This window comes from Papio anubis, chromosome 12 (genome assembly GCF_008728515.1).
Source record: "Papio anubis isolate 15944 chromosome 12, Panubis1.0, whole genome shotgun sequence".
NCBI classification, from domain to species: Eukaryota; Metazoa; Chordata; class Mammalia; order Primates; family Cercopithecidae; genus Papio; species Papio anubis.
Genome location: NC_044987.1, coordinates 82575002 through 82647090, shown reverse-complemented (window position 1 = coordinate 82647090; position 72089 = coordinate 82575002).

Here is a 72089-nt window from a genome sequence, read left to right as displayed (position 1 = left end):
GGACATGCTCACCTCCCAAGTACTAGCAGGTCACCACACATGCGGGCAGCTCACATCAAGGTAAGAGTCAAGGGAAAAGGGACAGAAGATGCCAGAAGAATGCCAGCATATAAAACCCTAGGCCCAAAGTCAAATGGGGCACCTTAGCTCCAAGATGCCTGCTTGTCCCTCTTCCAAGTATACTTTATTTTCTTTTTATTCCTTCTTTATAGCATTTTAATAAATGTTCACTCCTGCTCTAAATCTTGCCTTGCTCTCTTCCTCTGCCTTATGATGCTCAGTCAAATTCTTTCTTCTGAGAAGGCAAGAGTTGAGGTTGCTGCAGACCGATAAGGATTTGCCACAGGTAGCAACAGTACTTTGTTGTTGTTGTTTTTGAGAGGGAGTCTTGCTCTGTTGCCCAGGCTGGAGTGCAGTGGTGTGATCTCGGCTCACTGAAAGCTCTGCCTCCCGGGTTCATGCCATTCTCCTGCCTCAGCCTCCCAAGTAGCTGGGACAACAGGCGACCGCCACCACGCTTGGCTACTTTGTATTTTTAGTAGAGATGGGGTTTCACCGTGTTAGCCAGGATGGTCTTGATCTCCTGACCTCATGATCTGCCCACCTCGGCCTCCAAAAGTGCTGGGATTATAGGCTTGAGCCACCGCACCCAGTCAGGTAACAACAGTATTTTAACAGTGTAGGGGTTTCTTTCTTATTTATTTATGGTATAATGTGGTCAGGTGGCCCTCCTCTGTCTTGTAGAAATACCATCTGGAAAATGTGGGCTCTGAAACTGCTGATACTGCAGGGAAAGAGAGATCTAGAGGTTTGTATGATGTATCGAGGGGCCAGGCCTGGAAATGGCCAATACTTTTTTCTACATTTCCGTTTGTCAAAATACAATCACATGACCCATCTGCAAGGGACAGGGGAAAAGAAAAGGAATACTAATAGTCTCTGCAACAATCACAAACAAAAATCTGTGGGGTGTGTGGTGCATGCACGTGTGTGTGTGTGTGTGTGTATACAGTCATGTATTGCTTAAAGATTGGGATATATCCTAAGAAATCCATTATTAGGCTATTTTGTCATTGTGCAAATGTCATGAAGTATACTTACACAAACCTAGATGCCAAAGCCTACTGCACACTTAGGATCTATGGTCTGACTTACTGATCCAAAGCTACAAACCTGTACAGCATGTTACTATATTGAATACTGTAGGCAACTGTAATATAATGGTAAGTATTTGTATATTTAAACGTATCTAAACATAAGCAAGGTATTGTAAAAATATGACATGAAAGATAAAAAATGGTACACCTATGTGGGACACTTACCATGAATGGAGCTTGCAGGACTGGAGGGTGCTCTGGGTGAGTTAGTGAGTGAGTGGTCCGTAAATATGAAGGTCTGGGACATTACTGTGCACTTGATACACACTGTACACTTAGGCAACACAAAATTGATTAAATTTTTTTCTTTCTTCGGTATTAAATTAACCCTACCTTACTATAGTGTTTTTACTTTATCAACTTGTTATTAAATTTATAAAACTTCTTGGCTCTTTTATAATAAGATTTAGCATAAAACACAAACACACTATACAGCTGTACCAAAAATGTTTCTTATCTTTATGTCCTTATTCTATGAGCTTTTTTCCATTTTTTATTTTTTTCCCTTTAAAATATTTTTGTTAAAATCTAAGACACAAACACGTACATTAACCTAGACCTACATAGGGTCAGGATCATCAGTATCATTGTTTTCTCACCTCCACATCTTGTCCCACTGGAAGGTCTTCAGGGGCAAAACACATTTGAAACTGCCATCTCTTAAAATAACAGTGCCTTCTGACATGCCTACTGAAGGAACTACCTAAGGCTTACAGTTAACTTTCTTTTTTAATAAGTGGGTGAAGTGAGATTTAAAATAATGATAAAAAGTATATTATAATAAATACATAAGTTGGTAACATATTCATTTATTCTCATTATTAAGCATTATGTATTATATATAATTATATCATCCAATACTTTTGTGTGCATGACAATACAGTAGGTTTGTTTATATCAACATCATCACATTGAGTCATGTGCTGCACTATCAACAGCTACATCATCACTGATCGATGGAAATTTTTTAGCTCCACTATAATCTTATAATGGTCATTGAGCAAAATGTTGTTACATGGTATGAGACTATATACATATGTCGGTACTGGCAAAGTCTTAATGACCATTTTGCTTTTATTGAATAGTTATCTACTATTCAAAAAATATGAGCCAGTGTCCTCAAAGTTAAAGTGAGATGATGTTATATTGTGCTTTACTTTTTACTCAGTTTTAAAGTCCTTTTATTGCTTTTGAAATACAACACTGAAATTTCAATATTTTTTTAAGTTAGCTTTCAACTATGTTTTCCCATGTTTTTCTAGAGCAAATAGGCAACTTACAAGATATGCTAATGCAGAATAAAAAAACATTTGGAGGTTAGTTATACTTTATTCAAGAACAGAAATATCCTACAATTTACCAACTCTAAATATAAAACAAGTAACATATCCGTTAACTAACCAAATCAAGAACATGCTAAAAATAACATAATTCCAGATGCATGCAAATGAAGTAATTAAAATGCAAAATAAAATGAAAAGGTAATTCTGAAATTATGTTAATGTTCATATGTTTATACATTGGTTTTTTTTTGAAATCTACATATAGTTTTGCTTTCCCCCTCCCTACCCATGCATTTTCCAAACCACTTTCAAAATGTAGTACTTGGTGAACATATATATATTACAAAAGAAACAGAGAGCATAATTTTCCCTTTCAGTAAAGACTTGGTTCCTCTGCACTTGGGAACTCTCTGTAATTATATTGTTGTAATTTAAGAAAGACATGGTTGAGATTGAAATGGTGACTAAACCCTCTAATTAGAAGGGTCAGCGGGATGACCAATTCCTATTTGAAACAAATTCCAGGTTTGGAGAGTAAAGGAGGTCATTGAGTCAAAGTCTCATTATGTCTAACTGAACAAAATTATAATTTTAGCTTTCTACTTCATCACATCTGTGTTTTAGTGTAGAACTCTCTTTTTCTCACTTGTCTCTTAAAAATATTTTTGACAAAAAAGCTATCTTATAACATTTAAAACACCCATAACTATTTGTATTTAAAAATAGCCTATAGAATACATGTAAAGTATGAAAATAAGTAGAAAAATAATAAGTGAGTAAGGTAGGTGTTAATGTTATCAGTTATTTAGGCATCTGGCAAAGTATCCTTTGGTGTATATTAATTTATATGCAGAAAAAAATGGATTAATTATAAAGATACCTCAGAATGTTTTGTATTTCCCTATACAGCATAGAATTTAATAGTTTAAAATAGAAATTACAGAACAAACTCTCAGCTGAAGAAGAGTACATATTTTTTTAATCTTAAATGATACAATTGAAGAAAATTTTAATTTAGAAGACAAGTATTAAATTCAAATCCATGCCCCATTACTAACCACGTCATATTTCACAATTTAGGGTTACTTGAAACCTTCCTTCCATTACTGAAACTCTCCACCTTCAGATTCTTGACATTTTACTTGCCTTTTTATCTGGCCACTTACAACCCCCAAATAGCTCCAGATTTACAGCCACCTACCCTACACAGATTCTGTTATTTTGGTTACGGCAATTCTTCAGTCAGTGCTCTCGGTGAGGCCCCTTTCAACTTGACACAAATTCAGCTCCTTTTTACTGGACTTGTAAAGACCAAGGTCCACATTTGACTGACAAAAAATGAGCTAGTGATAATGATTATTGCCTGATGAATTTGGAGGGATGGATAGAGGGCAGAGAAGGCAATGTCTGCAAGCCATGTTACAATATTTTGTCTACTTTCCATTAGTAAATGTATTGGAAGTAAAGAGAATTGGATGAATTTGAAAGATAGGAAGTACAATTATCAGGAGCTGGTGATAAGTTGGATTTAATGTTGAGAGATAATCAAATGTCAGGAACTTTATCATTAATGCATTGCTATTTATACTATAATACTGAATTTTAATGTGAATGTCATTATACAGTTTAACATAGAAATTATCTACATCTTAAAAGATTTTACCTGTAAAATTTTAGTAGGAGTTTTGACAAATTTGTAAGTTTCTTCCATGATTTTAATCTAATTTAATTTTCTAAACCTCACTGAGTTTTCATAGAGATTCATAGATTTCACACAGATGTGCAAATTTGTTAGCATAGAGTATTATAATATACTATCTGATTATAATTTTTTAAAATTACTTTGTATTTGTTTCCACTTCCTTCTCTTCATTACACAAAATGCGAATTAGTGGTTTCCTTTCTGCTTTTTAAACTATGCTATCTATTGCCCGACTTTTTACTGGTCTTTTCAATAACATCATATTTGAATCTTTGTAAGTTTTTATATACATTTATGGGGTATTGTGTAATTTTGTTACATGGGTATATTGCATTGTGGAAAACTCAAGACTTTAGATATATATATCAACAGAATAATGTACATTGTACCAATTAATTATTTTTTCATCTTTCAAACCCCTCTGACTTCCCACCCTTTCAAGTCATTCCACACCATATGTCCATGTGTACACATTAGCTAACTCCCACTTACAAGTGAGAACATACGGTGTTTGTCTTTGTGTGTCTGAGTTGTTTCACTTAAGATAATGTCCTCCAGTTCCATTCATGTTGCTGCAAAAGACAATTCCTTTTCTTAATGGCTGAATGGTATTCTATTGTGTATATATGCCATTTTCTCTAGCCAGTCAGCTATTGATGGACATTTAGGTCAATTCCATATCTTCATTATTGTGAATAGTGCCATAATAAACTTTTAAGTGTATGTATCCTTTTGATGTTGATTTTTTCTCTTGGGGTAGATATACAGTAGAGGGATTGCTGGATCAAACAAACGGTGGTTCTATTTTTAGTTATTTGATAAATCTCCATGCTGCTTTCCATAGAAGTTGTACAAATTTACATTTCCATCAACAGTGTATAATCGTGACTTTTTCTCTGTATCCTCCCCAACATCTGTTAATTTTGTTTTTCTTTTTAATAATAGCCATTCTGATTTCTGTTTGATAAGGTTTGGATCTGTGTCCCCATAAAATCTCACATTGAATTGTAATCCCCAATGTTAGAGGTGGGGCCTAGTAGATCATGGGGCAGAGTTCTCATGAATGGTTTAGCATCATCCTCACTATATAGTGAGTGAGTTCTCCTGAGATGTGGTTGTTTAAAAGTGTGCAACACCTCCCCATTCTGTTTCTTGCTCCTGCTCTGGCCATGTGATATGTGCCCTCCTCCTTCACCTTTTGCCATGATTGTACATTTCCTGAAGCCTCCCCAGAGGCCAAGCAGATGCCAGGATCATGCTTCCTATAAAGCGTACAGAACTATTAGCCAATTAAACATCTTTTCTTTACAAATTACCCAGTCTCAGGTATTTGTTTATACCAATGAGAGAATGAACTAATACAGTATGCAATGCTAGCTCATTAAGAATTTAATTAGCATTTCTATGATGATAGTAATGATGAGCATTTTTTCATATGCTTGTTGGCGATTTGTATGCTGTTTTTTAATAAATGTCTATTCATATCCTTTGCCTACTTTTTAATGGGATTGTGTGTGTGTGTGTGTATTTTTGTTGTTGTTGAATGTTTGATTTCCTTGTAAATTCTGGATATTAGTTTCTATCAGATGTACAGTTTGCAAATATTTTCTCCCATTCTGCAGGTTGTCTGTTTACTCAGCCAATAGGTTCTTTGGCTGTGCAGAAGCTTTTTAGTTTAATTAAGTCCCCTTTGTCTATTTTGTTTTTGTTCCCTGTGACTTTGAGGCCTTAATCATGAATTATTTGTCTAGGCCAATTTCCAGAAGAATTTTTCTTAGGTTTTCTTCTGGTATTGTTATAATTTCGAGTCTTCTTTTTAATTCTTTAATCCATCTTGAGTTGGTATTTGTATATGGTGAGAGATAGGAGTTCCATTTCATTCTTTTGCCTGTGACACTCCAATTTTACCAGCACCATTTATTGAAAAGGTGTCTTTTCACCTGTGTGTGTTCTTGTTAACTTTATCAAAGATCAGTTGGTTGCAATTATGTGGCTCTATTTCTGGGTTCTCTCTTCTGTTCTATTGATATATGTGTCTGTTTTTTATAACAGTACCATGCTGTCTTGATTATTATATCTTTGTAGTATAATTTAAAGTCAAGTAATGTGATGCCTCCAGCTTCGTTCTTTTTGATTTTGATTGCTTTGGCTATTTGGACATTTTTTGGTTCATATTAGTTTTAGGATGCTCACTTTCACCACTCCTATTCAGCATTGTACCAGAAGTCCTAGCCAGAGCAATCAGGCAAGAGATGGAAATAAAAGGCATCCAAATTGGAAAAGAGGAGGTCAAATTTTCCCTTTTTGCTGATGGTATGATCTTATATCTAGAAAATCCCAAAGATTCCTTCAAAACATCTCTTAAATATGATGAATGAATTCAGTAAAGTTTCAAGATACCAAATCAATGTACAAAAATCAGTAGCCTTTCTATACAGCGATAACCATCTGTCTGAGAGCCAAGTCAAGAAGGTGATCCCATTTACAATAGCTTCAAAAAAACAATAAAATAACTAAGAATGTAGTTAACCAAGAAGATGAATGATCTGTACAAGGAAAACTGTAAAACACAGATGTAGGTAATTATAAATGACACAAACAAATGGAAACAACATCCCATGTTCATGGATCAGAAGAATTAATATCATTAAAATGGCCATTGTACCTAAAGCAATCTACAAATTCAGTGAAATCCTGTCAAAATATAACTTTTATTTAAACATTTATATGTATTATTTTCTGTATTTATAACATATGTAAGTTTTTTATTCTTTTGACTTTATCATTGGTTCTGGTTTGATTTTGTTTTCATTGTTTTCTCATTTTATTTTATTGGACAGAATACGGGGTTCAATAATTTTTATTTCTCAATTGTTTAGAAAAATGTATTTCTTAAGAAATAATTTTACTAATTTTATTTTTTGAGACATTGCTGCCTTCTTGAAATGTTTAGAAATTGGAAATGAGATTATCTCCAATTTTTATTTAAAGTGTGTTTATTTTCTACCCAGTATATTAAAGAATTTTCATTTTAATTTCTTCTTTGAACATCCTGCTTTTACCTAGCATTAACAACCTTCACTAGTGTTCTAATGTTTGCTAAATAAAAGTCGTGCCTACAAAACTGACGATCAACCTGTAACATCCTGGAAACTTATGGTCCCAAATAATATCTGGCCAGAATATTTGGTGTCTTCTATGGGCAGTAGTTCCACATCTAGCTAAGGCCCCTAAAGGATTATGCTTTTGTTAAGACTCTGAAACTAAAACTTTTGCTTCTCCAAAGGCCTAATATTTACAGTCCTGCCTCTAAAGAAACAGTCACCTACATGTAAAGTAAAGTGGTTTAAACTGCAATTGTCTTTAAAATATATCATGTAAATTAAGATTGAAAGTATTTTTCCATGCTGCAAGTATTGAAAACCAACTAATTGCATGTGTGAAAGCATAGTTACTTTGGAAATACAGACTTCACATTACCAACAGAAAAATCTGTGCTTGGTTAAGAACCAAAAGGTTAAATCTACCTGCCCAGCTATTCCAGAATACTTAATTTTTATTAGTTTGTTCTTCAGTTTTCACTTATTTCTTAATTTGTTGGTTTCTTTGACTTACACTCCTCAAACCGAAAGCTACTTCACCACCACCACCATCCCATAGGTGCAGAAAGTTATTTAAATTGAATGACATGCAGGAGAGCAAACTCACACTTATACTCATTTCTGGAGTCAGTTCAAAGGAAAGATAGAGGCCTGTGTGCTTCCAGTTTCTTCTCCCAAACTCACTAATCAGATAAGTCTTTTTTGACACAGATTGTAGAGGAAAGTGAGAGAAGTAAGAATTATTATGCTAATGGATACTATTTAAGTTAGGAAACATGGGAAGAAATTTCCCTCCTGAGCAAAATAAAACAACTTTATTTAAAGAAGCTTTATTCCATCTAAAGGATGAAATATTAAAAAGGCATTAAAATAATAGTAACACTTTCTAACAGTATGTAAATGTTCAATATATTGAGTGTCAAAAGCAGAATCTACTCAGTCATTCTCTAATATGCGTTGTTTTACTTCTTTGTGGCCCTTTTCCCTAACAGAGTTTCAAATAGAATGTTATTTAAGGAGGATCCACAGACAATATAGTTTTGAGTATGTTATTCAGTTGAGAATGTCTATTTGTTGCCTCCATATGTGATCATAAACAGAGAAAAGAAAAAAACGATGAGATACAAATATACAAGAATTATGTTCAAAGATAATGAAGAAAATGTCCTAAAGAGAAGAAACACATTTTTTCAGATCAAAGGGACCAACAAAGGCTGAACAGATGAATAGAAAAATTCCTCAGCATCCAGGTACAGTCCCACGATACTTCAGAATGCCAAGACCAAGAGAGATTCTAAAAGGTTTTACAGAGACCAGAACCTAAATGGTTTTAGAGAGATTCAAAATAATAAAAACTAAATTGACCAGATTTTTTTACCAGCAATACCACATGCTAGACAACAAGGAAGCAATGGTTTTCAGAATTTGATGGAATATGTCTGGAACCCAGACTCAATGTCCATATGGTATTGACAATCCATATTTATTCAATGCTCACAATGGGCCAGATCCCGTTTTAATAACTCTACATGTACTTATTTACTTGATCCTGTGTGTTAGACACAACTAAAATCCAATCTCTCAGATTAGGAATTAAAAGCAGAGAGAGGATAAGTAAATTTCCCAAGGTCATATGTCAGTGCTGATATTGGAGAATAAGACATCTGACTTCAGAGTTATTACGTCAAATAATTTTCCCATGGACTTCATATTATCTCTATCAAACGTGAGGCATAGAGATTGCTTCACTACACAAGAACTCAGAGTTTACTTTTTATATATTAATTTTGGAAAAAAGAATAAACAGGATGGGCGTGGTGGCTCACACCTGTAATCCCAGCACTTTGGGTGGCCGAGATGGGTGGATCACAAAGTCAGGAGTTCGAGACCAGTCTGCCCAATATGGTGAAATCCCATCTCCCATCTCTACTAAAAAATACCAAAAAAAAAAAAAAATTAGCCGGGCGTGGTGGTATGTGCCAGCTCCTCAGGAGCTGAGGCAGGAGAATTGTTTGAATCCAGGAGGCTGAGGTTGCCATAAGCCGAGATGGCACCACTGCACTCCAGCCCGGGCGACAGAGCAAGACTCCGTCTCAAAAAAAAAAAAAAAAAAAAAAAAAAGGAATGACCAAATACTACAACCAACCAAGCAACCAACCAAACACACAAATGCAAAGGCAAAAATAAATGCATTACTTTCCAGAAATAGTGCTTTCAATTTATAAGTGTACGAAGAAGCATCTCATAATTTTAGTTATGGAAATGGCATGAAGATCAGCTGGGCTAGTTGAGCTTGAAGTCAGACAGTGCTGGGAAGAATAATTTTGAAATAAAGGAGTTGTAATATAATAAGTAATACTACATGTAGGAGAAATAAATCTTAGATTTATGAGAAAGTCATTTGTTATTTTAAAAATAAAGACAAACAGAAAGATAAGAAACTCCAGGAGAAATAAAAAAAATCTATGTAAGAAAATCAAATATTAAAAAAACTAAAACATGTTATAATTTAAAATAATTAACAATGTTTATAACTTACAGTAATTGTTCTTAGTCTTAAATGAACCATAGTTGTAATAACAGGGCAGTAAATGCTACTTTGTGCTTTTTCAATTTTTAGAATCATTGTATAACAAAATAGAGAAAAATGTAATTATTGTTACAAAGCAATATGAATTATGTGTCAATAATATTAAAGCAATATTATAACTGATAGAAGTTTGGAAATAAGGTGGGTAAGAGATACATTAAATTGTAAATACAAATTTCTTCGTTTTATATTGGTTATAATAAAAACATACCATTATATTTGATAAAGAAAAAAAGCTATGGTTTTAATTTTTTCAAGTTTTAAATATAACTAATAGAAAAAAGAAAAAAACTATCTTTTAGGACTTGAGAAAAAAAGCGTGAGAAAGTATGTCAATGCAGTTTGAATTTGATAAACCAAGAAATGGAAACATACTAATATTATTTAGGGTAATGAAGTTAGTCATAAGGAAAACTTAAAACTGAAAAGGATTAATAATCCATGTAGGGCTTAGGGTTTGGATAAGAGTTGCTAAAAATGATAGCTTATGTTGTTAAATTATTTTCTACCATGCATACCTTTGAAATAATAAATAATTTTAAAGTTTTTGACTGAATAAATTGATTTTATTATGTTATAAAGTCATTTACTTTTTATAAAAGTTTTCCTCCTGTTACTGGCAGGAAAGTGATGTAGGATTGATTAGATTATGAAAGCAATCTTCAGTTTTCTTATATTTTTAAGAAATGTAGGCCACAGTGCATACATATTAAGATTATATCTACCTTTAAAACCAACAAACCAACCAACCAAACAAGCAAACAATAACTCAATGCATACATTAGGAATAAAATTTCCTGTATCATACCTGCCAAAATCATTTCCCTATCACAGCCATTTCATTGAAAACAATTTTATCCATTGACTAATCAATACAATGTGTTTAAGCTCTTCAGACATTGGAAAGCACCATTAATATTTGAAACATATGCTTCTTTCTTTTGTTTATTTATTTCAATTTTTTTTTTTTTGCAGTAAAGAGTTTAATTCACACAAGGCCAGTCATGTCGAAGCAGTTATTACTCAAATCAATCTCCCTGAAGTATGGAGATTAGAAGTTTTCAAGGATAGTTTGGTGAGCAGGGAACTAGGAAACGGGTAATGTTGATTTATTGGGGATGAAATCATAGGGGTGTGGAAAACCATCCTCCTGAAGAGTCAGCCTCTGAGTAGAGGTCACAAAACTGGTTCAGTTACAAATCATGGGTCAAGCTGGAGTCAGCTTACGATCTCAAAGTCTGAAAAATAATCTGTAAAGACCAATGTTAGGTTCTACAATAGTGATGTTATCTATAGGAGTAATTGAGGAAGTTACAAATATTGTGACTCCTGGAACAATGGTTGGTTATTCTTTTTGCCTTTGAGTTTTTTTTTTTGTTTTTTTTTTTTCTTTTACTTCTATTTTAAGTTCAGGGGCACATGTGCAGGTTTTTCTGCTCTTCTCTCTCTTCTCACCCTCCACCCTCAGGTAGGCCCCAGTGTCTGTTGTTCCCTTCTTTATGTTCATGAGTTCTCATCATTTATCTCTCACTCACAAATGAGAACATGTGGTTCTGTTCCTGTGTTACTTTCCTAAGGATAATAGCCTCCAGTGCCATCCATGTTCCCCCAAAAGACATTAGCTCATTCTTTTTTATGTCTGCATGGTATGCCATGATGTATATGTCCCATATTTTCTTTATCTAATCTGTTACTGATGGGCATTTAGGTTGATTTCATGTCTTTGCAATTGTGAAAAGTGCTGCAGTGAGCATTCGCTTGTATGTGTCTCTATGGTAGAATGACATCTATTCCTCTGGGTATATACCTGGTAATGGGATTGCTGAATCAAATGGTAGTTCTGGTTTTAGCTCTTTGAGGATTCTGCTTTCTATAATGGTTGAGCTAATTTACACTCCTACCAACAGTGTATAAGTGTTACCATTTCTTCGCAACCATGCCAGCATCAGTTATTTTTTGACTTTTTAATAACAGCCATTCTGACTGTTGTGAGATGGAATCTCACTGTGGTTTTGATTTGTATTTCTCTAATGATCAGTGTTTTTTCATATGCTTATTGGCCGCATATATGTCTTTTCTTGAAAAGTGTCTGTTCAGGTCCTTTGCCCACTTTTAAATGGTTTTTTTTTTTTTCTTGTAAACTTATTTAAATTCCTAGTATAATATATGCTGGATATTAGACCTTTTCAGATGCATAGTTTGCAAATATTTTCTCTCATTTTGTAAATCATTTGTTTATGATGCTTTCTTTTGTTGTGAAGAAGCTCTTAAGTTTAATTAGATCTCATTTGTCAATTTTTGATTTTGCTGTGATTGTTTTTGGCATCTTCATCACGAAATCTTTGCTTGTTCCTATGTCCAGAATTTATTGCCTAAATTATCTTTCAGGGTTTTTATAATTTTGAGTTTTACATTTAAGTCTTTAATTCATCTTGAGTTAATTTTTGTATATGGTTATCCTTACACAAAAGCTGATATAACTGTGGCTACATCTTGGCAGAATTCAGGCGCATCTCATAATCCTGGTCTTGTGGGCTTTCATTAGTTTTATAAAGCCAGTTTAGTTTTGGGAAGGGCTGTTATTATCCTTGCTTTAAGGTTAAACTATAAACTAAATTCCTCCCAAAGTAAGGTTGGCCTACTTCTAGGAATGAGCAAAGACAGCCAACCTATGAGGCTAGAAGCAAAATGGAGTCAACTATGTCAGATTTCTCTTACTGTCATAATTTTGCAAAGGCAGTTCCCATCTCATCCTGGATTGTGTGAGCCTACCAAGTTAGGAAAAGGCCAATGACAACTCCACCTTCTTCCTACTGACAAGGGGCATTGTTGGAGTAGGGGTTGCCCCCAGGGTAACAGAAGTGAAATTGTGTTGCAGTTGTCTGTATGTATTCACAAGTGGTGCCTGGTTGAAATTCTAGGGTCTACATGATAAAGACACTAGAACTCTTATCCACAGCTTTAGTACAGCACTTAAGTGAACAAGGGACTATAAGATAAATAATGAGCCCTAACATAAGAAATGAAAGTCATGGCCGGGCGTGGTGGCTCAAGCCTGTAATCCCAGCACTTTGGGAGGCCGAGACGGGCGGATCACGAGGTCAGGAGATGAGACCATCCTGGCTAACACGTTGAAACCCCGTCTCTACTAAAAAATACAAAAAAACTAGCCGGGCGAGGTGGCGGGCACCTGTAGTCCCAGCTACTTGGGAGGCTGAGGCAGGAGAATGGCGTAAACCCGGGAGGCGGAGCTTGCAGTGAGCTGAGATCTGGCCACTGCACTCCAGCCTAGGCGACAGAGTGAAATTCTGTCTCGGGAAAAAAAAAAAAAAAAAAAAAAAAGAAATGAAAGTCATAGATTTAGGAGTTCCCGTAGAACTGTATGTCTTCTTTTTAGACAATTGATATTATTTGGTCCACATAACCACTAGCATTTCCTCATCTCTAAATTTCTTATATATTTAGCATATGTTATTCTCATTTAATATGTCATCCTTCTTTCAATTCCTAAGTGATTCTTTTCTGGAAATAATTTCATTGTATAACTCACTGTTGACAAGATAGCATAAATTCTCCTGAAAACCTGAAGCTGGCATTTATCCCTCTCTGGAGTCCCAAGCTGACATGTTGATTAAAATTGGCCATATTTGATTTTGAAGTAGTTAATTACTGACAAGTCCAACTTGCTTTGTACTTTCCTAAACACTTTCTGAAATGCCAAATTATCTTTGAGGTCTTTGAAATATCCAGCATGCATTTCTATTCATTATAGGTTCTTAAAAGAGAGTTAGTAGCCTATTGAAGCATTCCTACAAATAGAATTTAGACATTGAAGTTTAAATATCTCTAAGAACTGTACTTTAACATTCTTTTATCAAGAAAACACATACCAAATAAGCAGCATCTATAGATTTCACAGGTGTTGAGTGCAGATGCTGATAAATAGGTGCACTTCTGTAATGCACAGTTTGTCACCTATTATGCTGGGCTAAAATTAAGCAAAATATAAATGAACTCTACTGGTCACTGGATAGCAAAATAACATGAATTGGCTATTTCAATGATGAATGGCCTCATTTAAGCATAAGGTATAAGAGTTCTAGCCACTTTTTAAATAGAAGAGATGATTTAGCAAGTGCTGGGGAATTGCTACTAGGTCTCAAAGTAGAACACTGAATAACTCCACCTAAGTGACAAATGTAAAGTTAACTTAGCTTTGTAAAGAATTGTGCAAAACTGTTAAGCCATTACATTATTTTTTCCAGCATGGCCTTGGACTACATAGCCTTATAATTAATTCTATTGCTGCTTTCTCCTCCTTCTTGTTACACTATCAATAATAATATGAACTTATAGCAAATACATGGAAAATTCATGAGAAGGCAAACAAAGGACAAAGGAAAAGAGAGATGCAAAGCAAGTTACATTTAGTTTGCTTATTCCATTGTGCATCTCATTTTGGTTACCAAACTAATTTGTTTCACATATGAAATTTAGGGAAAAAAGTTCAAGTGGACTACAGTGACATCTGGGAACAACCTCTAAATAAACCATTGGTAAAAGTAATGACTCACAAAATCCCCTATCAATAGCATAACAAAAATAGATTTGAAAACAACCCGGTACAGTTAATCCTCAGAAATACTCAGGAAGTTGGCAACTCTGGTAATTGGATCTTTTTGGTAGGAACTTTAGTGCTAACGCATTTTAAAATGACTTTATAGGAAAACTATGCAAATAAAAAAACTTAAATCTCCCATCCAAGGTTCAGGGTATTGCATTATTTGAGGCATTTTACCAAGCAGATTCCTAATCTGTTTGTCCTTTCAGACACTTACTTGCTTTATGTCCTGAACACCACATAACTATAGACATATATTTACTGAAATGATTTAACCCCATGTTTGTGTCTTCTGTAAGACTGGAAGTTTCTTCATAACAGTAATAATGCCTTTATTACTTATAATCACAGCATCTACCATTGAGTAGCTGGTAAACCTGTTTGCACCATGTCATTTTACCTATGGCTTGTTTGTTAGGTTCTCTCATGGACTTTGTCTACATATATTCTCTAATATTTGTAATAATCCAGAGAAGAAGCTAATATACCATTCTTATTTTCTGAACAAGGTAACTGAGAATAAAGAAGTTTTACTATTTCCTATTTAGGGCCCTGTGAAGTAGAGATTTTGAACAGTCTCTCTGACTGCAATGTTCCTGTGATTTATCGTAAAGGATAGCATTTGCATTACAAGTTATCACAAATTTTGCAGTTTAAAAGAAAACCCATTTATTAGCTCATCTTTAGGTTATTTCAGAAGTCTGAAACAGAATGGATAGGCTTCCTGATCAGGGTAACAGAAAACTGAAATCAGTGTCTGCCAGACTGAGTTCTCATTTGGAGGCTTTGAAGAAAAACCCACTTCTGAGTTTTTTCTTGTTAGAATTCAGTTGTAGGACTGAGGTATCAATATCTTCACTGGCTGTGAGTTAGGGTCCTCTTTCATTTCCTAGAGGCCACCAGAATTTCTTACCCCATATTTCTTCCAACTTCAAGCCAGCATTCATTTCTGCTTGAAATTTGTGACATCCCTCTCTCTGACTTTTAAACCAAGATTTAAAAGGCTTATGTAATTAAGTCAGGCTTGCCAAGATAATCTTCTGACATTAAAGCCAACAGACTTGAACCTTAATTACATCCACAATATTCCTCCACAGAAACATGTGTGTTAGAATTTTGATTGAATAACTGGGAGAAAGTGTGCAGGACTAGACATCTCTGGGACCATCTTAAAATTCTGCCTGCAAATTTCCCTGCTCTTGCATTCTTGGCACATCATAGCATGATGCCTAATGTATTATGCGTTGAAAATTTTTATATTACAAAATCCTATGCTATGTATGTGTAGGATGACAATAACTATTATTATCTGAGATCTTCCAATAATCATCATGGGAAAAGATAGAAATAATAAATTCAAAGCAGTTTATAGCTTATAGTATCACAGCAAGATTCCAAGGAAGAGTAAGGTTAGATTCTGATATTTTCTCACAGGAGTACCTTTTGGGCTAAATTTACACTAATAATCAAACTATCTAGAATATAAAGTGGAAGACAGTATTTAATTATGACCATCTCAGAATTCTGGGAGCTCAAACAAGAAATTAACTAGAAAAATCACAGATTTTCTTTTACTTTTACTTGATTTATCATTATATCATATAGTATAATGGAGAATGGGAGGACAGTCCTCTTTCACAAGACTGTTAAGGAGACTGAATTCTTTACCTAGGCAACTCATAACAGGGTAACTTGTAACAGCGCATCTCACATAATGTGTTATGTTTTAGCTAACTTTATATGCCTCATGAAGATTTCTTCTTTTAAACTTAAATCATAATAGCATCTTAAGTATTTTCTCCAGTAAAAAGCTCAGAGTTATCAGGAAATAGAACTCAAATGTGCTGATCTTAAGACATCAATGGGAAGAATATTTTATTTTATTTTTTCTTAATTAAAGTTTGTTATTTCACGTTTTCTTCTTTCTCCTGCTGTGGAGTATTGCTCACTCTATCTCTTTCATCTCATTAATACTAACAAATAATAACTTGCTAATAGATAATTTGATTGGATAGGATATGTTTAATGGCGCCTTTAAGGGTATTTCACCTTTATTTTGTTTTTTTCCTTTTTTGCCCCGTAACATGGTTATTTTAATTAACATTTCTAACCTTTAAAATTCTGTAATTCTCTTTTTTATATAAACTCCATCTCCCTGGGGAAAGAAAATTGTTCAAATGTAATTTGCTTCTTAAAATATTATTTGATTTTGTGTGTTTTTTTTTTAAAGCAGTAAGCAGTCAAATAAATGAATTAAGTTGCCTGATAATATTTCTCAAGGGGGTTTCTTCCACTCTGAAATTGTAACTTCTATTGTCTGTTCATTTTAGTTACTAATTAAAAATGTTATTTCTTACATAATTGTTTGCACTTTTAAAACATTACTAGTTACATTATAATAAATTATGTCTTGCTTACTCATAATTAGATAATACCTGAATGCACACAGTCTGTTTTTATATTATCAAAAGTGCCTAGAACAGTGCTTAGAAGAAACATAAAGATATTTCATTTTGATTTTAATGTTTCTCCACTATGTTCTCAACTCATTCATTTTAAAGGTCTAATCCAAGTAAAATCTCCACTTTTCTAGTGAAACTCACTAGGTTGTTTTAAAATAACTCTGCGTTATTGACCTTTTTTGTTTGTTTGTTTGTTTGGCAAGAACAAATTAAAAACAGTCAGTCAGTTGTCTTCAGCTCTTCCACATAGCTTGAGTACTTTTAGAGCTGTTCCCAAAGTAGAAGTGCTGACTGGATGCTCAGTTATTAATGAAGTTCAACAGTTTTCTCTCTTTTGGGGAGATGTAATCTTCCTACCTCATCGCTTATTTTAAGATAAACCACAACAGTCCATCTTTGTTTGAAATTGTATATTGCATTGTAAATGCAATTTCTATTTCTCCTGTTTTTATTTTACTGTTTAAAGCAAGCAAATTAATTTAACTGTAAATGGATGTAAATAGATTTACAAAGTTCAAATTATTGTAATACTTAATAATGATAATGCCCTTCTTCCATCAATAGCTGTGTCTCTCTGCACAAAGGCTTTAGTTTCACAAAAGAAATGATCAATTTTATTTATTTATTTATTTATTTATTTATTTATTTATTGAGATGGAGTTTTGCTCTGTCACCCAGGTTGGAGTGCAATGGCGCAATCTTGGCTCACTGCAACCTCTGCCTCCAAGGTTCAAGCAATTCTCCCGCCTCAGCCTCCCGAGTAGCTGGTATTACAGGCGCCTGCCATGCTAGGCTAATTTTTCTTAATTTTAGTAGAGACGGGGTTTCACCATGTTGGTCAGGCTGGTCTTGAACTCCTGACCTCAAGTAAACCACCCGCCTTGGCCTCCCAAAGTGCTGGGATTACAGATGGGAGCCACTGCGCCCAGCTGATCAAAATTCTTAAATAATTTATGTAAAAATTATGATCATAAAAAATGAAAGAGAAATACTCCCAGATAATATATAATTTGGTTTTATCTTAGAATTAGTGAGAAAAGGCTCGTTACATTTATAGCTGCCACTCATTTTAGATTAGAATCCTGTTACTATTCAGTTGATCACCATTAGAACAAAGATGCAATTTATGAGGGAAAGGCCTAGCTGAAACATTGAAATATATATTTAAGTGACTACTTTTAGGGAATAAAAGGAAGTTAGAATTACATGAGTGTATGTAAGATTATAGAGGATAAAAGCACTGTTGGTCACCTTTGCCAAACCACAAAGTCAAGAAAGGTGTGAACAAAAATGATATACATGCACATGCTTATTGCCATTTCATAAACATACACTGTAGTGTTTCACCTGGACTTATGAAGCCAATGATTAAATGTTTCATAAAATTCATTGACACCAGAAGAAATGATCCACTGGAATATAGCATGAACATTTCAGAGGCTACACCCATGTTAAGGGTGGGCTGTGAATATTGATTTGATTCCAGTTCTGTGTTAAGTAATAAGCATGTAGACCTGCTAACTGCAGTAACTCTGTGTTACAAGGGCACCCAGGGGAAAAGTAAATGTTACATACTAGAATTATACGTATTTCCACCAATAGTTATGAAAAGAACCATAATACCCATAGGTTAATATGACTTTTCTTAGAGATTTCCCAGAATGAAATAGCAATGTGTCATGGTAAACCACTGGCTTTAGGTAAGAATTCAGAGTTGGGAGTAGCACCAGCTTCTCCAATGACATGAGAATGAAACAGGATCCAAGCCCTGTAGTTGTGGCCAGGACTGGATCCTTAGGAACTGGCCTCTTATCATAAAGCATTACAAAAAGCCAATCTATTTTCTGTGAGGTCCAGCTTTATGGAATTAGACTCTTAAAATTTTGAATTTACATCTCAACTCATGAATACCTATTGCAATGATCTTAATAGTTCAAACACCTTTCATATGAACTTAAAATTAATGTTTAAATTAGTATAAAACAATTATTTGGCAATTTTAGTGCAATAGTTGCTAGATGAAGGTTGTAAGAACCATTCCTAATGATGACAAATGAGACATGCATGCCTGAAAACAAGCAGAGTCTTTCCATGTTTGCTCCATTATTTTTGCACCAGGCCTTTTTTATAATTAATGCTACAACCACACTGGGGACCACACTCAGATTTTGCCCTTCCTCACTTACAAAGTAGTGGTAGTAAGATTTACCTCTTGAGATTACTCTGAAAATTACATCATGTATACAATGCCTTACAGATCTAGCACAGTGTTCGACAGTGCCCAAATACATACTGAGAAAGCGTTATTGCTCTCTTTGTGTTTTTCTTCAGAAATATACAATATAAACCTAGAGGATTAGTACTTTTTCTGATGAACGTAGGAATATGGTCACTGAGAAATCCATAAAATTACTGAGAATTTTGAATTTAGACGTACCAAGAATGACTCTTTTTCTAAGTAGAATGCAACAAGTAACAGTATATATGGAATGTTTCTATAGTATTGGAGATTTGGTTAAAATATTTCATCTGTAGCCAATTCTAAACATATCAAAATAAACATATCCAAGACTTAAATTCATCTTCACTATATGTAATATTTCATACAGTATAATGTAATGTTTCATATACAATTTTCTAAAATTGAATTCTTCATGGCCAGTGTATGAATGTGTGAATGAATGTATGCCATATTCATCTTTGTTCCCCAAGTACATCTTCTAGGAGGAATAAATCATAACATATCAAAGTTTTCATTGGAAATGGAATTCATCAATGGAAAATTGATGGTCCCTACCTAGTCTCTTCTGCTGAAATTTTTGAGAACCATTTGTTAAAATCATTTTTTCTTCTGCATAAACAATTCCATTTCCCTTAAACCTTAGTTTTATACCACCTGATCAGTTTTGAATCTCTGAGTTATTTGTGCCACTAATAAGGTAAAGAGGCTTTAAATGGTCAAGATATTCAAGAGTGATATAACTTGAAATTTCCTGACCATTTTCTGATACATGCATGTTAATTAATTATTATTTAATTGGGATACTGCAAATTATTCCTCTCCTTTCTCTCTGAATCTTAAAAAATATTTTATAACATTTGTGAAAATAATATACATCAATCAATAATTTAAAAATTCCAAACACTGAAGTACTCTAGTTGACAATCTTTTAAAGTTTGTTTTCCCTGATAGTACTTTAAAGTAGAGGCACAGAATACGTTAGAGACACAGTTTCTGCATTTGCCCCTGGGGCATTCATTGTCCTCATGTCATTTTGCCAGGACAACGCTCATATTAACCTCCTATACCAAAGGCTTTCTTTGGGAAAAACATAGTTCTCCAACTGTGATGAAACCAATCAGATGAACAACTGCAGAAAATCTTTAATATGAATGATAACAGTAAGAAAGTTAAGCCCAGCACAAGAAAACCAGATCAGTGGCAGAACAGGAGTTGCTCACTCGGAGCAGAGCAAACCTGAAACAGGAGCAAAGAAACTGAGGATGGTAAGGGAGGTTCAACATCTAGTAAAGAGAAGTTTCCTTCTTTGTGAATGTAATTTGCTCATTTTACAGCTTCTTCTCATAACATTGTCTTTTGCTTCAAGACCTAGACTAGATTCAGTTTTAAGATAGCATTTATCGATCATAAATCATAGCATTCTATGATCTTAATATTCTGTCTCCTTCCTATCTTTTCGCTACAGCCTCAAACACTCACCAGTATCCTGTCTACTAAGGTTACATTATATGAACTGTCGTTACCTGAACTTATTCACATCCCTGCCTTGGTTGACTCTTTCAAATATCCTTCCACATGGAAGAATCTTCCAACTTTGATCTGTGCCTATCAAAGGCCTTCTGAAATACTTCCTATTTATAAATAGTTGCCCAATTCAGAGAGCTAGAACGGAACTTCAGCTTCATATAAAAATGCAGATATATAAATATAATTTTATTCTTTAAAAAGCACCCGATATTCAATTTCAAAAATATATAAATACAAAGGAAAAAATATTTTTAGGATACCTATAGAGCAAACTATCTAGAACATAGTCATTCACACATTTATTCCACAAACATTTACTGAGCTCTGAATATGTATCTATGACTATGACAAGCACTTTATATACATTATCTCACTTAACGTGATAATAAACACCTTCTGAAGTGATGACTTCAGAAGCCAGGTTCTATTATCATTCCCAGAGTGCCAAAATCAAACAGTTATTAAGAGGTAGAAGCAGGATTTAAATCTACCTAAGAATTATTTCTGAAACTGTTCTTATCCATTATGTAAAACTGCAAATCTGCATATATATGTTTGTGTACACATGTATTACAAATATACATGCACATATACATGTAGATTGAAATAGATGGACAGATTTATTGATAGAGATATTTTAATTTATATCATGTTACTAATGCTATAGACTATTTTCCCTTACTTTTATCCATTTTTTTTTGTTCTTTCTCAGAGCTATTAATTATACATCAGTTGTGGTAATTGATACTTTCTTCCTTCACCTTGGAGAAGAAATGTTGTAGGAAAATTGAAAGTGCAACTCTGGAATCAGATAGTGTGGCTCTAGTGTACTTACGAGCACTAAAATCATGGATTACCTACTTAAATCTCAAATTCCTCATCTATAAAATGATGCCAATGTGCTGTGTTCATAACATTACACAATGCACCCTGAAAGATGGTGATAGGAGTAGCCTGACACATTGTAAGTACATAATGTAGATTAATTTATTACTTGGTAAATATGTTATTTACAATGCATAGAAAAGGTACAGAGCTTGAGGATGAATTTATGTCTCATTGAATTTCACTGACAGCATGTAGACCTTTGCCTTGTGCATAACCATGTTTTCAATAGATGGATAAGAAATTGAATTTATTGTTGATTCAAAAAAATAACTCCTATTCTGATAGCCAGATTATGCTACTAATAAAATAATTCAGGGAAAAAACAAACAAACAAAAAAAAAACAAAAAAAAAACATTGTGTTGGGGAAGAGGAAAGATTCAAAGCAGACCCAGAGTTGCCTACCAAGCAAGTTGAGAGCAGCTCAAAGAAAAACCAAGGATAAACATGTGTGAGGTGCTTGTTGTGGAAGGGACTTTGTGGTTTTGGGCAGCATATTGTCTATTGAAGAAAAATAGTATGCAAAGAGATACAATAGAGTATCATGTGCTAAGTGCTATAATTGGCATACGATAAATCGAATTTTAAAAAGAGAGTATAAGAACACAATGAAAGAATGAAAATATTTGCCTAGAATCATAATGAAGGCAAGACAGAATATAAGAACAGGATATATTGGAAAGAGTCATTAAGTCAGTCTGTTTTGCAGATGAGAAACTCAATTTCAAAGAGTTGAAAGTTGTTAGAGATTACAGAGTCCAAAAGATAATTTATAGCGCTTTCATTTGAAGTAATACATGTAAATGTTTAAGGTAATGTGAAGCTTATTGAAAGCAATCAATAAATATCATTTATTATCATTTTCATTCTTCTTTATGGTTACAGAGTTGATTTGCAAATCCTTGCATCAATTTCCAAGCCATTACTTAAATCAGTCTTGTTATTCTGAAATGTCCTTGCTTATAAGAATTCAATGTTTTAAATATTTGATTTATATAAAAGCTAACAAAGTTAATCCATTCCTTAAAATGTATAATTTTCTTTAAAAAAAAATATTTGACTATAAATGCTAATTTCATCCTTTGGAAAACTACTGTTGTGTACATGTCAATAAATTCAGTATAAAAATTATCTAGGCTATCAAAAGCAAAGTATAAAAAGTTTATAATTTTATTTCATAATCTATATTTGTAATTTTATAAATTATAAAGGAGTTATTATTTTGGGAATAATGAACATTTCTATGTTTTGACAATTATTTTCCTTAACATAGAGCAGAGCTTAGAAAATGTTAAATGTTAGCATGCTTACATTTTAAATTTTCAACATTTTTCCACGTAATAAACAGCCTAAATTATTTATTTATAGAACCATTTTTTTTCTGTTTTATAGCATGATAATCTTTCTATTAATATATATTAAATTTTACCTTTCAAATTTATGCTAACTAAAAAATTGGGATTCTGGTCTAAAGAAAGGTGACACAACATCTGTTAGAGAAGAAAATATGCCCAAATCTATCAACAACCGTCTCTCTCTTAGATCCTCCTACCTCAGCTGATAGAGTAAAAACTAAATCATCCATTAATTTAAACTCAGACTATGAACCTAGAATGGCTTAGAAAAGCTATGCTTCCTCCTCCTCAATTTCTCTGCTATTGACAATATAGCTACCTTTTACGGCCCAGTTCACTTGTTTCAGTTGAATTGCTATTAAAAATGGAAAACAAAAATAAAACCCTCATATTTAGTTGACACCTGCTCTGGCAGATAATGCAAAAAAAAAATTCTAATTTGTTCTTATTTATTCTCAAAATCCCTTTGAAATGAAATCATTATTCTTCACATGGGGAAAATGAAGCTACGGGATGTGAAGTGTTCTTGCATATTAATAAATAGTGGAACTGAAATTCAAACTCAGTGTAACAGGTTAAATTGGGTCCCCTGGCAAAAATTCCTGTTTCAGCCCTATCATCCTCTTTCTCAAAATGTGGTCTTATTTGGAAATAGGGTGTTTATAGATGTAATTAGTTAAGAGAAGTCATACGGGAGTAGGGTGGGCCTTTAGTCCATTACATTTGGTATCTGAACAAAGGGGAAGTTTAGACGTAGAGACAGATCGACATGTGGATGAAATACGATGTGAAGAGACATAAGGAGAATGCCATGTGAACGTGATGATAGACATTGGGGTGTTGTGCCTGTAGGCCAAGGAATGACAAAGATTGCCTGCAAATCACCAGAAGCCAAGAGAGATGTAGAACAGATTATCCCTACAGTCCTCACAAGAAAACAATCACATGGACAACTTGATCTCCAACTTCCAGTCTCCAGATAACAAGAAGACAAATTTCTTCAATTTAGACCACTCAGTTTATGGATTGTTTGTTTGTTTTTGTTATAGTAGACCAAGCAAACTAATAAACTCTGGTCTTTTAAAGTTCATGGTTTTCCTCATGTTTAATTATTTGCTCTCAAAATGCTTCTGTATTAAACCTGCTTTGTACCATAGATAAAATGTTATATAGAAGTCATCCAACACTGTAATTGTGTCCTAAATATATCTAGCTCCACAGAGAGTCAATAATTATTTATTCTTGAATGATTCTTAGATGAGAGAAGTTTGGAGCAAAATTTGGTGTTAAGGACAGCATAAAAGATACTGTCCTTAATACCAAAGAAGAGAGCTGTGTCAGATTTTTCCATGTTCTGGATCATTCCTATCTCTTTAGGGTAGTTCCTTGTATACCAGGGACTGGAAGCCTGGGAATTACATTGTCTAGAATTTCCCTATGCAGAATTTTAGCGTAAAGTTTACCAACAAAGGAGAAACACACAAGATTTGGATTGCTGAAGGGAAAGCAGAAGATTTTCTGATGTGGCAATGGTAGATAGCCATAGATTTTATCAAGCCCACTGCAGCTTTTTGCATCACCTTCTGGGTCATCTGCATGAATCTCACCTTTCTCACTACTACAGGTCCTTCTAAACCAGACTTCCATGATCTGGTTGGGAGTAGCAACATCCCGATTCTATTACAGAGACTGACAGTGGAGCGCCTTCCTGACCACTCCACTAGCCCTTCTAATGTAATGTTTTTTTCGTTGTTGTTTGTTTGTTCTGTTTTTGTTTTTGTTTTTAGACGGACTCTCATTCTTGTCACCCAGGCTGGAGTGCAATGGCGCGATCTCGGCTCACTGAAACCTCCACCTCCCAGGTTCAAGAGATTCTCCTGCCTCAGTCTCTCCAGTAGCTGCGATTACAGGCTTGCGCAACCAAGCCTGGCTAATTTTTGCATTTTTAGTAGAGATGGGTTTTCGCCATGTTGACCAGGCTGGTCTCAAATTCCTGTCCTCAGGTGATCTGCCCGTATCGACCTCCCAAAGTGCTGGGATTACAGGCCTGAGCCACCGCTCCTGGCCTCTTTTTATTTGAACATTCTACATGGATTTTTCTTTTCCTGACTGAATCCTGACTGTTAGGGGAGACGAGGGCAGAATACAATGTTTGTTTGTTTGTTTTTCTGTTTAACTTTCACTTGGAAAATCTCATCACTCCACATCAAGAAATAGTAGTTTTGAGTGATGGAAATGCATTTTTTATATTCTGTGCATTTTCATCGAGCAAGATTCCACTTGAGCATACAGTAAGAAGTGAGTGAATCTCAACCTCACCTCCTGCTTGAGAGAATAAAAAAAAAAATCTGATCATAATGACTTCATGATAGTATAATGAATCCAGGCAGTACATTCTAAACTCAATGCATAAGCACCTTATGTACAATTCATGGCTCCATCCTCCTAGCATGGCAAATGTATTTTGCTAAAACTCATGTTACCTCTCTACAGGATGTCTTGTAAATATATATACACATTTTTAAATATCCTTGTCCCTTTTATTTTTCCTATGCCCAGTTCCCTGTTATCAATTAATGTCTTATACTTGCCAGCCAATATAATAAAACACATGTCTGAAGCAAAATCTAGAGATCCATTAAATAACAAGTTGAAAATATCAACTTAGTTAATATCACATTAAAATGGAGCCAAGCACTTAAATGATTCTAAAACACAGCTTTCGATAACTTTTTTTAAAGTGTTTGACACAATCATTGTTGTAAGGAGGGGACTTATTATTAACCTATTTAATTAATATAACTTACTTTTAAGTTCAAAACACTTTAGTATTACAATATACTTTATTTTGTGATTTATGAAACTCTTAGTGAACCATTTTCTATTAAGCATTTCATTTAAATTATTTTGTAAATTTTTGTTCTCCTTTTCCTTCCCTGACTTGAGAAAAAGGCTTGTATTTTTTAAAAAGTAAATCTAGGCCGGGCGCGGTGGCTCAAGCCTGTAATCCCAGCACTTTGGGAGGCCGAGACGGGCGGATCACGAGGTCAGGAGATCGAGACCATCCTGGCTGACACGGTGAAACCCCATCTCTACTAAAAAATACGAAAACTTAGCCGGGCGAGGTGGCGGGCGCCTGTAGTCCCAGCTACTCGGGAGGCTGAGGCAGGAGAATGGCGTAAACCCGGGAGGTGGAGCTTGCAGTGAGCTGAGATCCGGCCACTGCACTCCAGCCTGGGTGACAGAGCGAGACTCCGTCTCAAAAAAAAAAAAAAAAAAGTAAATCTAATCACCTCTACACAGTTTGGGAAAAGAGTTACTTTGCACCAAAGGATTTTGATGAGTTTTCCTTTCTATCCAAATAGCCTTGTACAGTTGGTGGAACTAACTTAAGAGTGAACTGACAGGATTTGTCCAGAAAGTTTGTAATATTTGGGTCATGGAGGTAAAACTCTAAAATTAAACTAACTTCACTAATAGGTTACCAATCTTGCAATAGATTAGAATTATGTAATTAGTTTTTAAAAATTCAGATAACTTGGCTCAACCTTAGATCCATTCAATTCAAATGTGTAGGGAGTATGATCCAGGATTACAGATTGATAAAAACTCCCCCATATGATTCTGATCTATCTGGTGTGTAAGCAGCATTTGGGAACGTCTGTTCTGTATCAATTTTTCTTAATTATAAAATGTCATATTGTTAAAATCAATACAGAAAATAAGTTTATTTGTTCACAATTGACTTATTATTGATGAGTGAGGCGTTTTGAATATTAGCCTTTAGGGAAAACAAACTATTTCAGTTCATGCTCCAATTGCATTTTTATTTATATAGCCAATGAAAATTTATTGAGCACCTAGTATTTCCCAGGCACTTTTTTCCTTCAACTCTCTGGCATCCTAGATTAATTGATCTTCAAATTCTTTGTTATATTCTCAGAATTCCTAAAGTTTTTGTGCACTCAGTACATGAAAAGTGGAATACTTAAATGATTCTTCCAACCACAAATTATATTTTCAGCCATGTAATAAATATGAGCAAGGAGGATAACTTACACAAAGGTAGAAGCATTGTCTTTCTGGGTACATATCTAAGCATGACCTGCAACCTGGGCCCTACCCGGATTATCACACACTTTCTGTCCTTCTAGAACCACACAGCAGACAGCAACACAGAAACAGTAGACACTCTCAGCCCTGCCTCAGTACTGCATTTACTTCACCTTAATAAGCCTGTGAAAATCATTTCTGGATTTTTTACAACTAAGGATGGTTATGAGGAAAATATTGAATAGTGCCAAGCACTGATGGTGTCAAGCACTCCAAAATGCTAAATGGAGTGAAGAACATTGGCAATGGTGGTGTAGTTTTGGAGAGGAAAACATTTCAGTCTCAGAGCATGAGGTTAAATGTAACATAACATGTAACTCAGTAAATAGAATAAGTAACTGCTCATTCAGTCATTTATGTCACAACTTGCTTAGTACAAATCCCTCATTAACAAGGAAATTTGCTCAATTTGCAAAGGGCTGATCTTACGAGGCTGGTATTTATGCTGCCTTGTCTGTCTAAGTCTCATCTGTTATTTACTCAACTACAAGCAAATTGAAAACAGGAGAATCAAGAGTAAAAACGTTTTGTTACCAAATTGTTTTCCTCAATGATTTTAAGAAGAAGCATTTGCTTTCTGAGCAGACTTTTCTAAACACCTGCAATAAAAACATACCATCGTTGGCAAACAGACTTCAGCTCACATGCCAACACTGAATAATTGGTAGCAGCAGCTTGGAGGACAATGTTGTGAAGGACTGTGAGGTCCTGTCCAGATGTATAAGGAACAGAACAAGTTTCCAGCATGGTCACTGATGTCTGATATAGGCCAGGGAAAAGGCTGGATTTATGTTAAACCTGACTGAAGATAACATTATCATATTATATATTTTTTTCTTTATATGTCTGTCACTCCATTAGTATAAGCTACTTCAGGGGAGGCATTGTATTTTGTTTTTGTATCATCAATAACTAACACATAACCACGGTATACAGTTACCCACAGCTGAAATTTAACAGCCATTTGCTGATGACTGGAAGAAAGGAACCCAGTGGTGATCTGGCCAGATTTCTGTTCCTTCCCAAGGCAAGATTTAACATCTTTATATGTAGCAACAAAACTACAACTTGCTCTTTCCACTCAATGTAGCCTTCTGTCCCAAAGGGAACAGGAGCTATTTTGATTCTTCAATCAATCCTATTTTTTCCTAAATAACATTTTTTTGTATTTCTAACTTAAGTATTTATTATATCTTAAGTATTATTTTAATACTTTTAAATATAGTAACTATTTATTATATTTTATCATTTGTCACTTCTTGCTTTCTATTATCTTATAAATACTTCCTTCTTTTCTTAATTTCAAAAGCTGTTCAACCTTCAAAGTATCAATATTTTAATTACTATGTTAATTGTTTTGAAGTAAAGACACACACACATGACACATATACCTTAAAAACATATATTTGAAAGAACAAAGAATCAAGGCATCTCAGTTTTGTAAACTATTTCCTGTATACTTAATTATATAATTCAGAAAATCAGATAATTTAGAGGTGACTACTCTTTTAGTAAATAAACCAGATTTTTTTTCATTCACCAAATAACTCTTCACAATTTTTTTGCAAACATATACATATTTTATTTTTTTTAGATGGAGTCTCACTCTGTTGCCCAGGTTGGAGTGCAGTGGAACGATCTTGGCTCACTGCAACCTCCACCTCCCAGGTTCAAGCAATTTTCTCTAGGCCTCTCAAGTAGCTGGGACTACAGGCACATGCCACCATGTCTGACTTATTTTTTGTATTTTTAGTAGAGACAGGGTTTCAGCATATTGATCAGGCTTCTTCCAACCTCAGGAGATCCACCTACCTCGGCCTCCCAAAGTGCTGGGATTACAGGTGTGAGCCACAGCGCCCAGCCACAAATGTTATTTTTAAGAAAAAAAAAAAAAAAGTAATTACTATATGGTTACTTTCAGCCTGTTAATAATTCCAGAAAAACATGAATAAAATAGAGTATATACAGATGTGAGATTCTTTAGAGGTTTGTTAAAATAACTCTCATAACCATGGATGTGAGTAATTTATTGAGATTCGCTCATTTTCAATGAAACTGAAATAATTAACTGAGAGCACAGAGGACACCTGGTCTCTGGATAGCCGGAGAACTCACTTGCCCCCCAGGAACTTATTAATTGATCACTTGACTGAGCATATATTTTAAAAAGAGCATTTGGAGGATATATATAAATCTATGGTATAGCCTATCTTCACATGGAACTTACAGACTACCGAGGAAAGTACATTGCACAGAGAAAAGGAGGTAATATGAAATTATAAAATAGGAGTTACCATCTAACATGTGACTCAGTTTATAAATCTGGAGTCGTCCTTGACATTGTCCTGTCAGGACACAGGCATGAGCAAAGATTTCATGACAAAATCACCCAAAGTGATTGCAACAAAAGCCAAAATTGACAAATGGGATGTAATTAAACTAAAGAACTTCTGCAAAGCAAAAGAAAACCTCGTCAGAGTGAACAGGAAACCTACAGAGAGGGAGAAAACTTTTGCAACCTATCCATCTGACAAAGCTCTAATATCCAGAATCTATGAGGAACTTAAAGTTTTAAAAAATCCCATTAAAAATAGGGCAAAGGACATACACAGGCACTTCTCAAAAGAAGACATTCATGCAGTCAACAAACATATCAGAAAAGTTCAACCTCACTGATCATTAGAGAAATGCAAATCAAAACCACAATGAGATACCATCTCATGCCAGTCAGAATGGCAATTACTAAAAGGACAAGAACCAACAGATGCTGGCAAGGTTGCAGAGAAATAGGAATGCTTTTGCATTGTTAGTGGGAATATAAATTAGTTCAACCGTTGTGAAAGACAGTGTGGCGATTCCTGAGAAATCTAGAACCAGGAATACCATTTGACCCAGCAAACTCATCACTGGATAAATACCCAAAGGGATATAAATCATTCTATTAGAAAGATACATACACACATATGTTCATCACAGCACTATTCACAATAACAAAGTTATGGAATCAACCCAAATGCCCATCAATGATAGACTGGAGAAAGAACATGTAGTACATATACACCATGGAATACTATGCAGCTGTAAAAAGAAATGAGATCATGTTCTTTGCAGGGACATGGATGGAACTGGAAGCCATTATCCTTAGCAAACTAATGCAGGAACAGAAAACCAAACACCACATGTTCTCACTTACAAGTGGGAGCTGAACAATAAGAACACATAGACACAGGGAGGGGAACAACACATACTGGGGCCTGTCAGTGGGTGGGATGGTGGGAGGGAGAGCATTAGAAAAAATAGCTAATGCATGCTGAGCTTAATACCTAGTTGATGGGTTGATAGGTGCAGCAAACTTCCATGGCCTATGCTTACTTATGTAAGAAAACTGCATATCCCGTACTTGTACCCCAGAAATTAATATAAAAATAAAATTTAAAAAAATTTTTTCTATTGTATTGACTTTGATAATGTGATGACTATGTGCCTTGGGAATGGGCATCTTTTGTAGTAGCTGACTGGGGTTCTCTGTATTTCTTAAATTTCCATGCCAACCTCTCTAGTGAGAATAGGAAAAATTTTGTGGATTATGTCCTCCAATATAATTTTGAAGTGCTTATTCTGTGTCTTACTCTCTCAATAATGCCAGTGTGTCATAGATTTGATGTCTTTATATCATCAGTATTTTTAGTGGTTTTATTCATTTTGCTTAGTTCTTTTTCTTTTTGTCTGAGTTGACTCAAAGAAATGGTCTTCATGCTCTTAGATGCCTTCCTCAGCTTGGTTAATATTCCCAATTGAACATGACTTTCTTGTAGTGAATTTTTCTGCTCAAGAAGTTCAGTTTGGGTGTTTGTAAAAATGATTATTTTGTCTTTCAGCTCTTGAATAATTTTACTGGATTGTTTGGCTTCCCTGAAATGAGTTTCAACTTTCTACTGGATCTCAATGAATTTCCTTGCTATCCCGATTCTGAGTTTTATGTCTGTCCTTTCGGATATTTCAGACTGGTTAAGAACCATTGCTGGGGATCTAGTGGGCTCCTTTGGAGGTAAAGGGACACACTCTGGCTTTTTCAATGGCCAGAGGTTTTGCACTGATTTTTTCTCATCTGAGAGGACTGGTATTTCTTTAACTGTGGTGTGAGTTGAGTATAGTCAATTGGCTTTGTTTCTAGAAGTTTTCCAAGGGCTAGGACTCTGTACTTGGCCATCGCTTGTTGTGAATCTTGCTTTTGGGTTCAAAGGGTAGAAAATTAGCAGTTTTTTGGTGTTGTGGTGTTGGCTGTGAAGCAGTATTGGGCACCTGAGAGCCATGAGTGGGAGATAGGCTTTTAGCCATATGGCTTCTTTGTGTATCCTTGCATTTTCAGCTGTGCTCTGTCATGAGAGGGGGAGAGAGGTAACCCCTTCACCCAGGTTTGCTCTTGGGCCTTGGGAGAGCCACCTCTGATCATTGGCACTGTGCCCATGATTTTTTGTTGTTGTTTTTAGATTTTTTGAACCACAAGGCTCCCTTGGGCAGAGGTCTGGTAGGGAGCTAGGCTATCCTTTTTCCAAACCAGCCCTGTAGAGGGAGGCAGCCTAGGTACCACATAAGCCCACAAACCTGTGTGACTAACCTCTCTCCGTTTTCTGGGAGTGTGAGCTCCTTCCCCACTCAAGTGCCAGGCACAGATACTGGCTCTGCATACCTGAGCCACAGACTGCAGCCCTGGGGTGCCAGGACCTGCTTGTAGCTTCCTCCGCTGGACCCTTGGGGTTGGGCTCTGGGTGTGCTGGGGAACCCAAAGGGCTCCCAGGCTGCTGGAATGCATTCCGATGGAGCAAAGCAAGCAGGCTGAGCAGCAGAAGCTGCACTTCGTACACTCCCTTGTGGAGGGGTTAGGCAGGAACTCTGTCCGCAGCTGGCAGGCAGCCAGGCCTGTAGGATGGACATGCCCCAGTCCCTTGGGGAAGCTGGTTCTGCTTTCTCCCCAGTAGTTATCTGGGACCAGAGCTTGTCAGAGGGAGACAGGCAGCCCTGGGCAATGAGTGCTTACGGTCAGACTCTGCTGGGGCTGTCCTGCATACAATGGTTCCTGACATCTTGCCTGCTTGCAGCTCTATCTCTGTCTAACCTGTAAGGAGATCCCCCTCTCAGCTCACACATTCATTGTGGTGGGCTGGGGTAAGGGTTGGAGGGCAGGGGTGGGGGTAAGGTCACCTTCAGCTAGAATTTTAGAGGTCTGCAGCAAGAGTAGGTAGCCCCCTAGTTCATTCATTCACTCCTTAACTAGGAACTGTTCAGAGTGGGAACCAGCCCTGGCATTCAGGCACCTCATGCAAAGTTCAGTTTCCAGCTTCGTCACTTTTCAGCCTCAGCATCTGTGTCTTATCTTCATCCACATGCAGCATTTTCTCTCTAAAGATCTGTTCAAATTATGTTGGCTTGGTCAAAATTCTGGTCCCTCTTCATGGGAGCAGCCCTTCCCAGCTGCATCCAGTTAGTCATCTTGCCACTTCTCCAGACTTTACTTTTTTGAACAGTTTTAGATTCACAGCAAAATTGGGGGAAAAATGCAGAGATATCCCATATTTCCTCCTGCCCCAGTACATGCATAGCCTTTCCATTTTATTCATTTTCAAATGTGAGCCAGCCTTGCCTACCTGCAATAAATTCCGCTTGCACACACTATTGTAATTCTTTCATACACTGGTGTATTTGGTTTGCTGAAATATTTTGAGGATTTTTGTCTCTACATTCATGAGAGATATCAGTCTGTAGTTTTCTTATCTTGTACTATCTATCTTTGTCTGGTTTTGGTTTTAGGGTAATGTTGGTCTCACAAAATGAGTTAGAAAATATCTTCTCTGCTTCTCTCTTCTGAAAGAGATTGTAGAGTATTGGTATAACATATTCTTTAAACATTTGTAGAATTCAATAATGAACTCATCTGGGCCTGTTGCTTTTTGTTTTAGAAGGTTATTGATTTTCCGTGTCCTTAATAGATACCATCTATTTAGATTATCTCTTTCTTTTGTGTTAGTTTTGACAAATTGCATTTCTTAAGGAATTGATACATTTGATCTAAGTTATGAAATTTGTAAGAATAGTGTTGTTTGTAGTATTTCTTTATTATTTTCATGTCCATGAAATCTATAGTTATGCCTCCTCTATCATTTCTTATATTAGTAATTTGTGGTCCTCTTTAGCATTTTTCTTAGTTAGCCTGGCTAGAGGCTCATTGATTTTATTCATATTTTCATGAACCACTTTTGGTTTTGATTTTCTCTATTTGTTTTTCAGTTTCATTGATTTTTGCTCTAAACCTCATTATTTATTTTCTTCTGCTTACTCTGCTTATAAATTGGTCAACTCTTTTTTAGTTTCCTAAATTGGAAGCTTAAATGATACTTTTAGATCTTTCTTCCTTTCTAATGTAAGCATTCAATGTTACAATTTTCTAAGTTCTGTTTTTGCTGCATCCCACAAATTTTGGTGCTGTGCTTCATTTTTACTTAGTTCAAAATATTTTTAAAATTCTCTCAAAGTTCCTTCTTTGATCCAGGTGTTACTTAAAAGTATGTGGTTTAATTTTGTATTTTAGTATCTTCAAGTTATCTTTCTATTTTTGATTTCTAGCTTAATTCGACTGTAGTCTATGAACAGACATTGTATAGTTTCTATTATTTTTAATTTGTAAAGTTTTTTTTTTCTTTTTTTGAGACAGAGTCTCACTCTGTCACCCAGGCTGGAGTGCAGTGGCCGGATCTCAGCTCACTGCAAGCTCCGCCTCCCGGATTCACGCCATTCTCCTGCCTCAGCCTCCCAAGTAGCTGGGACTACAGGCGCCCACCACCTCATCTGGCTAGATTTTAGTATTTTTCAGTAGAGACGGGGTTTCACCATGTTAGCCAGGATGGTCTCGATCTCCTGACCTCGTGATCCGCCCGTCTCGGCCTCCCAAAGTGCTGGGATTACAGGCTTGAGCCACCGCGCCCAGCCTAAAGTGTGTTTTATGGTCCATAATGTGGTCTGTCTTAGTGACTCTTCCATGTGAGCTTGAGAAGGATGTATTATGCTCTTGTTTGATTCAGTCATCTACAGATGTTGATTATAATCAGTTGATTGATGATGTTGTTGAGTTCAACTAAGTTCTTTTTTATTTTTCTGCCGCTAAAATTGTCCTTTTTAAATAAAGTGATGTTGAAGTCTCCAATTCTAATAGTAAATTTGCATCTTTCTCCTTGTAGTTCTATTAGTTTCTGTCTAATGTTATCTTGATGTGCTCTTGTTAGATGCATATATATTAAGGATTGTTATGTCTTCTTGTAGAATTGACATCTTTATCATTATTTTGCTGTATCAAACAAATTTTGATAATCTGTGTTTCATTTTCATTCAGTTCAAAATATTCTAAAATTCTCTTGATATTTCTTCTTTGATCCATGTGTTTATAAGTGTGGTGCTTAGTCTTCTTGTGTTTTGGTATCTTTCAGTTATTTTTCTATTATCAATTTCTTTTTATATCTAAAAACTTTCTTATAGCTTACTTTTTTCTTTTTAAATTATTAATAATATTACCAGTGTGTCATTATTGTAGTTATAATTTAAATGCCTCAATTGCGATGTGATGTGATGCAATGAACATGAATAACATAATAAAAATTATTTATAAAAGATGTCTTTCTTTTGTTTATTAACAACTTCTGGTTATTGGAATGTCTCTTTAATTTTAGTAACAGCTTTTACTTGTTTAAATGTTTTCCGGCTTACAGTGAGTTGTCAAAGTTCACAATTATGTCTAATGCATTAGACATATTTGTATAATGTATTAGGCATCTAAAGTACCTGACACATGAAAGTTTCCTGCAAACAGTTTACTAGAGCATGAGGTTGTTCATTGTTCACTGAGTGGCAGCAGACCGCCTAAATGTAAATCCTGCTGTGCCACTTACTGGCTATTAAACATTAATTTCTAAACATCTTGTTTTCTTATTCTCTAAGAAGAAGGTATTATTATAATAATATATACCTTTTAGGGCTCTGTTGCCCAGAGCAGAGAAAGTACTTAATAAAACTTAAAGGCCACATGAAATAAATTTGCATCATAACCCTTATTGTGTACCCATCTCCAGCACAGAATATGACATCTAATCTTCAGTCCAATGTTTACTTATTGACAAAATGAGTAAGTGAAATAGAAAGAGAAATTATGTGGTTGAGTCAGGAAATAATTTGTAGTACCGGAAGCTTTTAAAAATTGTGGTGCCTAGACAAAGAATACAACCTGTAAATTTAAAAAAAAATATGTACAAGAATTAATGCTTCAATAGATGCATTTAATTAATAAATAAAAAATATAAATATTTATAACAATAAATTTATTGTTATAAATATTTTTATTATAAAATTAATTAAATAGTAAACATAAAATAATATAAAAATATTTTATATTATTTCTCAGATTTTATTAATAATTTTCAGCTTTTATAGATAAATTAATAATAAATAATTATTTATTTAAAAATAATTAAGTTCATAAATGCTGAAATATAATATAAAAATCACAAAAGCTAATGTAAGTCTTTATTATCAAAATATCCTGACACACTTCTGTAATAAGTTTTTCTTTTTTTTTTTGCTGTATAAATTTTGATCACCTGATTGCAAAACAACAATTTTATATTTTTAAAGAGAAAATAGAATATATATTTTAAAAATATATTTAAAATAAAGAAAATAGAAAATAGATTTTAAAGAGAAAGTAGAAAGATAATTCATCCTCCAGCACTACTCAAGTAGTGCTTCTTGCTGGAGACAAGTCCAAGGGAAATGCCAACCATCTTATCTCATCTGATGTGGTCCCATTCAGCTCATCCAGGTGCTATCTGTACCCTCTGTACACTCCATGGTTTCTGATATATGGGAAGTGCAGAGGAAATGATCATGAACCTGCTGTCTCTGTGATTCCAAAACAAGGAGTAGAGCTTTATTTTTTCTAGCTTACTCCTCGTGTTCAAAGATAGAATCCAAAAGTTTGATGAGATTCACCTGGGATAGGAGGTCACGTGGAGTTGGAAGGAGGCAGAGGGTTTTCGAGGTATAGGCAGCCTTAAGTTTTACCCATAGCCATAGGATCACCACCAGAGGTAAAAGTGACCCCAGACTCTAGCCTATAACTGGAGTTGTTGCTATTCTCATGTAGCTAGAACAGAATTTGTAAACCCTTGCAATCAACCCTGGCAAAAAAGGGGCTTTAAAGCTAAAACTGTATTTCTGCATTCTGTAGCTTTAATTATGGAGCACTAGTTCCCATGGCTAATGCAAAGAGTAGAGTACAATATAATTTCTATCTTGGGAAGCTGATATTTGCATTGGCAAAATCCAACTTGTACATTTGCCACTTGCATATATAATCATGAAATTTGATTTTGCCTAGGAAGCAAATCATAAATGCTAAATAAATGTCACAAACAATCAATGTTGTTGGGGGGAAGGAACAATCAATTCACTTCACATTGGGTAGTGAGAGAGAGCTTCATGGGGGATATGAAGCTTTAATAAGGCATTGAACCACAAACAGAATTTATGTAAATGTAGACAGGTAAAAAATATTAGAACCATAAAGAACAATGTGAAAAACAATGTAAAAGCAGGACTCCAAATTGCAAAGTAATGTTCTAAGTAACTACATGACAGCCATTAACAAAAATGGCTAAGTGGATGTTGCCAGTATTGGTAAAAAAATAGTCTTGTATTCTACAGTCTATTGCGTAAAATGGAGTCTGTTAAAATTTTATTTTCAGGCCAAGTAGAAACATCAAAAGAATGATTTTCTCTCCTCAATAGTAGATCAAACAGACACTGTGATTTATAGAAGCAGAAGAAGCACAAAATCAAGCGTCCCTGTAATAAATACACCTATATATGTTGGTTTAAAAGTTTTCAGTTTTTCTGGTGGGTGGGATTTGCAGTCTCAATACCCTACAACATCCTGCAAAAGAGAGAAAGTCTACATATCTCTTATGGAACCTAAAGAATAATGAAGCAGGGGAAAAATAGGTCTACTCCCTGGATACCTAGCTTGATCACAAAATAAAATCTTGGTACTGCATTAACCATGTTATCTCCATTTTCAAGCTGATCACAAACAGTGAGCTGACTGATTTGGATTTGCACATATAGTGCAATCATACTGAAACAGGAATAGTTAGCTATTTAGGTAGTGACAACTTTTCCTTAAACATAATTTTACAGTAGAGAACAAGAGAATGTAAGGTTTTGGAAAAGAAATAGCAGAGTTAATTATAATATAAGCTTTGTTCTCCAAACACAATATTCTAGCATTTAAATTCAATCACATTATGCACAACTTCATTATCAAGACTGATTTTCTTTCTCCATGCATAAAATTTAAATCTGTGAGATCTTATGTAGAAAATGATTTATCTCACATAAAAATAATATTGTGTTTATCTTATTAAGCACTCTAAAAATTTTCCTGGAGAGCTACTAAAACATCCAGATGGAACTGCTTCTCAGGCCAATGTATTAAATCATATGTGAATTAAATAATGGTCACTATTTTGGTCTTTTACTTCTCTTCATTCATTGCCACTAGCTCAGCCTCAAAAAAGAGGTCAGCACACGTTACTAAAATGCCCCACTAAACTTTGACTTTCAAGTACAAATGAAAACCTCAATACTAAAAATTAACATATTTACTTTTTTATGGTCATTTTCTCTTAAATACACACGTGTACCTCTTGCATAAGTTTTCTTCTTATAAAAATTTTAGCTAACTGTCTTTGAGTGTTTGTCATGTCACATACATTGTTAAGTGTTTTACATGGGTTATCCTGTTTAGCATCATAACAATCTGATGAGCTAGATGTTATACCTATCTGCATTTTATAGGTAAGCTGAGATGCAGAGTTTTAGGGAAACAAACCCAATGCAACTACAAACTTTGACTTTCAAGTACAAATGAAAACCTCAGTACTAAAAATTAACATATTTACTTTTTTATGGTCATTTTCTCTTAAATACACACGTGTGCCTCTTGCATAAGTTTTCTTCTTATAAAAATTTTAGCTAACTGTCTTTGAGTGTTTGTCATGTCACATACATTGTTAAGTGTTTTACATGGGTTATCCTGTTTAGCATCATAACAATCTGATGAGCTAGATGTTATACCTATCTGCATTTTATAGGTAAGCTGAGATGCAGAGTTTTAGGGAAACAAACCCAATGCAACTACAGGAATTGCGTTCTTTACCACTAAGACTGCATTTCTTAATGTGTGGAGGAAGGACATTCATGGAATAACAAGAAATCTTAATTAAACTGAAATGATAGGGTAGCTAAGAACTCCTTTACTCAAGGGGATCTATTACTAAATTGAAAATAAGAAAAAAATATACAATTATAACCATAGCCTCCTCCCCACAATTCACTTTTCCAGGTGAAATATAGGACTAGCTGGATTTCCTAGGCTGACCAAGAATCCCTAAGCCTAGCTGGGAAGGTGACCGCATCCATCTTTAAACAGGGGGCTTGCACTTAGCTCACATCCGACCAATCAGGTAGTAAAGAGAGCTCAGTAAACTGCTAATTAGGAAAATAAAAAATAAAAAAAAAAAAGGAGGTAAAGAAATAGCCAATCATCTATTGCCTGAGAGCATAGGGGAAGGGACAATGATTGGGATATAAACCCAGGAATTGGAGTAGGCAACAGGGCAACCCCCTTTGGGTCCCCTCCCATTTTATGGGAGCTCTATTTTCACTTTATTAAATCTTGCAACTGCACACTCTTCTCTGGTTTATATTTGTTAGGGCTGGAGCTGAGCTTTCGCTCGCCGTCCACCACTGCTGTTTGCCATTGTCACAGACCTGCCACTGACTTCCACCCCTCCAGATCTGGCACGGGGTCTGCTGTGCTCCTGATCCAGCAAGGCCCCACTGCCACTCCCAATCAGTCTAAAGGCTCGCCATTGTTCCTGCAGGGCTAAATGCCAAGGTTTGTCCTAATCAAGCTAAACACCAGTCGCTGGGTTCCATGGTTCTCTTCCGTGACTCACGGCTTCTAATAGAGCTATAATGCTCACCACATGGCCCAAGATTCCATTCCTTGGAATCCCTGAAGCCAAGAACCCCAGGTCAGAGAACAAGAGGCTTGCTACCATCTTGAAAGCTCCCACCACCATCTTGGGAGCTCTAAGAACAAGGATCCACGGGTAACACAAGGAACATTAAGATTAATCTGTATTTACTGAATGCCTAAGATGTGCAGATCATCTGGTATTGAGGAATCATGGATTTCATCTTGTAAGAATAAACAGGTCAGGGATACCAAAGACATGTTATGAGTGAGTCCTGAGAAGGACAGGATCTCCCTGAAATTATCTGCAAAATTTTGAATGTATGTTGGATGCACATGCTTTTCAAAGTCTAAGCTTCATATCTTTCATCACATTTTTCGATGCTCAGTGAAAACCCAAAGAGCTAATCCCCACTGTCCTTGAAGAAATAAACCAAAGATGTCTGCTTTTGGACCAGGGCACCTTACATACCTCAAAGAGCTCATTAAAACCCAGGGTTCACATGGCAGTCAATGATTCAAATTCTGTCATGCTGAGAACTTTAAGTTTTCTCAGAGTTCACATTGTATAAACAAGGATACCAAAACCTGCATCCGGCCATCTTTATGACTTTTCCCCAATTAACTTCAAAGAAGGTTAACTCTCATGAAGACCCAATTAACCCTAAATCCAATTCCCGGGAATATGGAATGACAGAAAAACCAATGACATCTGACATTTGCAGTGATTAATTTTTTTTCTTTTCTTTTGTTTTAACCTTTCTGTCAGAAATCAGTTCAGGGTCCAATTATTCCTTTCTGGATGGTCACTAGCCTATTAAATTTAAAATTAAATTTATTTTTAACCTTTAGGGACAGAGCAAAATATGTCTAAAATTTTTCTATATTAAGTCAAAATTATTTCTTCATTCATCATTGTTCTTATATTTATTTAGCATGTTGGTCACAGTACAAGTAAATAATTTTTCAGAGAAAAATTGCCTGGGGATTAGTGCATAGTTTCAACTAGTATCCTTAGCGGATGGATGGGAACAAATGGATGATACTGTTTCAAGCCAGGGTGCCTAGATTCTACTTCCTTCTCCTGTCTCTTTACATCAAAGTGAACAGAGAGTTTCAGGAGTAGTAGTATGAAGTTTAGTATAGAAATATTCAAATTTCTTCAGAATTAAATCTATTACTGTCATTGTTGTGGTTTCTCAGCAGGAGGATTAAATCCAAAGCTTGGAAGCATTATGTGGAATACTTAAAAGACAGAAAATTACACATGACAAATGGTCATGAACAGATTTTTGATAGCTTGCCAATTCTAATTATATCTATCATGCAACACTTTAATAAATGAAGCCTTTTGAAGTGGTTTGACAATACACAGTATCGCATTTCTTTGAAAGGAAAAGAATCCAAACTTTGTCTGTCTTTCATAATTTATAGCTATGTGAAAAAGTAAAACTGTATATATAACAGTTACCATATAAAAGTCTACAATGCTTCTTGTAAATCTGCAGGAAATTGTTCAAACTCATAACTAACATATAAGGCCCTAGTTCCCATGCTTTAGAAGGTTCTATAACAACTCTACTTTGACTATATCCTTACCCAGGATGAGGACACTCAGATCATGCTCAGGATCCCTGAGTTCATCTAATTCCTTGACTTAATGGCCCTGAACTTGCTTAGGACCTGTTTGTGACCTCTTCTGAAGATTTCTGCTCCTAAGAGAGAAACGTGTCACCAATGTGTGTATCTTTAGTTCCAACAAATGTACAAGGGGTTCCAATTCATAAAGATGTGGCACAGTTATAGGCTGTGATGTTCCTATGCAAGAGCAACAGCCCCCATTCTAGGGCTTGTTGAAGACAGATATGGAAAGAAAAGAGGGCTGGGCATGGTGTCTCACGCAGGTAATCCCAGCACTTTGGGAGGGATCACGAGGACAGGAGATTGAGACCATCCTGGCTAACATAGTGAAACCTCATCTCTACTAAAAAATACAAAAAATTAGCCGGGCGTGGGTGGCGGGTGCCTGTAGTCCCAGGTACTCGGGAGGCTGAGGCAGGAGAATGGCGTGAACCCGGGAGCGGAGTTTGCAGTGAGCTGAGATCACACTGATGCACTCCATCCTGGGCAACAGAGAGAGAGAGAGAGAGAAAGAGAGAGAGAGAAAGAAAGAAGGAAGGAAGGAAGGAAGGAAGGAGAGAGAGAGAAAGAGAGAAAGAAGAAAGAGAGAGGGAGGGAGGGAGGGAGGAAAGAAGGGAGGGAGGGAGGGAGGGAAGAAGGGGGATTAAATTGTGGAGGATCAGGTCTTTTCTTCTTGAGTCATTCCAATGGAGAAGTCCATGAATCCAACATTTCTAGATTAGAACTTGGCCTTCCAGGGCATTTTGAAGGTACATGTGCCATATAGAAAGATAAATGTTTAATTAAGCAATTATCTTGATTTAGAACTTGTAAAATTTTAGAAGCATAATATATGAGCCTCCATGTGTGCTCTTTCCCTGGCTCCCATTTAAGAACAGGCCTACTACCTGATTGAGCCCTGGCTTTCCCCTCAGAACTATTTATTTTCAACATAGTCACCTCTATTGAAAAGTGAACTTGAAACGTATTTAACTGAAGATAATTTCTCCAACACAGCATTCTATTTTCATGCTGCTCAACCTTTTCCTTGCTCTTAGTGAGTGGTATTTACTGGTTTTCCCATGTCTCAAGATTCCATTCCACTTTGTCTAATAGGTAAATACGTCTTTCATCAGGCAGTTCTCACTTATGTTTTTCATTAATGCTTTGTTAATGCCCTATCGCTCCTGCTTACACTATTTAAGTTGTACTTAGGTGCTTCTTCCTCTCCATTGACAATTGCTCAATAGTCTCATCTGTGTGGCACAACTGCAGTTAATAGATGTTGAAAATAGCTATTTTATTCTTTTATTTTTAACGTTTTTATTTTTAATTTTTATGGATACATGAGAGTTGTATATATTAATGGAATACATTGGATTTTCTGATACTTTCATAAAATGTGTAATGTTCAAATTTGGGTAATTGGGATAACCATTACCTCAAACATTTATCATTGTTTTGAGTTGAGAACATTTCAGCCCTATATTTCCAGCTATTTTTATACATACAATAAATTATTGTTAACTGTAGTTGCCGTATTATGCTATTGAACACTATTTTGCAGTATTCTTCTAATGTCAAATCTCTCTAAAATAACTGTTTATTGAATGAATCTATAAAAGGACTCAGAAAACAATAAGAGCCACCCAAGGCTGGACATCACTGGGAATGGGGATGCTGGAGACTCTTTGAAGGTAATACTAATAGCCTATCAGCCTAAACTTCAGACAGTGTTTCATAAGGGAGACATAAGCAAAATAAACACTATCATATATTATGAAACTTTTGGATTCTAAATGTAATTACTGTCTTCTTTTTATACTCCTACTTTCATGGGCACATAGACCATATTTATCAAACATAATTCATACTCGTTAGTAATCTTAGTAGGTCACAGAGAAATGTATTACTATACTCAGAGTAGAAAAAAACAGAATTGAATTAAGGGAAGACATATTTATAAATCTGTATGTCAATGTCTATCTGTATCTGTCTTATCTACCTATCTATCTGATATAATGTTATTTTTTCTTTTTCTTCTATTTTTAAAACACAATGTAGTTTTTTTAAAGAAAAAAATTATGAATTTTAGAAGGCTTTATTGTTGAAACTTTCACTATTACTCTTGAGAAAACCTTTGTTGAAATGTTAGCATACTTGATGGCCTTATAACATAGAAACATATCTATTTTGCTGCCTTTCTTTACGTTCTATCAATTTACATTTTACAAACTAGAGAATAAAGCCCTGAATAGATTAACTAACTAGTTCAAAACCCAATACCTGAAATTGACAAGCCAAGATTTGAACCCTGGCCAGTTGTCTCCAGAACGTGCTCTTTGAACATCCATCTTCACATGACCTTCTTTCCTGTGTCCTCCCCTATCATGTGAATGCTGGCCATTGGATTTAGATCCCACTCTGAATCCAGGATAATTTCATCTAGAGATCTTTAACTACATATGCAAGAACCCAGTACCCAAATACGATCACATTCCAAGATTCCAAATAAATGTGACTATTTGGAGACACTGTTTGACCAACTATAGCTCCTATTTCAACCAAAGTCTTTAGGTAGAGATCAAAGTGCAGAGTCAATAAACATTAAGTTTCACTTGATCTCTTGATTTCCTCATCCAATAAATGGGGATTATAATAGCATACCCTTTCAGGGTTATTGTGAGGAGAAAAGGGTTAATTCCTTTTTAGTACTTTTACAGTCTCTATGCAATAAATAATAAATTACTGAAATTATTTATTGTGTAGAGTCTGAATTGAGATTTTCATAGGTAGCAAAAATATCAGAAGCCCTGAGTATGTGTCCATGTTCTGTTTCTACTATCTACATTTTAGTAAGTTAAAGAATTTCTGAGCTTTAGGTTGCTTACCTGAAAAGTGGGCATAATAAAGCTTACCTTGTCCCCCTTTTAGAATTGATATAACAGAAAATGAAATGATATATGAACTAAGTATAAATGCATAATATAATTTGAAGGTGAAATTATTTTATTTTAAAACACCTAATTGACAATAAAAATTATATATTCAAGATCTATAATGTGATTATTTGGTTTACATATATAGTGTATAATTATTACCATAGTCAATTAAAACATCATACTATACATTAAATCCCCAGAGCGTGTTCATCTTATAAAGTATGTCCTCATTGACCAAGACCTTTTCATTTGGCAACCACTATCCTACTGTCTGCTTCTGACTTCAATTCATTTAAATTCTACATACAAGTGAGAAAACAATTGTGAATATATATGCACTCAACATTGGAGCACCTAAATATGCAAAGTAAATATTAACAAAACTAAAGAATAAGATAGACAGCAATATAATAATAGTGGGGGACTGTAATACCTCACTTTCAACAATGGAAAGATCATTTAGACAGAAAATCAATAAGAGTTCAGTGGATTTAAATAACACTGTAGAGCAAATGAACCTACCAGACACATACAGAACATTCCATCTGACAACAGCAGGATAAACATTCTTCTCAAGTGCACATGATACATTCTCAAGATAGATCATATGTTGGGTCAAAAAACAAGTTTTAAAAATATCTAAGATTAAAATCATATCAAGTATCTTCTCTTAACACAATGGCATAAAAGTTAAAAATTAATAACAGGAGACATTTTGAAAAATTCACAAATATGTAGAAACAGAAAAGTACTCCTGAAAATCGATAAACCAAATAAGAAATCAAAGGGAATCAAAAAGTATATTGAGACAAACAAAAATGGAAACATGGCATATCAAAACTTATAGAATGCAGCAAAAGCAGTGTTAATAAGAAAGCTGATAGCAATAAATGCCAACATTTTAAAAAGAGAGCTCTTAAATAATTTAACTTGAAAAATCAAGAAACTAGGGAAAAAAGCAAAGTAAGCAAAAGGTCAGCATTACCTATCGTAAATGAGATTACTTTCTTGGTGTCTTTTTCAGATTGTTTTCTGTTGGTATATAGCAATGCTGCTGATTTCTACATGTTGATTTTGTATTCTGAAACTACTACATTTGTTTCTCAATTCTAACAGTTTTTTGGCAGAGTCCCTTGAGGTCAAAATCTATGCCCCATTGTTTTGGCAGTCAACAAAATGCCCTTTACAGTGTCATTTTACATAGTAAGTGCTCAACAGATATTTTAAAAATGGGTATATTTGTTTATACATTAAAAACACAAATAGCAGTACTCATGCTCAAGTTGGAAGTCTGAAAAAAAATCCCATTGCTGAAAAATAATGTATGTGCCAGCATATTAACATTGGTTGTTATACTCTTCAGATGTCAATAGTATTTTGAAAAGAGACATATGAGTAAAGATATTCTGGAAAATGTAAGCTAATGAAAAAAGTATTTCCCCAAGTATCATGTCTATTTTTCTAATCAAATTCTATGTGTGCAGACTTCTCTGACACCACAAAGTGGATTTAACTTATTTTGCTTTTATATTCATGTTTGTTTTTGTTATTAGAGGTGGTTATGGAGCATCTGCTCTACTTTACTTAAACAGCTCACTGTGTCTGAGAACATTGTATATTATTTTAGAAACTAGCAACAATTTTTAAAATCCATTAGTGTAACTTCTGCTCCTAGGCCATTAACCTTGGGCTGCCTTGCCCACCAGTTCATAACAGTGAGCTGTTAATGACCACAGCGACCTCTGAACTACCTTCCTACTCCAATATTAACAAGAATGTGCTTTAGTTCTATGTTCTACATTCACAACTCTGGTTCTTATCATTTTTAAAATTTAACAATAACAAATCTTAAAAATATCTGTTGTAAATTCATAACTATTTAAACAAAATAAAAAGAAAAGGCTGTAAAAACAAAATAAAAAGAAAGGGCTATAAAAACAAAATAAAAAGAAAAGGCTGTAAAAGAATCTACAGTAGGTGTGTTTTGTTTTGTTTTCACAACGTTACTTTTCTGCATTTACTTGGAGTCTGAAAAACTGAGATTTGGCTGACAAAAGCACACCTATCTGAAAAAATACAAGAACTTATGTTATCTCCATTTATAAGAAAGGCTCTTCAAGGGTTTTCACACATTTTAGTTCTTCATTTAAAAGTAGAGATGATTATTTATATACTTCCAAATATTTTTAAATTATTTATTTTCTTGTAACTTTCATAGCAGAATTTATTTTCTTCCTCAGAATCATATGCTATTTATTTTCTTTCCAATTTTGTTTCTTTTTAAAAGGCAAATCATGTTAAATATAAACTGTCATCATCCTGACATGCTCAGACTTTGTTGTAAAAATTTAAAAATATACCTTACATGGTAAAGTACAAATTATTATTGAAGCTATGCTTTTTAAAATCCTCCATGATGTTAATACACATGTAAAAATATAAAGGAATGAAAGTGTTATGGAAAAGCTCCAGCAAAACAGTATTTCTATGGAAAATATCATCTAGGAGAGATTATTCTTCTTCCTTTTTCAGTTCTGAGCTTGCAGAAGTGCCCTACTCGTTGCCGGATTAGTATTCCCTTCTTACTTGAAGATTATGTAGAGGATACTCTCCAACACGAAAGCTTAAGTCCCAACTCCATTATTGATCACTAGTCTAAAAACTTGGATTTAGTTACAACCCAGCCAGGGATATACTGGACCCAACAGAGGAGGAAAGAGACTACACTCTAAAGGAGCTGCAGGATTTACCCGGTAAACACCAGCCAGAGGAGACAGAGTATACCAAGTGTTGTACTTTATTCTCAGGGTACATGTTCAAGATGAGAGGAATATAAAGTGGGCTAAGGGAAGTCTATCAATTTGGGGTCATTCTTCCATGAGTTTACTACCCTGGCAAGCACCAGGAAGAGTTTGTTCACATGTTGCTAAGATAACCCCTAGAAGGAAGAAGAGAGGTCAAAATGCAAGAGTAGTGATGGCAGATAGTGAAAGAAGAAATTAAAATCTCGGAGAAGTTGGTGTGCTAGAGTGGATCTACATAATTCCTATTCCATCACTAGCTCAAATGTGATTTTGGATAATTCTCATTGTGTTCCAATAACACACATGCAACTGTCAGCATTCCACACCACCGCTCACCACAGCATACTTTGATTATTGGTTTGTTTGCAGTCTTACACACTAGGTAGGTACATTCTTGTGGCTAGGAACTCTGATTTATGGCTTTCTGTCTCCAACACAAAGCGATGTCTGACACATGATAAATAGCTAGGATGAGGATAAGAATAAGAAAAGCTAATATTAATAGAGCATTTACTATTTACCAGTCATTGGACGAAATGCTAGAAAATCATATCTTAGTTAGTCCTCAAAGTCCTTCCTATAAGATAGATGTTATGTTTTCTCTAGTATATATATATGAGGAAATAGAGACTTAAAAGGGAAAATCAATCTGCCTATGGTTTTACTGCTACTATATTTCAGGACAGACATTTAAACTAGGCAACCTGTCTTCAAAGAGAGGTGTGTTGCCTAGCTAATTGATATTTGGTCATTCCTCACTGAATGTAACAGCTCATATGAATCATTACATATTAAATATGAAAATCACATTCCTGTGATCAAATGAGATATTTATGTATAGCCCATATACAGAACATGGGCTATAACTTTCATTGTCAATTATTATTCTATTCACTTGTTTGTAGTCAGGAAACATGTCAAGCCATTTTAGAATAGCTTGTAAACTAAAGAACTGATTTTATGTAATAGGAGTTTGTAACTTTAAAATCATCTTCTAATTTCCTGTAATGTGTCTGCTCTGCTATCCTTAAAAGTAAAGGATAATAAAAATATCCCTCTAAAATATAGCTGCATTACAATTCTTAGCATTCCTTGTACTTTGCTGTGGCCATGACTGAGTTGTAGCAAATGGAATACGAGGAGAAAGAAGTGAGCCATTTTCAGACAAAGTATGTAAAAATCTTCCTCATCATTCTTGATACCCTTTCTCTTGCACCGATACCATGCAAACTCAAACTGTGAATTTGGAGGCTATTTAAAGAAAGTAGAATGCAGAAACACAAGCTGGAAGAATCCTGATGTCCTGAACAGACTCCCATTGTATAAAATCAATTCTTCATTTTACAGTACTGGGTCACAGAATCCCACACTAACAGTCAGAAAACCACCAGCCTATCAGGAACTCCTGTTTGGGATTTTATGTGAAGAAGAAGGCAATTTCAACCATGTTTGATGAACTATTTACTTTGAACTTGGTTTTTTAAGAATCTATCATTAACTTAACAAACAACTTTCACTTAAACGGAGAACAGAAGATAAGTATCTTACCAGAAAACAAACTGAAACTTACTAACTATACGTACAGAATTCTGTATGTCTCAAGGAGACTTCATTTGAGAACTTTTTTTGCCATAGATATCAAATTTTTATAATTCTATAATTTTAAATGTTTCGAGAGGGAGAAAAAAAAGATAACAAAGAGAAAGAGAAATGGAGAGAGAGGCAGACAAGCCATCAAACACTTTAAAAAAGTAGATGTAGATTATTGCAAACAAAATAAGCAGTTGCAGAGGGAGTGCAAGGACTTGGTCTGAATATTTTACTGGGCACTATAGTAGGTTTAGGGTCTTATTTGAAACTATTATATTTCATTTAAAAATATATATTTTGAGAAAATATTTTTACTCTAAATGTGTAAATGAGAGCAGTGATGCTTAGCATATTTTTACGCTAAGAATGTGTTGCCACATTTTTTCTTAATTTTATTCAAATCAGAAATGCCATGAAACACAAATCTGACATTTGAAAAAATGTTTTAAAATTTGAAAACGCTAAAATGTTTAAACTAAAATGTATACACTTATACTTTTAAAAAAATTAACTAAAAGGTTGACTTTTCATGGAGTATATGATCAAGATTCGAGTCAATACTTGATTGTAAGAAACAGACTCTGTCTCAAATGTATCTTTACCACCTTTAGAGAACCTCATATCTCTAAATGTGATGCATTCACCATTTGACTGATGACTCTCAAAATAATTTGGAGTTTAGTAGGAAATCTATATATATTTTATAATTTGGGCATAACAGTTTTTCTGAAAGCCTTTAAACTGAATAATCTAATAACATTTTATATTTAAAGGCAAGCTCAAGTTTTTATAAATGTGCAATAAATATTAATGTTTTCTCAAACCTTAGTAATAACCTAGTGTTAAATCATTTAAACATGTTAGCACCCATTGCACTTCTAAGTAATTCAATCCCAAAATTTAGCTTTTAAGCAAAAAAATAAAGTGTTTGCACTACATTGTATCTCTAATGAATTATGAATGAATTTTACTTTTAAGATGTCAATAATCTAAATACAGTATTTCCAAGCTTTCATACAGCTTTATAGATCATTTCCTGAAGATGCCCATTCATTTCAGTGTAAATGGACAATGATGGAAACTTTAAGGAGACAGATTGTTATTTTCCATTAACTAAATTCAAGAATGGAGTCTACTATTTCTTGACATCAAAGAACCTTAAAAGCTACCTTTATGTTTTTATTTTTAAGCAAAAAATAAAAATAAAAATAAAAACTGGAGAAAAGATTATTGTCAGCTTTTATGTTCATGCCTAAGGCAATTTCCAAAAAGAACACATTGAATATATACTTTTATTTACTATTTTCACCTTTTGTACACCATTTTTGTGAAGATAAATTTAATTGATCATGTATCTGTCATTCTAGGTAAAAGATTGCTTCTGAGAGAAACAAAGTGACTTCATGCAGTTGACTGATGATATCTTATTAGCCTCTGTGTTAGCTATGAAGTTAACTGCCGAGCACTTTTATGTCATTAAACCATGTAACAAAAATGGATTCATTTACAATGGCAAATATGAGACAAGAATTTCTAATTTCTCAAATTAGTGGTCATTAAAAACAATAAAATGTATTAAAAGGGCAATACTTACTTCTTCAAACTTGCAAAACCAAGACAAGCTTGCCTATAGCATTACTGTCAAAAAAATGTACTAAAGAAGAGCAAAAATATAAAAATTCTCTAATTTTTAGTTTTATTATATGTATGTCTACAGTTACATTATGCTTACTTCTTTACACTCTATTATTATTTAATAATATGATATACTTTCTTTGTAACACACATGGGGATAGCACTTTTTAGGCACTATTTATTTTGTGCAACCCTTCATGATGAAAATGTTATGAAAATCCCAATTTTTACAAACAAGGAAACTATCCTACTTCTTTAACAAGCACCTATTAAGTGTTTCCTATATGCCAAGCACTTTACTATGCACTTCATAAATATCACTTAATGTTTACTCGCTTAATTTTCCAAGTAATCAAGTTAGGTATTATTCTTGTCTTCACTTAAAGATAAAGAAACTGAGGGAAAGAGAAATTAAATAATATTCCCAAAGTCACACAGCTACTCAGTGGTGAAACTGGCATTCGAATCCAGGCACTCTGCCTCTATACTAAAGAAAACACAACTTTTTGTTTGGACAAAAAAGGTTCAAACACAAGTTATCTATCTCCAGTACCACCCTGAAAACTAGGCAAGTGTGGTTCCCGGTCTGGAGGACTCACTTCAGAAAATCAACATTCTCCTGCCAGGCACTGCTCCATGGGGCAAAGGTCCATGGGGTCAATGAATGAACATATCTAGAAACTCATCTCCGCTCCCCCTCAGATATGCACACACTCCCAATGTGGGCAACATAAACATAAAAAGTGGTCAAAAGCAGCTTTGCAGGAATCTGAACTGAGCATGGATGTGCAGGCTGAAATAGCCACTCAGGCCTCTCCTGGTATAGGACAGAGAAGAGAATTTGGAAAGAAGGTGGTGGATTGCAGTCAAGGGGCCAAGATCAAGGAGTGAATGCCCAGGTCTCTCCATAGTGCCATATTTTTATGCAGAATTCTACGATGATTTTTTTTTTTTTTTTTTTTTTTTTTTTTTTGAGATGGAGTCTCTTTCTGTCGCCCAGGCTGGAGTACAGTGGCGCAATCGTGACTCACTGCAACCTCTGCCTCCTAGGTTCAAGCAATTCACCTACCTCAGCCTCCTGAGTATCTGGGATTATAGGCGCGTGCCACCATGCCCGACTAATTTTTTGTATTTTTAATAGAGATGGGGTTTCACCACGTTGGTCAGGCTGGTCTCGAACTCATGACCTGATGATCCACCAGCCTCGGTCCCAAAGTGCTGGGATTACAGGCGTGAGCCACTGCTCCTGACCAGTGATCAAACATTTTAAATAAGAACCTGAGTTTCTTCACAGGTCACTCTGAATGTGTATTTGTCAAAAGCAAAGTAAATATTTTATTTAATAATTTATTACTCATAACAATTTTATAGCTTATCACTTTCAAATATTTAGACATATTTTATTTGTACTTCCATTGGTTCCACTTATCAAGGACTTTACAAATTTAGGGGGTACACCTGTTTATCTATTTCCCAAGAAATGCATATTACTAATACTTATGCTATGCTCCTTGTTTCCGGGGGCGGTTGTTTGTTTGTTTGAAGATGATAGAAAAAGTGTGAATTAAAATGGAAGAGCACATAATTCTAGTATTTTTGAGGTGAAAGGAAGAAATACTTTTCCTCAACTGCCTTACATTTTATTTTTAATTTGGCAAGTCTTTATAAATTAGAGTTACACAATGAATGCTTATAGAAGTGACAAAATGCAGGGGAATCTCTAAGGTTAAGAATGGAGATCCAACAATTGTATGTAAAGAAATATTTGGCACTCACGATATCAATTAATAGACAATACATCAAAAAAGTGGTACCTTAGGAATTAACTCCAGAATTTCTGACCTTTCTTCTGCTACCATCATTTTTTAATACTTCATTAAAGATAAATAAACTTCTTAAAACATAATAGGCACAAAATGTGCAGTTATCTCACTGGTTTTAAAGTGCTGATGTGAAATTTTAACAGTTGAATTGCCCTTTCCTTACATTTTTCTTTTACTAGAATCAAATGTATTATAAACTTTCCTAGATATTTCAGCATGCTAACAATTCATCTCATTCAAAGTCTCACAGTTAAAAAATAGCCTATCATTTGCTCTGAAAAATGCTTGTACTTTCCAATAAAACATAACCTTAGAAAAAAATCAATATTACATTAGTTTTGAGGTTAATAGAAACATATAAAGAATAGAAGAAACACATATCAAGAATAGCCAGCATGAATAAAAAAGAAAAAATATTCCAAGGTCATTTCAAAAAATTTTTTGCCAAAGTAAAACCCAAACTAGAAAGAATTAATCTTTTCATTAAATGTTAATGCATTTTTGTTTTGAAAAATGAATTTTGAAAAGCCTAGTCACACATGAATAAAACTATTGAACTATTATAGGTAGCCAAACAAATAAATGAGAGCCATAATATTTGTGATAGAGTTAATATAGAAAAAGTTAAGAAACTTTTAATATCTCTTGAAAATTTTTTATCTGATCATTTTAATGGCCTTTATTTTAGAAGATTATTATTTTATGAAGTTGAAATGAAAATCTGATCAGATCTCTCTTTCATAAAAACATTCTCATTTCTATATAGGAAGAAGCCAAATGGAATGCTTAATCAGATTTTCTGCCCTTAAAATATGCATTATCAGCATATCAATATTACATGTACAGTTCAACTGTATAGCGACCTCTGCATGTACACGAAGAACATCTTCCCTCTTAAATCTCACCCTTTTATCAATTATCCTTTTGTACTATGTCAGAAAATATTTCTTTAAGAATAATTAACAATGAATATTTATTGTCATTTAACACCAAAATTTAAGGGGAAAAGAAAATCAACAAAGCTGCCTGCAAAAATGTATCAACAAAAATCATCTGTTTGGGGAAGGAGAAAATGCAATTCATCATGTGAGTGGCTTGCCATGCTATCTTCATTCTACAGTCTGAATGTGTCCTCTAAAATTAATGTGTTGAAAAGTTAATCTTCAATGTAACAGTGTTGAGAGTTGTCACCTTTTAGGAGATGTTTAGGTCATGAAGGCTCTCCCTCCCTCATGAATGGACTAATTCTACTATAAAAAGAGCTTGTAAGAGTGGGGTCACTTTCTTTTGCACTTCTGCCATGTCAGTGTACAGTGTCTATTCCTTTTTCTGCCCTTCCGCCTTTTGCCACGTGAGAACTCAGAAACCAAGCCCTTACCAAATGCCAGCACCTTGATCTTGAACTTCCCAGCCTCCAGATCTGTGAAAACAAAAGCAGCACAAAGCAGACTAAGATACAGATAATCTGGATAGTTAGATAATTGTTAGATAGGATGAATTTTCAAGTGGATAATATGTAAATATGGACCAAGGCTAAAAGAAAATCCAGGTGTGTTCCTCAGTGTGAAAAAAGAATAATAGATTACTAATGAGTTCTCAATTAAATTGCATGCTGTGGTTAAGTTTATCTTAACAATATTCAAAATTTTCTCAAGATATAAAACTAGTACTCTAGATGTTATTAAATACTACAATGTGAAAAAAGACCAGTAACCTCAGGACTTTACTATATGACAGAATAAGACCTCAATTGACCTGACAGGTACACATTTAGTTAGCCAGACTTCTATAAAAATGTCTTTCTGTAAAAGTTATTTACAGCAAAATCACTAAGAGATGATAGTGAATATTCAGAATAGCATAATGTATCAGAAGAACACCTTGCTAAAAACATTTTTTTTCCTATGCTTGTGAGTCTCTCCACATATAAAACAAATAAAAACAATCATTTCTAAAATTTCTTCAAAAACCTCTAAAACTTGGCTGGGGGTGGTGACGGATGTCTGTAATCCCAGCACTTTGGGAAGGCAAGGTGGATAGATCACATGAGGTCAGGAGTTTGAGACCAACCTGGCCAGCATGGCAAAACCAGTCTCTACTAAAAACATAAAAATTAGCTATCCATGGTGGTGGGCACCTGTAATTCCAGCTACTTGGGAGGCTGAGGCAGGAGAATTGCTTGAACCAAGGGGACGGAAGTTGCAGTGAGCTGAGAATTTGCCACTGCACTCCCGCCTGAATGACAGAGACGATGTCTTAAAAAAAAAGAAATCCTCTAAAACTTGATTTCTTGATTATTGTTTTAATAATAAAATTAAATATTAAAGTAAATGAAAATTAGAATGTTAATATTCTGATTCAAAGACAAATATTTTTGGGGTTTCCACATATACTGACAGTGGACACACTTCCACATTGTATTTTCAAGCAATATTTTTTGTATACTGTTGACACCTCCAAAATCATACAATTTTTAAAATAACTTTTTAAAGTTTATACAACCTTTTTAGAAAAAAATTGTAAAAAATATACAGCAAGAACAACATAGGAATTTATAATTGTCAGTCTTCTAGCTTTCCTGTTAGGAATTCATCATGGAGAAATAATTGAACAGAAACTACACACGCAGAAACAGATGTGTACAAAGTCACATAATAAGATAACCTCTAATAGTTCAAAATATAAAGAGAAATATAGATAGTAGATAGCAGATGCTGTGGTCTGAGTATGTCCATCAAATTCTTATGTTGAAACTTAATTGCCAATGTGATAATACTAGGAGGTAGAAACTATAGGAGATAATCAAGTAGAGGGCTCCACCCTCATAAATGGGGTTAAAGGCCTATAAAACAGGCTTCACACAGTGTTTGCCCTTTTTGCCCTTCCATCTTCCACCATGTGAGGACACAACATTCATAGTGCCATCTTGGAAACAGAGATTAGGCCCGCACCAGTCATTGAACCTGATGGTTCTTTGATCTTGGACTTCCAAGCCTTCATCACTGTGAGCAATCAATGTATGTTCTTTATTAATTACTCAGTCTGAAATATTGTGTTACAGCAATAGGAATGGACTGAGATAGCAGATGAATAAGAAATAGTACAAATTTTAAAAGAGGAAATGACTTAGTAAATTATGGGATATCAACCAAGAATAAGATTGGCATTCAAATTATGAAGACTCTCAAAAGAAGGAAAATTGTTTATAACATGATTTTAAAATTAGAAAAGCCATGTGCATAAAGAATACAACTATGTCAGATATATACGCATGTAAATAGCTAAACAAAGTATATATGTGATAATAAAAGTAATTTTATTTGGATGGAAAAAGTTCCTTATTTTTTGTCTCTAAACATCTCTCATATACTGTATCTATTTTTAATAATAAAAGAAAATACCCCATCAAACAAATGTTAAAAATTGATGTGTCAGTTAAAGGCGCACACACACACACACACACACACAGAGGAAGAGAGAGGAAGAAAGAATGAATACACTATTGACCAAGAAGTACACAAGAGATTATTTCTACATTGGTGGAATTGTTATTATCTTGGTAACAATTCATATTTAAATAAATCTGCAAGAATTATTTAATAGGAGCCCAGCATGTAAAGCATAAGCTTATTAATAAAATTAATAGATTAGAATGAGGCTGGGTGTGTTGGCTAACACCTGTAATTACAACATTTTGGGAGGCCAAGGCAGGTGAATCTCTTGAGCCCAGGAGTTCAAGACCAGCCTGGGCAACATGATGAAACCTCGTCTCCACAAAAAAATACAAAAATTAGCTGAGCGTGGTGGTGTGCACCTATAGTGCCAGCTACTCAGGAGGCTAAGGCAGGAGGATCACTTGAACCTGGAATGTCAAGGCTGCAGTGAGCCGCGATTGTACCACTGCACTCCAGCCTGGGCAACAGACGGAGGTTCTGTCTCAAAACATATATATATATATAGATTGGAATGATAGGATTTATAAAAATTTAACTTAACATACAATTTTCCTACAATGGCACACAGCCAACAGTGTGACAGCAAAATAACATATATCATAAAATTTTAGCTAGCTAAAGACATTAAAAGCAATCCTAGCTACTTTTATCCATATTCTGTTACATCATTCCACAAACTGAGAGGAATATTAAGTAATATTCTCTCAGGGAACTTCATGAAGCAGCTCTTATGTATGAAGAAGTGGAATATACTGTCTGGTAATCACTCAAGCTTTCTGAAATAAAAAAAGATTAAAATTCAGAGAAGGAGAAAAATGCAATTAAATACTTGTACAACTGCATAAAGAAAGCATCTGAGATCTCAATAGAGGCTCAGAATCCTCTCTAAATACTAGTTATACTCAATTATTTTCTCCCCCTTTACCAATTCTGCAGTTGCTGAAGAAACAGCTTATCCCCATGGTTCTAGCGACTGTGTCTTAATCATTTACATTCCCTGAGGTTGCACCAATCACACAAACAAGGAAATTCTGGAGTTTTGAAATGAATTAGGTCACAAATGTAAACAGATCTATAATCTAAATCTACTAAGCTAAAGCCCCCTATTAAATGAGAAAGCTGAAGACAAAGAAAGATAAATATTGTTCTCTGCATTTTTTATTCATGTCAGCATTAATCCTGTCATAAAAGAGAGAAGGGAAATTATTATTAAGCATTCACTAGAATCCTTTCTACCTCACTGTTTTTCCATTTCATAAGCAGAAAACAGAGCTCAAATATTAAACTTGCCATGGTTGCTTTTGGTAGAATTGTACACATCTTTCCTAGTTATGTCACTCTCCCTCTCCCATCTTTTTTATCTCTCTTTGCCTTAAATATGCATGGATAAGAATACATAAAATCAATATAATTAATGCAATAAGACTATCAAATAAGTCTTCTATTACTATGAAGAATTTGTGAGAAGAAAGCCGATAAATAAATTTCCTGCAAAGCTGAGTTTTTAGAGGACAAGGCCAAAATGGTAGCATCTTTTTAATACATTGGCAGCCAACTGCATACAGAGGGCATGAGACAGAATATGTGTTGCAACGTGTTCCTTCTGTGGTAATTGCATATTTTAACTGTGGAATGTAGTTATGTGTGCAGGAAGAAAGCAAAATGAAAGATAAAATATTTTTAAAATTATAAAATATCATTTTTCTCTTTTATGCCCCTGGTTATTCCCAGCAGATAAATATAGCCACTGAGTTCACAATATACTCCATCTGTGTACATTCAACAAATTGTTGCCAAAGGTAGCATAATTATCCCTTTTTAAATCACTGATCATTTAACATTTGCAAAATATGTGTGTTTCTTATTATTGTAGAAATGGGAGAAATTACATAATTATGAACATTCATATTTTATCAATTAGACTCATAATACTGGAATGACACCTAGGTCAATTAGTTCGACTTCTTTGTAAACAGAAAAGCAAAAGCCCGCAATATTTTGGTCACCATCTGGTCAAAAATAATTAAATACCTACATTAACTATTCATTGAGCTTGAGACATTGAAAAGAATTGTTATAATGAGAACATTTCCTAGGAGGCATAATGTGTGTCTATTAATACCTTAGCATAAAATAATCAAACGAGCTACAGTCAAGCAGAAAAATGTAAATGGAAGGAACATGAAATGTAAGCATTCTGATGAGAAAGGCAAAGAAAACAAATATCTGGAATATGTGTTACTGACAAGAGGGTTTTCCTGAGAAGCCTATCCTCATATGTATTGCTTGCTATAGTGGAAAGATTTCCAAGCTCTTAAGGAACATCATTCAGATGAGAGAATGGACAGAATGGACAGTGAAGGTATGGTTTGCAATCGCTACATGGGGATAAGAAAAATTTGGGGTAAGACAATTTCCATATTGTTAGTGTGTCTTAGACTCTTGTAAACTCTCTTGTTTTCTTTGACATTTTTATGTAAAACAAAGGCTTTTAAAGAGTTAGCATAAGGCTGAACCCAAAAGACATTTCTAGTGCTATGCTTGTTTGTTTGTTTGTCTGTTGTTAGTAATGGCCATCACTGAAACTGGTGAGGAACCTTGAGTCATGATTCAGCTTATGACTTCTGATACTCAGAAAATTGTATAGAACCTACTTCTCCCTGTGTGTCATTGCTAAGCACCACTATAAACCCTGAGAACAATGTAAGACAGAAGCAAAGGAGAGCTCTGAAGGATGATAAGAAGAAGACAATCTGGATGGACCTCCAGTATTTAAGAGCACAGTGGAAGAGCAGCTTATGTCCCCACCTCCACAGCATAGAAGCATCTCAAAGTGGGTGTTTTTCACCACCCAAATCTGGTAACAGAAAAAAAAAAAAATTACATTTTATTTTCCTTCCCCACCAGAGCAAATGGGAATCACCAATAATATGGAGCCAGGGAAAGCACTCTTTTTCTCTACTATGCCTGGAATCCCCATGCCTGCTTAGAGGTACAAAAGTGAGGAGTGGAACCAGGGAAAGAAAACAAGCCACAGCAAAAAATAACTAAAGAATTTGTCACCGGTGGACATACTCTGAATGACTGGCTAAATTAAGCTTTTTTGAATATCAAATGATGTTTCAATCATCTGTTTCAATCAGGAAATAGGGTTAGTAAAATTCATAAGGAAAAAGCATAGTGATTACATGTAGCCCTCTTTGGGCTTTGCTGTTTCTTCTTCTTTCCTAATGCTGCAATCACTATGCTTTTTCCTTATGAGTTCTATTAACCCTACTTGATATTCAAAAAAGGACATTTTAAAAGTGGAAGAGATAAAATGACCTAAATGGATGTGAGATTTTTTATACTTGTGAAAATATTTGTTATAAGTACACTGTTATAAGCCACAAATACATATTTAATACTCAGAGCAACCAGTATGAAAAGGATACAAGAGATACACTCAAAAACATAGTAAGCAAATAAAGATGGAATCCACAAAAAAACCTTTCAAGTGACCCACAGAAACACAAGAGAAGCAGAGAAACAGTGGAATGAGAAGCAGAGAAACAGTGGAATGAGAACCAGGAGAAATTAAAAGAAAACAAGTTATAAAATGGCATACTTGAGCACTAACATATCAGCAATTAACTAATATGCAAATGACCTAAATATATCAACAAGAGACAGATTGGCAGAGTGAGTAAAACACACACACACACACACACGCACACACACACATAACCTAACTATATATTGCTCACAAGAAACTAACTTGAAATTTAACAACACAGATAAGATGAAATAAAGAGTTTTCATTAACTGAGCTCATAGTGCAGGAAAAAAAGATCCTTCCATAGGGTCTGCTCTTTGATAACTTTGCTATTTTTTTAGTTAATTCCACAATATCTTCCTTATAATTTCATTATTTCATTGAGGGCATATATCAATAACTTCAGAATAAAGCTCAGCAAAGACTTGAACTTGAACTTGTCTCATAAGTTTGGATTAGGGTTTGTTCAAGGGCACAACAATTCTATAAAATAAGTTATAAATTTCTATCTCATCTAATTCAAGCCCACTGAATTTCCCTAAAAATTATTTACTATCCCCCTAAGCTTATGCAGATTTCTTCATATCCCTTTCTCCTAAGAAGAAGGGTATATACCATCTATATTCCATTGTGTGGTGGGGCAATCACTGTGAGTTTCCCTCCATGCATGCTAATACTTTGTATGCCTTTTCTGCTATAAGTCTGCCTTTTGAGTATTGATTTTTTAGCAAACCTTCAGAGGAAAAAGGGAAGTTTTCCCTCGACTCTATAACTGCATAACTATTAAGCCAGGATTTGAAAGTAGGCAGACAACGCTCAGAGCTCACACACATAGACAACGCTTTATATTGCTTTCTTTCAATTCATCCAAATATTATTTTCCTTTCCCTGATGTCATTAGTAAGCAATTTCATCATTTACTTTAACATGACCTAGAAAAGTATATGTCCTGCAAGCAAAATAACTGAAAGATGAATGTCCAGGAGCAAATGGTGAGAAATTCAAAGAGCTCACATGCCTATAGAGCATTCCCGTTTATAAACACGAGCACAAGCTGTGAAGCCAGACACATCTGAGTTCAAATCTTCACCATTCTCGGTAACTGTATAATCTGCATTAGTAAGGACTGTTTATTTTGTGTTTAGAAACTCAACTTTTTAATAAAGGGGTTTTATTAGAAACATACTGATGCTTCACAGAAACCAGGAGGCAAAGATACTAGGCCGACTCCGGCATTTCAGGGACTAGAATAGGGGATTTGATATCATTAGGACGCTCTTTTCTCTCCATCTTTTATTCCTTTTCCTCTTTCTCTTCAATCCATCATGTGGCATGGAAAAAGTCTCCAGTAGTTCTGAGGCTTAGAATTAATGGAATTGAAAACACAGGGGACACTTTCTTCTTACCTCCAACAAACATAGCCAGTGAAATGATTTCAAATGTCCATCCTTTTCCATCCAAACAGTCAATTTGTGTGAGCAAAGGAGTCTACTAGCATTTTTCAAAAGGGGAAATCTATCATCTGAAGGATGGGAATAGTGGAAATTTGCCAAGGAGACAAACACAATATCTACCAAGATGTCTATTGTTTTAAAAATTTAAAGATATTTAATTTTATGTCATATATTAAATTGTACATAAAGCAACTAGCACACTAAAATGCTGAACAACTACTAGATTTTCATGCCCCTTCCCCATTTCTCAGAAGGCCAAGACAGCATTCAACAAAGAAGAGGAAATCACTAGGTGAGAATGGAGTAAAAGAGGTGGATTTGCATGCTTTTTCCTGCTCTTCCAAGGCTTGAGCTAAGCTTCGTGTACCAAGAAATGGACCAAGAAGCCACCGTTCTGTGAAGCTTTTCTTTGAGCCTTCTGTCTGAGTTTTTACAGCATTTTATATGTGGACAATTGGAGTTCCATCATACTTATTAAAGTTATTAATTTGCATGTCTTTCTCCCTTGATAAAAAGTGAACATCTGAAAGGCTGAAAGCATGATTTATTTATTCCTGCATCCTTCGTAGCTGTGACTGGCACATGAGAGGTGCTCCATAAAATAAGTAAATGAATTAGTTCAGGTGCCACGAATTTATGACTGTGGTTCAGTGTTTATTGAACTGAATAGAGACAAATGATATTGAGACTTTATGATTCGTCAGGCATTGTCTTGAGTGCTTTGTATCTATCATTTCATTGGATTGTTATAAGAATACTTCAAAATATTTTTCATTCTTCTCTTCCTCTCGCCTCTGTGCTTTATAGAAAAAGAAATTGAGGGTCAAGTGATAGTTTCCCAAAATGATCCAATTTAAGTGAGGATTCTGGTCTCTTATTCAGTATGTTATTTGTCTCAATGGCACCCACTTCATAGAGAGAAATATATAATGTACGTGTGTGGGTGTGTGCGTGTGGAGTGGGTGGATGTACGTGTGCGGCAGTACATGCAGCCACAGACTTTGTTGTTGAACACTATGTGTATTTTATTGATCTGAGAGCAGCTGTCCAGATTAGATTAGGTAATATTTTTTCTCCCTGGCAGGGGGCTGCTAGCTATCCGAGGACTTCCAGGTAGTTGTCATGCTATTGCTATTCCTCTCAGTTGTTATCTTGTGGTGTTTTACTAAAATGCATGTCTGTATTAAAGGTTATCTTCTTCCTATGAGGGACATATAAACTTGTGCCAGATAGGATGTCTTGTAGCATTTAGCTGATGATCCTTGCCACCCAACAGTCAGTTACCTCAGCTGTGGAGGAGGAAATGCCAACCTGAAGAGCAGAATCTGCTGGTCACTGTGAAATAGAAAGTCTCTTCTGCTCAAAAGCTGGGATGTTCTTGTTCCCTCAGAGACCTTCTATCTCTTGGTAACAGACCTTCATAAACTAATTGCAGAAGAGAGAGACAGATAAACCTAGACTCCACATATGTATATTTGTAATGTGAAATATGCCTTTTTAATAATGAGGATGTTTGAGTCCCTGATTCAAGACACTCCTTTCCAGATGCTAGACACCAGGATAGGCAAATTGTCCATGAGAAGATTACTTGGTAAGCATAGGCTCAGAATGGATTAAAGGTAATGTTTCCCTAAAGTCAAAGAGCACCACTCATCTCCTACTAAACTGTCACAGAGAACGTCACTCTAGAGAATGTTCTTTAATTTACTTTGTTATTGTGTTGATTTCCCAATGTATTCTACCCTTCACTATATACTGACAAAATGTCTTCTTCACACTCCATTTTTCTAGATGTTAACTGCCCTTCTTTTCACGTGTTTCTTCTCAAATCAGGCAATGGCATGCTATTCTAGAATGGAAGTCACATTAGCTTTTAAATGACTCTCTCTCTCTCTCTCTCTCTATATATATATATATATATACATGACTATATAAATGACTATATCTATACACACATCTAATATAAATATATAAAAATACACAGACACATACATAATGTATAATAATCAACTAGCCTAGACATGTTCTTATGATACATTTGAAACAGGGTCTTATTTTGTCACGCAGGCTGGAGGGCAAAACATATATATATGTGTGTGTGTGTGTGTGTGTGTGTTTTGTAGAGAAGGAGTTCCACTATGTTACCCAGGCTGGTCTTGAACTCCTGGGCTGAAGTGATCCTCCTGCCTCAGACTCTCAAAGTGCTGCGATTACAAACATGAGCCATGGGCAAAATTGGCAAACATATGCTTTTCACAATATTGCAAATTAATAATTGCTAGAATCTCTCTATTTCATTTATTTGTGTTTGCCAGCAAGCTGTTTGCCTGAGCTCATCACTTTCTTGTAATACATTGACATACACAATAAACACTACCCCCGTTATTTTTATTTCAGTCTATTCACTGGAGCTCCAAGTTCATCAGGCATGGGGTCTAACTTCTAAGTTTTACAAAATGTGAGACTCATTTTCATTACGGCTTTGGGTTATAATAAAATTTTAACAATGCAATACTCATGGAATATATGCAGTTAAGTACTTTAACTGTAAAACCAACAGAGCCTTTAATATTTCTCCCCTAAAATTATATTGAAATCTGCCACATAACATAAAAAGCAGAATGACTTTGAGCTTTAAAGTCAATCAGATCCACATTTAGATTCTAGATCTGCTAAATATTAATTGTTATTTAGACTTTATGCCTTTCAGGTTTCTTAGGCAAAACTGATATCAACCAAAAATAATCAAAATGGTCAGAATCTAATTAAAAGACAGTTTATTCAAGTGCAAAATATAACAATGGACCACCTGAAAATACCAACTCCGAAGGAATAGAGCCAGCATTCCAAAGTAGGGAATTTTAAGATTTCATTTATGTGGGCAGAGACAGAGGAGTTTTTAGCAGGATTAAAACATTTTTCACATGAGATTGGTGCATAGTTATAGCAATTTGATTGGTTATAAGCAGTGTTTCTTCTGGGAAGGGTACATTTAGCATTTTTTACAGAGGGTGCAGTAGTCATGGATTTTCTGTCATCTGGTCTAAGAACAGCAGGTCAACAAAGAGAAAGTTAATTCATAACAAGGATAATTAATTAAGGAGGCAGAAGATTTTTGTCCCTGACATCTTCTAATTTTCTCTGGTCATTGTATAGAACAAGAAAACAATTTCTCTTTTATGAGAAACAAAAATTGCAACCACATGTGACTCGAATTACAGTCACATCACTCTCAAGGCTTTAAGTGTTTGGGGGATTCCAACAGCTTTTAAATTGTAGTTTTCACCCTGGTTATAATGATTTTTACTTTTCAGTGCTATGGGGAGCTTGATTGAATTAATCTATTCTTAGTTTCAACACAGAGCCTGACCAACGTAAGTACACAGAAAATAGCAGTTGTTTACTTTAGCACATTATCTGTCTAATGGCATTTACATTCCAAGTCTTAGTTTACAAGGCTATTTGCAATGTGGCCTACTTCACGTTATTCTTCTGTATACACTGATATTTCACCATAGCTTTTTCATGCAGCATAATTTCTCCCACAGTGTTCTTGCCATCCCTACCTCATGTGTATTTTATCAGTTAGTCTTACCAAGTAGCAAAGCATTCTAAAAATGTGGCCTAGAACAATAGTCACTAATTATTATAATTCAAGAGTCTGTAGATTGCCTGAGAATTGGCTGATCTATGGACTCACTCATGTATCCGTGGTCAACTGGGAGTTGTTCTGTTCTATATTTGTCACATGGTCACCCAGTGACCAGTGAGCTAGTCTAGACATGCTCTTATGATAATAGGAAAGGCAAGAGCATAAGCAGAAACATACATGGACTCCTAAGGCCTGAGTTCTAGTGGAAAATGCATATTCGGATCCTGGGTAAAGAAAGATGTTAAAATATATATTCCATTGCTTTTGAAGGCAACTGTAGAGTTATATTGCCCCTGAGATGGCCTTTATGTTTTCCTCAACTTGACTAACTCCCTTTTACTAGAGCATTTGCTTTAGAAAACTGGCCATTTTAAACCTTTCTCTGCCCATTTGAGATGTAAATCTTTTTATAAACCTTCTACTGATATTACAAACCAGGAATGTCTTTTTCAAAAACTAGTAACCACCTCTTTGAAATGTAATCAAGGAGGATAGAATTCCTATCTTCCAGTTTCTGTAGGAGGGTAAGAGCCTCACTTAGGGGAAGAGGGAATAAAAACTGATGCCTTGCACCAAGTTGTACACTTACCTCCTGTCATGAAAATAAGAGACAATTTTCGATTTCCTCTGGGCAAGGCAAACAAATGGCCTATAATTCCCTCTCTTCCCGTAGCTCTTAAAACTCTTCAGCCTTTTGTTTCAGTGGAATTGAGCTCAGTTGAGTTCTAGCCTCTCTCCTCCTATTGGAATAGTTTTCAATAAAGTCTTCCTTGCTTGTCTCATTTTGTTCAGTGCAATTTAAGTTGTGACAATCGCAAGTGTATGAATTTCGGGAGTGTTGAAGAATAGGAGCCAATAATGCATCTAATCATACCACAGGTGGTTTCAGGTAGTTACCAGAATTCTTTCTAAGGTTAATGAGAGAAAATCAATTTAGAGAGAACCTTCTTCTGGAGGTCCTTTTATTCTTTCTGGTTTAAGGAAAAAGAGAATTTTGCTTCAATAAATGTTTAAAGACTTGAATTATACCTTAGAAGTAAGTACATTCATTTCACGTAGGCAGAGTTATTGGAAAGCATTATGGAAAATGCAGAATCTTCAGTTTATTTGTATGTAAATTAGGGGAATCTCTAAGTTTTTTAAGCGGCCTGACAGCTGGAATTCGTTTGTATCTAAAATGACAAAGTTTGGACATCTGGAGCAAGGGTTGTTGTGGTTATTAACATCATAAGAGCAGGTAAGGATGACCAAAGTTGAATCACTCTAAATATGAATCAAATGTGGCATGAATTTTCAACTGGGTTCTATAAGATGGATCACTTTTGAATTTCTTACTTTAAAATGAACCAGATTTTACTGAATGAAAATTTATCTATGCAAATATTTTGAAAGCAAATAACATGAAGCAACTTAACCCAAAATCTCTAGATCTAAATTTCCAAACAAGGATGTAATGTAATAAAGCTGGTGCAAGTGTTTCTTAGTACAGAGGAGAGTTTGAGAGAGATATTATGAAGGATCAAATTATGGAATTTCTGGGATGTATTCATGATGACTTGGAATAAAAGGCCAAAAAAAAAAGAAAAAAAAAAACCAAAGTTGAATTATAATAAAAAAAAATCCAAAACATTTAATAGTAGTAATCCTAGAAAAAGTATAAAAAGAGTAAAGTGGCAAAATTCCATTTTATAATTTGAGAATTATTTTATATCATATTGAAAAAAATCTGTGTATTTTGAATTTTTAAATATATGTATACACAAAATGTATTTCTCAAACATCAGAAATCATTGTTGCAATATCAATATTACAAACTAATTTTTGAGGGTTGCTTTAACAGTGTCTGAAGGGACTAATTTGGGAACTGTATCGGTTGGGCAGAGGAACTGGGTTCTATTGTACTGAATGTGAAGCCATCGAAACTTTAGAGTAGAAACAAAACAAATGTGAACTCCTGACTTTCATCTCCCATCAAAGTTTGGACCTAACAGCCTTATTTTGGGATAATTTTGAAAAAGAGGGGCTCCATAGGAATTTTCCTCAGTGTGCTTTGCACATTAAGGTATAATTAAGCTTAATTGTTAGAAATTTACATTTACCAGGCTGATTTGTATTTTAAGATGTATAAAACCTTTAGTCAATAGTTCTTAGTGAGGCAAAACAAGCATTTCACCAAGATGTTCAGAATGTGTTTTTGGACATGAAATTCTTTAAAAACTACAAACCGATTTGTACTTTGAATTTATTAAAAATCTTGAATTTATGTACCTTGGGACTGGATATATCATCCTTTTTCATTCACTCAAATACGTCAACCCTTGTCTGTGTGACTCGAATTACAGTCACATCACTCTCAAGGCTTTAAGTGTTTGGGGATTCTAAATAGCTTTTAAATTCCAAATTATGAATCCATTCTGTCGTACTTTGGTTGGTATATTAATTATTGCCTCAATTTCAGAACCTGTTATTGATCTATTCAGGGATCAAATTTTTCCTAGTTTAGTCTTGGAAAGGTATATATGTCCAGGAACTTATCCATTTCCTCTAGATTTTCTAGTTTATTTGCATACAGGTGTTTATAGTATTCTCTGATGGTAGTTTGCATTTCTGTGGACTTAGTAGATATCCCTTTTATCATTTTTATTGCACCTGAGTCTTTTTTCTTTATTAGTCATGCTAGTGGTCTTATCATTTTGTTGATCTTTTTTCAAAACCAGTCCTGATTCATTGATTTTAGTGGTTTTTTGTGTCTCTATCTCCTTCAGTTCTGCTCTGATCTTAGTTATGTCTTGCCTTCTGCTAGCTTTTGAATGTGTTTGCTCTTGCTTCTCTAGTTCTTTTAATTGTGATGTTACGGTGTCAATTTTAGATCTTTCCTTCTTTCTCTTGTGGGCATTTAGTGGTATGTTTCCCTCTACACACTGCTTTACATGTGTCCCAGAGATTCTGGTACATTCTCTCCTTGTTCTCATTGGTTTCGAAGAATATCTTTATTTCTGCCTTCATTTCATTATGTGTCCAGTAGTCATTGAGGAGCAGGTTGTTCAGTTCCATGTAGTTGAGCAGTTTTGGAGTGAGTTTCTTAATCCTGAGTTCAGTTTGATTGCAATTGTGGTCTGAGAGAGACAGTTTGTTACAATTTCTGTTCTTTTGGTGATTTTGGTTGAGGAGGCTTTTAATTTCCAACTATGTAATAATTTTGGAATAAGTGTGACGTGGTGCTGAGGTGAAGAAATGTATATTCTGTTGATTTGGGGTGGTGAGTTCTGTAGATGCCCATTAGGTCCACTTGGTGTTTAAGCTCAGTCCAGCCCTGGATATCCTTGTTAATTTTCTGTCTTGTTGATCTGTCTAATGTTGACAGTGGGGTGTTAAAGTCTCCCATTATTATTGTGTGAGAGTCTAAGTCTCTTTGTAAGTCTCTAAGGACTTCCTTTATAAATCTGGGTGCTCCTGTATTGGGTGTATATATATTTAGAATAGTTAGCTCTTCTTGTTGAATTGATCCTTTTATCATTACGTAATGGACTTCCTTGTCTCTTTTGATCTTTGTTAGTTTAAAGTCTGTTTTTATCAGAGACTAGGATTGCAACCCCTGCTTTTGTTTTGTTTTCTATTTGCTTGGTAGATCTTCCTCCATCCCTTTGTTTTGAGCCTATGCGTATCTCTGCACGTGAGATGGGTCTCCTGAATACAGCACACTGATGGGTCTTGACTCTTTATCCAATTTGCCAGTCTGTGTCTTTTAGTTGGAGAATTTAGCCCACTTACATTTGAGGTTGATATTGCTATGTGTGAATTTGATCCTGTCATTATGATGTTAGCTGTTTATTTTCCTCGTTAGTTGATGCAGTTTCTTCCTAGCATCAATGGTCTTTACAATTTGGCATGTTTTTGCAGTGGCTGGTACCGGTTGTTCCTTTCCATGTTTAGTGCTTCCTCAGGAGCTCTTATAAGGCAGGCCTGGTGGTGACAAAATCTTTCAACATTTATTTGTCTTTAAATGATTTTATTTCTCTTTCACTTATGAAGCTTAGTTTGGCTGGATATGAAATTCTGGGTTGAAAATTCTTTTCTTTAAGAATGTTGAAGATTGACCCCTACTCTTTTCTGGCTTGTAGAGTTTCTGCCAAGAAATTCGTTGTTAGTCTGATGGGCATCCCTTTGTGGGTAACCTGACCTTTCTCTCTGGCTGCCCTTAATATTTTTTCCTTCATTTCAACTTTGGTGAATCTGACAATTACATGTCTTGGAGTATCTCTTCTCGAGAAGTATCTTTATGGTGTTCTCTGTATTTCCTAAATTTGAATGTTGGCCTGACTTGCTAGGTTGAGGAAGTTCTCCTGGATAATATCCTGCAGAGTGTTTTCCAACTTGGTTCCATTCTACCCATCACTTTCAGGTACACTAGTCAGACATAGATTTGGTCTTTTCACATGGTCCCATATTTCTTGGAGGCTTTGTTCATTTCTTTTTACTCTTTTTTCCCTAAACTTCTCTTCTCACTTGATTTCATTCATTTGATCTTCAATCAATGATACCCTTTCTTCCACTTGATGAAATCAGCTAATGAAGCTGTGCATGCAGCACATAGTTCTCGTGTCATGGTTTTCAGCTCAATCAGGTCATTTAAGGACTTCTCTACACTGTCTGTTCTAGTTAGTCATTTGTCTAATCTTTTTTCAAAGTTTTTAGCTTCTTTGCGATGGGTTTGAACATTCTCCTTTAGCTTGGAGAAGTTTGCTATTACCGATCATCTGAAGCCTTCTTCTCTCAACTCATCATAGTCATTCTCCTTCCAGCCTTGTTCCATTGCTGGCAAGGGGCTGCATTCCTTTGCAGGAGAAGAAGTGCTCTGATTTTCAGAATTTTCAGCTTTTCTGCTCCGGTTTCTCCCCATCTTTGTGGTTTTATTTACCTTTGGTCTTTGGTGATGGTGACGTACAGATGGGGTTTTGGTGTGGATGTCCTTTCTGTTTGTTAGTTTTCCTTCTAACAGTCAGGACCCTCCACTGCAGGTCTGTTGGAGTTTGCTGGGGGTCCACTCCAGACCCTGTTTGCCTGGGTATCACCAGCGGAGGCTGCAGAACAGCAAATACTGCAGAATGGCAGATGCTGCTGCCTGATCCTTCCTCTGGAAGCTTTGTCTCAGAGGGGCACCCAGCCGTATGATGTGTCAGTCAGTCCCTACTGGGAGGTATCTCCCAGTTAGGCTGCTTGGGGGTCAGGGACCCACTTGAGGAGGCAGTCTGTCCCTTCTCAGATCTCATACTCTGTGCTGGGAGAACCACTACTCTCTTCAAAGCTGTCAGACAGGGACGTTTAAGTCTGCAGAAGTTTCTACTGCCTTTTGTTCAGCTATGCCATGCCCCCAGAAGTGGAGTCTACAGAGGCAGGCAGGCCTCCTTGAGCTGCGGTGGACTCCACCCAGTTCAAACTTCCTGACCGCTTTGTTTACCTACTCAAGCCTCAGCAATGGTGGACACCCCTCCCCCAGCCTCCCTGCTGCCTTGCAGTTGGATCTCAGACTGCTGTGCTATCAGTGAGCAAGGCTCTGTGGGGGTAGGCGTGGGACACTCTGAGCCAGGCACGGGATATAACCTCCTGGTGTGCCATTTGCTAAGGCCATTGGAAAAGCGCAGTATTAAGGTGGGAGTGTTCCGATTTTCCAGGTACCGTTTGTCACAGCTTCCTGTGCTAGGAAAGGGAATTCCCTGACCCTTGTGCTTCCTGGGTGAGGCGATGCCCCCCCACCTCCATGATCCACTGGATGTACCTTCTGTCTAACAAGCCCCTGTGAGATGGACCTGGCACCTCAGTTGGAAATGCGGAAGTCACCCATCTTCTGCATCGCTCACTCTGGGAGCTGTAGACTGGAGCTGTTCCTATTCGGCCATCTTGGAACCTCCTTTAGAATACTATTTTAAACCTCCTCGCCAGAGCACCTTTCTTCCTCAGGGCTCAGGAGCAGTGGCACTCCCAGACAGGGTCCCAGACAGTACTCACCAGACAGGATACCCTGCTCCTAAAGCTACTTTCCGTGCCCAACCTTTGCAAGGCACCTGCTGATTAGTCCACTTCTGCCTGCAAGTCTTAGGAGAGGACTCTCAGCCAGCAATGACAGAACCAGACACAGAGGAGAGGGAGAGACAGAACCCCCAGGAGAGTACGAAGGCAGTGAGGGAAGGAGGGCCTGGCAGGCAGCAGCATGAAAATCAGCCCAGCGCACTACTTGCTGCCTCTCCTGCCCGGGCTGATCCTCAGCACCAGGTGAGTCCAGGAGCAGGAGTGACCTGAGCCCAGGAGTGCTGCCAGGGAGAGGTTGGTCCTACCATGGGCCACCAGTGGAGGCCAAGGACTAGCGTTTTAATTGCATGCATCTCCTGAGACCTGGACCTTGGTAAAACAGGGACAGTTTTTATTTGTCCCAGCTCCTTGTGGGAAATTTCAGAACCCCTCCAGTCAGAGACCAAACCTTTTTTATTTCAAAGGTACTTTGCCCTACAGCCCTAGTCATAGTGAGGAGATCACAGAGGTACAAAATAAAGAGGAAATGTGCAAGGAGGGAATTGTCACCAAGCATTGTCCTCACAATAAAGCTGTGTCAATCACAGTGATGCTTCATCCTCAGTGTCCTCTGTCTCAAGTGAAGGATTTTGGGATACTTGGAGCCAGAGAAAACCAATTGGTCTGGGGGATGCTGACAGCATAAAAACGTCCTTGGGCTCCAGTGATCACTACTTTAATGTCTCACTTTGGTGAGGGAAAGTAAGCATTTCCATCTCGGTGTCTTCCAAGCTGAGGTCATTAAACAGCACACAAAGTGATTAAAAGTTAGAAGACAATTTCACAATGCTGATGTCGATGCCTGGAGTTAGAAACAATTAAAATATTGATTTTTTTCTTATTGGATGGGAATCTACTGAGGATTAATTTATGTACAATTAAATGTGTAAATTTTATGTGTACAGTTAGTTGAGATTTGACAAGTGAATACACCATGTAAACATCAACTCAGTCAAAATTGATTACATTTTCATCTTCTCCAGAAGGTTCCTTAGTAGTTCTTTTTAGTTAACTCTCCTCTTCCAAAAGAAAAACAGAAAAAGTGAAAAGTTTACTCTCCATAATAGATTTGCTTTCTCTGTTCTAGAACTTCCTGTAAATTGATTTATGGAATATGTAGTTTTTTTATATCTGACATCTTTCCATAACATGTTTTTAAATGTACTCAAATGTTAAATAAATCAGTATTTTGTTCCAATTTATAACAGAAAAAATACTCCAATGTATTAATATACCACAATTTATTTATTTATTCACTTACTGATGAATATTTGGGTGTTTATAATTATTGCCTATTATGAATAAAGTTACTATGAACTAATTTTTAAAAGGTTTTTTTTGAGGATTCGGGTATTTAATTCCTTTATGTAAATGGGTCAGAGTGTAGTTCCTGGGTTATAGGATAGGTATTTGTGAAATTTTATTAGAAACTGTCAAACTATTTTTCAGTGGTTGTACCATTTTTCACTCCAGATCAAACTGTTCCACATCTGCTACAATGCTAGACTTTTCTCTTATACCTTGTCCCCCAAGACTCAACAGTTCTATTAAGTGCAAGGAGTGAATCTTCTCATTGTGACTTTGCCCTCATGACAGATGATACTAAGCATTTATTATGTGTTTACAGATTTTGCTTATATCCATCTCTTAAATTTCATATTCAAGTCTTTTCCCAATGGTGTTAAATTGTTTGTCTTTTAATTATTGAATGGTTAGAGTTCTTTATATATTGTAGATACAAGTCATTTATCAGATATATGATTTCTAAATATCTTCTATTGCTTCAGGATGACTTTTAAAAAGCAGAAGTTTTTAATTATGAATAAATCCAAATCTCTTTTCATGGTTAAAGCTGTTTGTTCCTTTTTTACTTTCTAAAAAACAGTATCTACTGTAAGTCACAAAGATATTCTTCTATGCTTTCTTCTGAAAACTTTAGACATTTAGCCTTTACTTTCAGGTTTATGAGTCATTTCAAATTAATTTTTGGGAGTGATTTCATTATGGATCCATGCTAATTTTTTTTTCCTGTATGTATATCAAGTTGTTTCATCATCATTTACTGCGAAGACTAACATTACCCCATTGATTTAATTGTACTACTTAATAGAAAATTAATTTGCATAGTGTGTGGGCACATTTCTGGAATATGGATTCTGTTCTATTGATCTATTTGTCTATTATCATGGTAAGACCATAAATTGTCTTGCTTAATGAAAATTTACAGTAAATCTTGGCTGGAGTGTAGTACCATGATCTTGGCTCACTGCAACCTCCACCTCCTAGGCTCAAGCAATCCTCCCACCTTAGCCTCCCAAGTAGCTGGGACTACAGGCATGCATCACCCTGCTTGGCTAATTTTTGTATATTTTTGGCAGAGACAGGATTTTGC